Genomic DNA, 72,089 nt, shown 5'->3' with positions numbered 1-72,089 from the left:
TTGGGTTCTTCTTTACCTCTCTCACCAAGTTTCTTCTCCCCCGATAGCTCAGTTTGGCCGGACTGCCAGCTCTAGGAAGGGTTCTGGTCGTCCCAAACGTCTTCCATTTAAGGATTATGGAGGCCACTGTGCTCTTAGGAACCTTAAAGTGGTGTTCCAGCCGATATTATACTTTTTAAATAAAAATACCCCTATAATACACAAGCTTAATGTATTCTAGTAAAGTTAGTCTATAAACTAAGGTCTATTTTGTTAGTTTATAACAGTAGTTTGTTATTTTATAAACTTACAGCAGGCCGTGGCCATCTTAAGTGTGGGCATCTGAAGCCAGACTGTATTTCTTCCTGGATCTCATGCTTGTAGATCTCGCACATGCTCAGTGCAGCACAAGCAGTGTAATAGGTTTCAAGTCAGGTTTCCATAGCAACAGCAGTGTCAGAGGAAGTTGCCACCCCTTCCCGGAAAGCATTGCAAATAGGAAATGATGCAATGGGCCACGGCCAGGGAGGAGGAAGTGAAAAATGAATACAGCAGATATACAGTAGGTGCTGAGAAAAAAAATAAAAAACTATCCAATTCGTTTACAGTGCACAGTTTAGTGAGGGATGCTGAAGAGTTGTAAAAGTGGGTGGAACTCCACTTTAAGTGCAGCAGAATTTTTTTGGCCAGATCTGTGCCTTGCCACAATTCTGTCTCTGAGCTCTTCAAGCAGTTCCTTTGACCTCATGATTCTCATTTGCTCTGACATGCACTGTGAGCTGTAAGGTCTTATATAGACAGGTGTGTGACTTTCCTAATCAAGTCCAATCAGTATAATCAAACACAGCTGGACTCAAATGAAGGTGTAGAACCATCTCAAGGATGATCAGAAGAAATGGACAACACCTGAGTTAAATATATGAGTGTCACAGCAAAGGGTCTGAATACTTAGCACCATTTGATATTTCAGTTTTTCTTTTTTAATAAATCTGAAAAAATGTCAACAATTCTGTGTTTTCTGTCAATATGGGGTGCTGTGTGTACATTAATGAGGAAAAAAATGAACTTAAATGATTTTAGCAAATGGCTGCAATATAACAAAGAGTGAAAAATTTAAGGGTGTCTGAATACTTTCCGTCTGAATACCATCTCAATACTATCTGTATGTATATATATATATATATATATATATATATATATATATATATATATATATACTGCATACAGTTTAGCTATATCTCAGTACAGGCTGTTCCTGGTGTACTCTTTCTAATATACTTCAGGCGGTGTACACAGTACACAGTACCAGTACCGTGCAGCCCTAGAGCAGTTGCTACTACTTTTCTGGTGATGTACACAGTACTCAATACATACAGTACACCCATAGTTACTATTAGACTTCTTGTGGTGTACACAATACCGTGCACCCATAGTGCAGTTGCTACTACTTTTCTGGTGGTGTACGCAGTACACAATACAGTGTAGTGTGGTGTTGCAAAACAAAATTCCCATGATGTCCGGAAGGCCACCAAGGAGAGGCAGACGCTCACAGGCCACTAAAGCAGGCTCTGTGTCTACAGTCCACAGTGCTGGTCATGGACATGGTGCATCTTCTGCAGGCACGCTTGTCCTTTTTTCTGCTGCTGGGACAGGGGCAGAAAAATTGTGCCTTTGTTGGTGGTGGTGCCACAACACTGTAACCCCTCACAGATACTCTTGTTGGGCACAGGAACGAGCCCTGCTGTGAAATATTAGATCAGAAATTGTAATTACATGCCCCTGTAAACAGGAACAGAAAAATTGGGCATTAGGTAGTGGTGGTGGTGCCCTAAACCAAAAATATTATTGGAAGCTAGCATCATCAAGATTGAGGAGGAATAGGATAGTTACTCAGCATAGGCAGTCTTCAAGGGATCCCACAGCCATAGAAAAATCAATCAGTTACATCAACATCAGGTGCTTGATAGCTGCTGCTGATCCAAGACTGATTCATTTTTATGAATGTGAGCCTATCAAGGGAGTCTGTGGACAGGCGCACTCTATGATTCGTTACAAACCCTCCAGCATCACTGAATGTGCATTCAGAAAGAATGCAGGACAGGCCAGTAGCTCAATTGCATATTGAGCAAGTTCTGGCCAATGGTCCATCCTCAAGACCCAGTAACCCAGTGGATGCTCTGTTGGAAAGGTCTCCAGGTCTGCTCTTGCCCCTAGATATTCCTGCACCATGTAATGCAGACCCTGGCGATGGTTGCTTGAACCAATCAGACCTTGGTGCTGAGGACTGAAAAATTGTCTAAAGGCATCGGTCAGCCGACCACCTTCTCCACTGCTCTTCCTCTGACTGAACGAAGCTGTCATAGTTATGCAGTAATCTTTGTCTGTCAGCTTACCTCTCCTCCATGTGTTCACCTTTAGAGGCCAGCCACTCTCACCTGGCTACTTAAATAATCTCTCCTCAAAGCATGGCTCCACTCCAGCCCCTATCAGGGAACTCTATATTAACGTGTGCACTGCATGCCTGCCTTGCTGATCAACCTTTGTGTGTTTAGCTTCCATGTGCATCTTGCTGTGTCTTCTAGGTCTGATTCCAGTTACTGATCTTGGCTTGTTCTTGACTATCCCTGCCTGCTTGTGACCCTGACCTTTGGCGTGTTCTATGTTTATCCTTGTCTGCTAGTTGCCCCGACCTTTGGCTTATTCCTTTACTATCTCTGTCCTCCTGTAGCCTATTGTGTGCGTGAGCTGGGAGACGCTGGGGGCCACAACCTGGAGCCAGTTGCAGCCCAGTCCATCCTCACCACTAGAGGCTCTGGTGAACACCTGCTGGCTCTTAGACTCCACGCCCTGGGTAATCTTACGCTCTAGCCCCTGTGGGATCCGTGTTGGTGTTCCAGCGGACCTGCCTTCCTTAACCACCTAGACTCCCATCTGCAGCAGTCAGCCGTAGGGTTCACTACCTTTGCGGTGCACTCCTGACCCCAACGGTGTGCATCTGTCACCTGGCCTCAGGTGACCTGACAGAAGCCTCACCAACACGTTGTCCAGCACCAGGAAATTGTAACCTCACAGGGTCTGGAAATGTATTGCACAAACTTTTCTTCAAGGCCTCCTCAAGATGTTTCATCCTCTGCTCCCTCTGCGAAGGCAGGATGAGTTCTGTAACCTTACCCTTGTAACGTGGATCAAGAAGGGTTGCCAGCCAGTAATGATTCCTTCTCTTTGATACCATGAATCCTAAGGTCCTTGCGCTGCATGGCCTCCCTGACTCTGCAAAGCTTGCGAAAGTTTGCAGAGGCATTCGATTCCGAGTCCTCTGGGTCACTAAGGATCACATGATCCGTAACAACCTCCTTCCAGCCACGTACAACTTCTTGGGTTTCTGGGGACTGAAAACCATCCCTTGAAGAATGCTGCTGAGTGTTATCCTCTACGTCCATGCTGACACAATCCTCCTCCTCCTCTTCTTCCTGTGTGTTTGGCGGGCCTGCAGGAATATCATCTGGATAAAGGGGGCCTTGAGAGGTAAGGAAGTCCTCTTCCTCACACTGTTCTGCCTCAAGTGCCCTGTCCATTATTCCATGAAGCGTGTGTTCCAACAGGAAGACAAGAGGGACAGTATCACTGTTGCATGCATTGTCGCTGCTCACCATCTTTGTGGCCTCATTAAATAGTGACAGGACAGTGCATGCATCCTTGATCAGTAGTCACTGGAATGGCGAAAAGAAGCCATGCTCCCCTGACCCTGTCCTGGTGCCATACTTACACAGGTACTCATTGATGGCCCTCTGCTGCATGTACAGCCGCTGCAGCATTGCCAACGTTGACTTCCACCTGGTGGATATGTCACAAATGAGGCTGTTGGTGGGCAGGTTGCATTCCCTTTGAATGTCAGCCAGCCAAGCACTGGCATTGTATGATCGTTGGAAATGACCACAGACTTTTCTGGCCTGCCTCAGGAGATCTTGCAAGCCTGGGTACCTGCTCCTAAGCAGTGATTTAACCTTAAACTACATAGAAGGTTCTTTACTGTAAGAGTGGCAAGGATGTGGAATTCCCTTCCACAGGCAGTGGTCTCAGCGGGGGGCATCAATAGTTTCAAGAAACTATTAGATAAGCAGCTGAACGAGCGCAACATATAAACAATGTAATACTGACATATAATCACACACATAGGTTGGACTTGATGGACTTGTGTCTTTTTTGTAACTATGTAACTATTTTATGTAACTATTTAACTCATGCACCGTATGGCATCTTTTTGCCTGAATGCTTGCATAGCCCCTTGAACGCTTACGGAGCACCGCTGGTTCCGAGAATAAATTTGCAGAAGAGGCCATAGAGAAAGAAGAGGAGGGGGTGGAGGAGAGAGCTATGGCAGAATCACTGCTAGCATTTTGATGGCGTGGTGCTGGAACAAGCCCCAACGATACTGAATTCTGTCCTGCATCCTTCCCAACTGCCAGCAGAGTTACCCAGTGCACCGTAAAGGAAAGGTAACATCCATGCCTGCTAGACCATGAGTCTGCGGTAATACACCTTACTGCCCCGTCCAACAAGACAAAAACATTGCCTTCCACATGCCGGTAGAGAGCTGGAATGGCCTTCCATGAAAAGAAATGGCATTTTGGAATCTGCAACTAAGGTACAGCACATTCCACAAATTCACGAAAGGGGGCAGAGTCTACCAGCTGAAAAGGCAGTAGTTGCAGTGCTAGCAATTTTGCCAAGCTGCATTCAAGCTAGCATTCAGACTGTGAGCATGTGGATGGCTGGGACCGAATTTCTTTTTATGGTTTATCAACTGGGGTAGGGAAATTTGCCTGCTAAAATCAGATGGTGGTGTACTGCTAGCAGACTGGCTGCAAGTACTTGGGACACCTATTGCTATACCTTCATTCCTCTCAGTGCAGGTTTTCGAGAGGACTGGAGTAGGGTTGGAGATCCCAGATGAGGAGCAAGAAGTCCGCCTTTTTCTTTGATGTGGGTCTACGGACTTGTTGAGTTTATGTGAAATCTACATTAATAGCTGTAAAATATTGGAATTATAAATGTATTTAATTTATATTTAATTTATATTTAATTATTTATATATTTTATATTTAATTTATATTTAATGTATATATTTAATTTAGCTCTTATCTATGTAGGGAGGAACATATTATCTTCACAGAAATCTCTGGTAGACCAGACAAGTCAGTACCTAGGCTTGTGTATACAAACAATGGGATCCAAACCTCATTGTTTTACAAATACTCACTTCAAAGGATCCCATGCTGGGATATGCAATGAAGGGAGGCCAACCCGTAATCAATACTTAACTTCCCAGAAAAATTCAAGTTAAGCTCCTGCTTAGAATAGTCACAAGGTTTTGCATTAAATGGGGCTGACTTATGCAAATTATAGGGATTGGAGATGTAGCCAGTCCTTAATCAGGAATAGAGAAGCTCACCAATTAGAGCCGCGCTGTGCCAACCAATGAGGCATCAGCATGTAATAAAATACACAGACTAGATGGGAGGGAAACACACACTTTTATGGGAGAGCAACCATCAGAATGGAACCTTAGTGCAAATGGTAATTACGGGAAAGGTTTGCATTTTACTTGTAACCAAATATGTTTGCAGATTAATGTTTTCAGGAATATACTCTGTATTCCTTCATGTAATTCTCTTATTTTAACCTAATATTTTCTTCTGTGGTGTAGACTATAGATAGATGGTTGTGTATTAGATAGACTTTCAACTACTCACCAATAAATGTTGTTATTGTGTTAAAGCTTTCACTCATGGTCAAAGAACTCTCATTTAACCCAAATCATATCTGAGAGATATTAAATCTCAAATATAGTACACGGGAAAAAGACTACATGGGTTTCAGACATAGGTTGCAAACAGCAACGGTGCGATCTGCTGCACATGTGTCCAAAAAGGCCCACACAAAGGAACTTTTCAAAATCAGCTGTTGCAGCGCCCTGCAACAGCGGAGGTCTGCGGTGTGATGCAGTAGGGTGGCTGCCCTTAAAGCGGAGTTCCACACAAAAATGGAACTTCCGCTTTTCGGAACCCTCCCATCCTCCGGTGTCACATTTGGCACCTTTCAGGGGGGAGGGGGGTGCAGATACCTGTCTAAGACAGGTATTTGCACCCACTTCCGGCATAGACTCCCACGGGAGTCTATGCCTCTTCCTGTCCCTCCGCGCTGTCTCCTGGGAAACACACAGCTCCCAGGAGATAGCGGGGACCAGTTATGATGCGCAGTGCGACTCGCGCATGCGCAGTAGGGAACCGGGAAGTGAAGCCGCAACGCTTCACTTCCTGATTCCCTCACCTAGGATGGCGGCGGCATCTGCCGAGAACCGAGCGGGTTCTTGGCATCACCTGCCGACATCGCTGGACCCTGGGACAGGTAAGTGGCCATTTATTAAAAGTCAGCAGCTGCAGTATTTGTAGCTGCTGGCTTTTAATATTTTTTTTTTTGGCGGTTTAGGTGGACCCCCGCTTTAAGCTGCCCCCTAGAGGACATCCTGCCATGTTTAATTTGTGCCTCCTCCTCTATTCTATCAGGCACCCAAGTAGAATCAGTGACCTCATCATCCCCCTCCCTCCTCGTCACTGGAGCAAACTTGGCACTATGCTGCAGCTGGGGGAATATGACTGCCAGTTTCTTGTCCTTCTTGGGCACCCCCTCTCTCTAGGCTCACATAACTCCCTTCCTCAACCTGGGAACCAACATCGGAGCCTTCAAATCACTGTGCATCCTCCAGCAGCATGTACCCGACACTGTGGTCGAATAGTTCAGGGGATTCCTCCGTGCATGATGTTTGGGCTATGGAAGGAGTTATGCCCTGTACACATGGTCGGACTTTGTTCAGACATTCCGACAAAAAGTCCTAGGATTTTTTCCGACGGATGTTGGCTCAAACTTGTCTTGCATACACACGGTCACACAAAGTTGTCGGAAAATCCGATCGTTCTAAACGCGGTGACGTAAATACGCGTACATCGGGACTATAAACGGGGCAGTGGCCAATAGCTTTCATCTCTTTATTTATTCTGAGCATGCGTGGCACTTTGTCCGTCGGATTTGTGTACACACGATCGGAATTTCCGACAACGGATTTTGTTCTCGGAAAATTTTATATCCTGCTCTCAAACTTTGTGTGTCGGAAAATCCAATGGAAAATGTGTGATGGAGCCTACACACGGTCGGAATTTCCGACAACAAGGTCCTATCACACATTTTCCATCGGAAAATCCGACCGTGTGTACGGGGCATTACTGTGGACAAGGAGCTGGTGGAATAGGCCACTTTGGCAGCTGCATAGGAAGGAAAACTACTCTGAGCCTGGGTGACAGAGGATGAGGAGGATGAGGACGGCTTTGTTATCCACTCCACTAACTCTTCTGCATGTTCTGGCTCAATAACAGGGCCAGCAGCAGAAAAAAAGGACAAGTGTGCCCCTCTGCCACCGACAGAGGATGCACCATGTCCATGACCAGCACTGTTGACTGTAGACGCAGAGCCTGCTTGCCCTCTTTTAGTGACCTGTGAGCGTCTGCCTTTCCTTGGTGGCCTTCTGGACATAATGTATATTTTGTTACGCAACACCGCACTACACTGTATTCCGTACTGTGTACACTACCAGAAAAGTAGTAGCAACTGCACTACACTGTATTGTAATTACAATTTTTTATCTAATATTTCACAGTAGGGCCCGTTCCTGCGCTCAACAAAAGTATCTGTGAGGCTTTACAATGTTGTGCCACCACCACCGCCTAAGGCACATTTTTTCTGCCCCTGTTTAACAGGGGCATGTAATTAAAATTCTTGATATAATATTTCACAGCAGGGCCCGTTCCAGCACCCACCAAGAGTAACTGTAAGGGCTTACAGAGTTCTGGTACCACCAACACCTAAGGCCCAATTTTCCGCAAAGTGTATAGGGCAGGCCGTATAGTATATACAGGCGGTCCCCTATTTTCAAACATCTGACTTACAAATGACTCCTACTTACAAACGAAGGGAGACAACAGGAAATGAGAGGAAATCTACCCCTAGGAAGAGAAATTGTCTTCTGTAATGCCACGTACACATGAGCGGACTTTGACGGACTAGGTCCGACAGTCTTTCCGACGGACTTTGCAGCGTAGGTCCGCCGGACTTTCAAAAGAAGGGACTTGCCTACACACGATCACACCAAAGTCTGACGGATTCGTATGCGATGACGTACAACCAGACTAAAATAAGGAAGTTGATAGCCAGTAGCCAATAGCTACGTCAGACTAGCATACAGACGAGCAGATTTTTCGACCGTCCGTCGGAAAGATTTGAAACATGTTTTATTTCTAGGTCCGTCGGACTTTTGGGGAAAAAAAGTCAGCTGGAGCCCACACACGATCGAATTGTCCAACGGAGTCCGGTCCACCGGACCAAGTCTGCCGGAAAGTCTGCTCGTGTGTACGCGGCATAAGAGTTAATATGGGAAAAAGGTGTCTCCACTGATGCTTTATCACCAATCCTTGTTTCCCTAATAACCCCAAATTTTCAAAATCCAATTGCCATTGGGACAGAAAGTGAGGTGAAATCTTCTGAACAGGGGCACAGACAGAAAAAAAAAATGTTACAGGGGTGGTAACCCTGCCCTATATTATCCAAAAAGCTTAAAAATAGATTTTTAGGCTGGAGCTACACTTAAAAAATGTACCTGTTCCAAATTACATACAGATTCAACTTAACAACAAAAGTACAGTCCCTATCTTGTTTGTAACCCAGGGACCGCCTGTATACTGCTGTTCAAAGTATATAGGGCCTGGGGGCCCCATGCGTTTTTTTTTATCTGGGTGCGGGGTTCCCCTCAATATCCATACCAGACCCAAAGGGCCCGGATATGGGCATGGGGGGGGGGGGGGGCAACATTACATTACACCCACAAGCAGTTTTAAATGACTTTTTTTCCTGTAGAAATGTTAGAAATGTCATTTTGTGCAGGGATTGTTCTAAACACAGGAAAAATGTGCCACTTTACAGCAGCCTCACCAGTGCCCATGCCATGCAGCCCCCCCCATGCCCATACAATGCAGCCTCACCAGTGTCCATCAATGCAGCCTCACCAGTGTCCATCAATGCAGCCTCACCAGTGCACATCAATGCAGCCTCACCTGTGTCCATCAATGCAGTCTGATTAGTGCCCATCAATGCAGCCTGATCAGTGCCCATGCAATGTAGCCTCACCAGTGTCCATCATTGTAGTCTGATTAGTGCCCATCAATGAAGCCTCACCAGTGCCCATCAATGCAGGCTGATCAGTGCCCATCAATGCAGCCTCACCAGTGTCCATCAATGCAGTCTGATCAGTGTCCATTAATGCAGCCTGATCAGTGCCCATGCAATGCAGCCTCACCAGTGCCAGTGCAATGCAGCCTCACCAGTGTCCATCAATGCACCCTCACCAGTGCCGATTAATGCAGTCTGATCAGTGCCCATCAATGCATCCTACCAGTGCCCATCAGCTCAGCCTCATCAGTGCCCATCAGTGCAGCCTAATCAGTGCGTATTAATGCAGCCTCACCAGTTCCCATGCAATGCAGCCTCACCAGTGTCCATCAATGAAGCCTGATCAGTGCCTATGCAATGCAGCCTCACCAGTGTCCATCAATGCAGTCTGATCAGTGCCCATCAATGCAGCCTGATTAGTGTCCATTAATGCAGCCTGATCAGTGCCCATGCAATGCAGCCTCACCAGTGCCAGTGCAATGCAGCCTCACCAGTGTCCATCAATGCACCCTCACCAGTGCCGATTAATGCAGTCTGATCAGTGCCCATCAATGCAGCCTACCAGTGCCCATCAGCTCAGCCTCATCAGTGCCCATCAGTGCAGCCTAATCAGTGCGTATTAATGCAGCCTCTCCAGTTCCCATGCAATGCAGCCTCACCAGTGTCCATCAATGCAGCCTGATCAGTGCCCATCGGCTCAGCCTCACCAGTGCTCATCAGTGCAGCCTCACCAGTGTCCATTAATGCAGCCTGATCAGTGCCCATCAGCTCAGCCTCACCAGTGTCCATCAAATGCAGCTTCACCAATGTCCATAAATGCAGCCTCACCAGTGTCCATAAATGCAGCCTCATCAGTGCCCATGCAATGCAGCCTCACCAGTGCCCATGCAATGCAGCCTCACCTGTGTCCATGCAATGCAGCCTCACCTGTGCCCACCAATGCAGTCTGATCAGTGCCTATCAATGCAGCCTGATTCATGCCTATCAATGCAGCCTGATTCATGCCCATCAATGCAGCCTGATTCATGCCCATCAATGCAGCCTGATCAGTGTGCATGCAATGCAGCCTCACCAGTGTCCATCAATGCAGCCTGATCAGTGCCCATCAGCTCAGCCTCACCAGTGTCCATTAAATGCAGCCTCACCAGTGTCCATTAAATGCAGCCTCACCAGTGTGCATAAATGCAGCCTCACCAGTGTCCATTAATGCAGCCTCACCAGTGTCCATAAATGCAGCCTCACCAGTGCCCATGCAATGCAGCCTCACCAGTGCCCATGCAATGCAGCCTCACCAGTGCACATCAATGCAGCCTCACCAGTGCCCACCAATGCAGTCTGATCAGTGCCCATCAATGCAGACTGATTCATGCCCATCAATACAGCCTGATCAGTGCCCATGCAATGCAGCCTCACTTGTGCTCATGCAATGCAGCCTCACCAGCATCCATCAATGCAGCCTGATCAGTGCCCATCAATGCAGCCTCATCAGTGCCCATCAATGCAGCCTGATCAGTGTCCATCAAATGTAGCCTCACCAGTGTCTATCAAATGCAGCCTCACCAGTGCCCATCAATGCAGCCTCACCAGTGCCCATCAGCTCAGCCTCATCAGTTCCCATCAATGCAGCCTGTTCGGTGCCCATCAAAGCAGCCTCACCAGTGCCCATGCAATGCAGCCTCACAAGTGTCCAACAATGCAGCCTGATCAGTGCCCATCAGTGCAGCCTCACCAGTGCCCATCAATGCAGTCTGATCAGTGCCCATCAATGCAGCCTCACCAGTGTTCAACAATGCAGCCTGATCAGTGCCCATCAGCTCAGCCTCACCAGTGCCCATCAATGCAACCTCCCCAGTGCCCATCAGTGCAGCCTCACCAGTGCCCATCAATGCAGTCTCATCAGTGCCCATCAGTGCAGCCTCACGTGTGCCGATCAATGTAGCCTCACTTGTGCCCATCAATGCAGCCTCACCTGTGCCCATCAATGCAGCCTCACCTGTGCCCATCAATGCAGTCTCATCAGTGCCCATCAGCTCAGCCTCACCTGTGCCCATCAATGCAGCCTCAGATGTGTCCATCAATGCAGCCTCACCTGTGTCCATCAATGCAGTCTCATCAGTGCCCATCAGCTCAGCCTCACCTGTACCCATCAATGCAGTCTCATCAGTGCCCATCAGCTAAGCCTCACCAGTGCCTCCTCGTCAGTGCCCATAGAATGCATGAAGGTGAAAAACCAGACTTTGACTTTACAAGCACTTTAACTGTTTGGGGGGGTGGTAATTAATCTACATTGGTATTTGTAATATGCAGCATGGAGGGGGTTAATGTTTTGCCATTGGTCACTGATGCATTAGTAACCAGTGGCAAATAATAATAATAGTGGATCCTCCTTTTCTTGGGTCCCTCTTCTGTGATCCTGGCTCCTCCCTTCTGTTCAGTGCCCCCACAGCAAGCAGCTTGCTATGGGGGCATCTGAACTGAGTCACAGCTCCCTGTGTCCATAGAATGCATTAAGATAAAAAAACCTTCTGCTTTTACAACCCCTTTAAGTGTGTACCAGGCTTTAGGCAGAAAAAAGAAAGTACCCCCCCAAATGGTATTTTAAAGGTAGCAACACCACTACTGTAGAATAAAAAAAGTGTTTATTAATACATATAAAATTAGATCACTCACACATGTGATGATTAGTTAAAAGCATAACATGACATAACCATAACAGGGGTAGGAGCCTGGCGGACAAGATGGGTGAACTAGAGATACTGTTGTACAAGGTGGATTTTTTGTGGGAATTTCAGAGACCTGGTTCAACAGCTCTCATGATTGGCTGGCAACCATTCAAGGGTATATCCTTTATCGCAGGGATAGAGAGGGTAAAAAATGGGGAGGGGTACGCCTATATATCAAGAATAATGTACGTGAATGTGAGAGATGACATCATTAAGGAAGCTAGGGAGGAGATGGAATCCTTATGGGTAGAGCTCCAAAGGGTTGAAGCTAAAGTGAAAATATTACTGGGAGTATGCTATAGGCCCCCTAACCTAAGGGAGGAGGGGGAGATGGATCTCCTATCACAATTTGGATTAACAGCAAGGATGGGAAGTGTTATCATAATGGGGGATTTTAATTATTCAGACATAGACTGGGCGGAGGGAACCACGCATTCATCTAAGGCTCGCCAGTTCCTAAATGTCTTGCAGGACATTTTCATGGTTCAGATGGTAGAGGTACCAACTACAAATAAAGCGTTACTGGATCTACTGATTACCAACAATACAGACCTGATCACAGATGTTTAAATACAAGGCAATTTAGGAAACAGCAATCACAGGTCAATTGGCTTCAGTATAAATCACACAAATAGGAAACATAAGGGGAATACAAAGACACTGAATTTCAAAAGAGCCAACTTCCCTAAACTATGAACCTTGCTAGAAGGCATAAATTGGGTTAATATCTTAGGAACAAAGAACACGGAGGAGAGATGGGTTTGCTTTAAGAGCATATTAAATAAGGGCATTAGCCAATGCACCCCATTGGGTAATAAATTTAAAAGAGCAAACAAAAGTCCTGGATGGCTTATCTCCAATGTAAAAATGGATAGAAAAGCAAAGGAGAAGGCCTTCAAAAAATACAAGGTTGAGGGATCATCATCAGCATTCAGACTTTATAAAAAATGCAACAAGAAATGTAAGGGTGCAATTAGGGTGGCTAAGATAGAACAGGAAAGAAACATAGCGGAGGAAAGCATAAAAAAATCCCAAGAAATTCTTTAAGTAAACAGCAAAAAAGGGAGGACAGACCATAATGGCCCCCTAAAGAATGAGGAAGGACATCTGGTTACAAAGGATGGGGAGATGGCGAAGGTATTGAATTTATTGTTCTCCTCAGTCTTCACGAAGGAATCGGGGGGCTTCAATAACCAAAACTGCAGTGTTTATCCTCATGACACATCACAGGAAGCACCTCCATGGTTAACAGAGGACAGAATTAAAATTAGACTTGGGAAACTTAACATTAATAAACTTACCGGGACCAGATGGCTTGCACCCGAGGGTATTTAGGGAACTCAGTCAAGTAATTGCCAGACCAATGTTCCTAATTTTTACTGAGTCTACTGACTGGAATGGTACCAGCTGATTGGAGAAAAGCCAATGTAGCACCAATATTTAAAAAGGGCCCAAAATACATCCCTGGGAATTACAGACCAGTTAGCCTAACAACAATAGTATGCAAGCTCTTGGAGGGGATAATAAGAATGGTATCATTAGCAGTAATCAGCATGGATTCATGAAGAATCGTTCTTGCCAAACCAATCTATTAACCTTCTATGAGGAGGTGAGTTGCCATCTAGATAAAGGAAGGCCCGTAGACGTGGTGTATCTGGCTTTTGCAAAAGCATTTGACATTGTTCCCCATAAACATTTACTGTACAAAATAAGGTCAGTTGGCATGGACCATAGGGTGAGTTCATGGATTGAAAACTGACTACAAGGGCGAGTTCAGAGGATGGTGATAAATGGGGAGTACTTGGAATGGTCAGGGGTGGGTAGTGGGTCCCCCAGGGTTCTGTGCTGGGACCAATCTTATTTAATTTGTTCATAAACGACCTGTAGGATGGGGTAAACAGTTCAATCTCTGTATTTGCAAATGATTCTAAGTTAAGCAGGGCAATAACTTCTCCACAGGATGTGGAAACCTTGCAAAAAGATCTGAACAAATTAATGGGGTGGGCAACTACATGGCAAATGAGGTTCAATGTAGAAACATGTAAAATAATGCATTTGGGTGGCAAAAATATGAATGCAATCTATACACTGGGGGGGAAACCTCTTGGGGAATCTAGGATGGAAAAGGACTTGGGGGTCCTTAGTAGATGAAAGGCTCAGCAATAGCATGCAATGCCAAGCTACTGCTAACAAAGCAAACAGAATATTAACATGCATTAACAAGGGGATCAACTCCAGAGATAAAACGATAATTCTCCTGCTCTTCAAGACTCTGGTCCGTCCGCACCCAGAGTATGCTGTCTAGGTCTGGGCACCGGTCCTCAGTAGGGATGGGCCGAACACCCCCCCCCCATTCGGTTCGCACCAGAACATGCGAACATTCAAAAAATTTTTTTGAACACGCGAGCACCATTAAAGTCTATGGGACATGAACATGAAAAATCAAAAGTGCTAATTTTAACCACTTGAGCCCCGGACCATTATGCTGCCTAAGGACCAGAGGTCTTTTTCCAATTTGGCACTGCGTCGCTTTAACTGCTAATTGCGCGGTTATGCAATGCTGTACCCAAACGAAATTTGCGTCCTTTTCTTCCCACAAATAGAGCTTTCTTTTGATGGTATTTGATCACTTCTGCAGTTTTTATTTTTTGCGCTATAAACGGAAAAAGACCGAAAATTTTGAAAAAAAATGATATTTTCTACTTTTTGTTATAAAAAAAATCCAATAAACTCAATTTTAGTCATACATTTAGGCCAAAATGTATTCGGCCACATGTCTTTGGTAAAAAAAATGTCAATAAGCGTATATTTATTGGTTTGCGCAAAAGTTATAGCGTCTACAAACTAGGGTACATTTTCTGGAATTTACACAGCTTTTAGTTTATGACTGCCTATGTCATTTCTTGAGGTGCTAAAATGGCAGGGCAGTACAAAACCCCCCCAAATGACCCCATTTTGGAAAGTAGACACCCCAAGGAAATTGCTGATAGGCATGTTGAACCCATTGAATATTTATTTTTTTTGTCCCAAGTGATTGAATAATGACAAAAAAAAAAAAAAAAAAAAATATTTACAAAAAGTTGTCACTAAATGATATATTGCTCACACAGGCCATGGGCCTATGTGGAATTGCACCCCAAAATATATTCAGCTACTTCTCCTGAGTACGGGGATACCACATGTGTGGGACTTTTTGGGAGCCTAGCCGCGTATGGGACCCCGAAAACCAATCACCGCCTTCAGGATTTCTAAGGGTGTAACTTTTTGATTTCACTCTTCACTGCCTATCACAGTTTCGGAGGCCATGGAATGCCCAGGTGGCACAACCCCCCCCCAAATGACCCCATTTTGGAAAGTAGACACCCCAAGCTATTTGCTGAGAGGCATATTGAGTCCATGGAATATTTTATATTTTGACACAAGTTGCGGGAAAGTGACACTTTTTTTTTTTTTTTTTTTTTTTTTGCACAAAGTTGTCACTAAATGATATATTGCTCACACAGGCCATGGGCCTATGTGGAATTGCACCCCAAAATACATTTAGCTGCTTCTCCTGAGTATGGGGATACCACATGTGTGGGACTTTTTGGGAGCCTAGCCGCGTACGGGGCCCCGAAAACCAATCACCGCCTTCAGCGTTTTTAAGGGCGTGAATTTTTGATTTTACTCTTCACTGCCTAACACCGTTTCGGAGGCCATGGAATGCCCAGGTGGCACAAACCCCCCCCAAATGACCCCATTTTGGAAAGTAGACACCCCAAGCTATTTGCTGAGAGGCATGGTGAGTATTTTGCAGCTCTCATTTGTTTTTGAAAATGAAGAAAGACAAGAAAAAACTTTTTTTTTTTTTCTTTTTTCAAATTTCAAAACTTTGTGACAAAAAGTGAGGTCTGCAAAATACTCACTATACCTCTCAGCAAATAGCTTGGGGTGTCTACTTTCCAAAATGGGGTCATTTGGGGGGGTTTTGTGCCACCTGGGTATTCCATGGCCTCCGAAACTGTGATAGGCAGTGAAGAGTGAAATCAAAAATTCACGCCCCTTAGAAAGCCTGAAGGCGGTGCTTGGTTTTCGGGGTCCCGTACACGGCTAGGCTCCCAAAAAGTCTCACACATATGGTATCCCCGTACTCAGGAGAAGCAGCAGAATGTATTTTGGGGTGTAATTTCACATATTCCCATGGCATGTTTGAGCAATATATCATTTAGTGACAACTTTGTGCAAAAAAAAAAAAAAAAAAAAAAAATTTGTCTCTTTCCCGCAACTTGTGTCGCAATATAAAATATTCCATGGACTCGACATGCCTCTCAGCAAATAGCTTGGGGTGTCTACTTTCCAAAATGGGGTCATTTGGGGGGGTTTTGAACTGTCCTGGCATTTTATGCACAACATTTAGAAGCTTATGTCACACATCACCCACTCTTCTAACCACTTGAAGACAAAGCCCTTTCTGACACTTATTTTTTACATGAAAAAGTTTTTTTTTTTTTGCAAGAAAATTACTTTGAACCCCCAAACATTATATATTTTTTTAAAGCAAATGCCCTACAGATTAAAATGGTGGGTGTTTCATTTTTTTTTTTCACACAGTATTTGCGCAGCGATTTTTCAAACGCATTTTTTGGGGAAAAAACACACTTTTTTAAATTTTAATGCACTAAAACACACTATATTGCCCAAATGTTTGATGAAATAAAAAAGATGATCTTAGACCGAGTACATGGATACCAAACATGACATGCTTTACAATTGCGCACAAACGTGCAGTGGCAACAAAATAAATACATTTTTAAAAGCCTTTAAAAGCCTTTACAGGTTACCACTTTAGATCTACAGAGGAGGTCTACTGCAAAAATTACTGCCCTCGATCTGACCTTCGCGGCGATACCTCACATGCATGGTGCAATTGCTGTTTACGTTTGACGACAGACCGCCGCTTGCGTTCGCCTTAGCGCAAGAGCAGGGGGCGACAGGGGTGCTTTTTTTTTTTTTTTTTTTTTTCTTTATTATTTTTTTGCTTTTTTATCTTATTTTTAAACTGTTCCTTTCATTTTTTTTTTTTTTAAATCATTTTTATTGTTATCTCGGGGAATGTAAATATCCCCTATGATAGCAATAGGTAGTGACAGGTACTCTTTTTTGAAAAAATTGGGGTCTATTAGACCCTAGATCTCTCCTCTGCCCTCAAAGCATCTGACCACACCAAGATCGGTGTGATAAAATGCTTCCCCAATTTCCCAATGGCGCTATTTACATCCGGCGAAATCTAAGTCATAAAATGCTCGTAGCTTCCGGTTTCTTAGGCCATAGAGGTGTTTGGAGCCACTCTTGTCTCTGATCAGCTCTATGGTCAGCTGGCTGAATCACCGGCTGCATTCTCAGGTTCCCTGTTGAGACAGGAGAGCCAGAGAAAAACACGGAAGACGGTGGGGGGGGGGGGGCATTCCCTCCCACGGGTTGTAAAGGCAGTCTAGAGGCTAATTAGCCGCTAGGATTGCTTTTACATGAAAGCCGACCGCTGGCTGAAAAGAATGATACCAAGATGATACCTAAACCTGCAGGCATCATTCTGGTATAACCACTCAAAGTTGTGAATGGCGTACCTGAAGACAAAAAAATGGTTAACAATAAAGCACAGTAAACAATAAAGTATAAATAATTACATACCTGAAAAACAAACATGATAAAACATAATAACAATAACAATAACAATAACAATAAAACACTGCAGAATAGAATACAGTAAAAAAAGAGCAGAACAATAGAGAGAGAGAATAGAGAGAGAGAACAATAAAACGACAACTATTTTTTTTTATTTTATATATATTTTTTTTTTTTTTACACTTTTTTTGTAACTAACTTTTATAACTGTAACCGGTTCCAGGTTCGGGTCTCTCAAAATGCGATGGCATCTTGGGAGACCCTGTGAAAGTGTGCCTAGTCTGTGCAATGCTGTACCCTACGCTAATACTCAACTAGTGTATGGTAGCGTTCAAAACATTCACCAATGCAAAGACCAGGATTGTCAGGACAGAAGGGACAATAATAGTGGGTGTCACGCCTATATCCGCGTTTGCTGCAGACACAACATCTTTTTGGGGGGGGTTCGTTGGGTAGGGGTACTCGGGAGCACATAAAAATGCCTCTCATGCAGCCGACTGCATTTCGTTGGGGGATGTGAATGGGGGAAGTACGGGCGCTGCAGAAGTGGTGGGTTCCCAATTAGGATTGGCGAATGCAGCAGGAAGGGCACTATGGGCACGACGGGCCTGTGTTTGTCTTTTTGGTGGCAGCGGGACACTACTTGTGCTTGTCACCTCACCAGCTTGAACTGCACTTATGGGACTCGCCACGTCACCAAGTGTTACTGCAGTGCTGGTTTGACTACGACCGGGGTGTACTAGGCCGCTGGTGCTTGCCAGTTCAATAAAAAGCTTCCAAAAAAACTGTTAGCGATCGCAGGGATCAGGCCTGACTCTGCAAACGCTGCAGTTATGCGTTTAGTGTTTTGTAAGTGACAGTGATCGATCGATACTGCACTTGGGTGGGCTGGACTGGGCCGGGCGGAGGGGCAAAACGCAGGTGCTAGCAGGTATCTGGGTTGATCCCGCTAACACTGCGTTTTTGGGAACCCTAAACTGCTGGGGACGCTAGTATAGATCTGATCTGATCGGATCAGATATTGATCCGTTCAGATACTATACCACTAAAGGAGGCGTATGCTGCGTGCGTGGGTGTTAGTGGTACTGGCGCTAACCTGACGCTGCCTGGGGCCGGTGCTTGCTAGTTCACCAAAATGCTACCAAAAAAACTGTTAGCGATCGCAGGGATCAGGCCTGACTCTGCGAACGCTGCAGTTATGCGTTTAGTGCCTTGTAAGTGTCAGTGATCGATCGATACTGCACTTGGGTGGGATGGGCTGGGCCGGGCGGAGGGGCACAACGCAGGTGCTAGCAGGTATCTGGGCTGATCCCGCTAACACTGCGTTTTTGGGAACCCTAAACTACTGGGGACGCTAGTATAGATCTGATCGGATCAGATATTGATCCGATCAGATACTATACCACTAAGGGAGGTGTACGGTGCGTGCGTGGGTGTTAGCGGTACTGGCGCTAACCTGACGCTGCCTGGTGCTTGCTTGCCAGTTCACCAAAATGCTACCAAAAAAACTGTTAGTGATCGCAGGGATCAGGCCTGACTCTGTGAACGCTGCAGTTATGCGTTTAGTGTTTTGTAAGTGACAGTGATCGATCGATACTGCACTTGGGTGGGCTGGGCGGAGGGGCAAAACGCAGGTGCTAGCGGGTATCTGGGCTGATCCCGCTAACACTGTGTTTTTGGGAACCCTAAACTGCTGGGGACGCTAGTATAGATCTGATCAGATCAGATATTGATCCGATCAGATACTATACCACTAAGGGAGGCGCATGCTGCGTGCGTGGGTGTTAGCGGTACTGGCGCTAATCTGACGCTGCCTGGGGCGACGCATATCACTGCCGGGCGATCAGGGGGCTAAACCTTTATTAGGTAATAAACGGCGGGTGCCCTGACACTATAAAAAATAAACGAACTAACCTGCGTCACCCGTAACGGTTATACGGTGATCAGTGGTGAAAGGGTTAACTAGGGGGCAATCAAGGGGTTAAAACATTTATTAGGTAGTATATGGGGGTCCCTGTCACTATAAAACGCTGACGGCGAACCTAAATATTTACCTCACTAACTAGCGTCACCAGCGACACTAATACAGCGATCAGAAAAATGATCGCTTAGCAACACTGGTGACAGGGGGTGATCAAGGGGTTAAAACTTTATTAGGGGGGGTTAGGGGGGTACCCTAGACCTAAAGGGGGGTGATACTCACTGTCCCAACACTGTAACTGTCACAAACTGACACTATGCAGTAATCAGAAAAAAAAAAAAAAAAAAAAAAAAAAACCTGCTGGTGTCAGTTTGTGACAGGGGGGGGGGGGGTGATTGGGGGGGGATCGGGGGGCGATCGGGGGGGGGATCGGGGTGTTTTGTATGCCTGGCATGTTCTACTGTGTGTGTGTGTGTTGTGCACTCACATTGATGTCTTCTCCCCTCGGCGCTGGAACGGAAAATACCGAGCCGAGGGGAGATGACATCATTTCCTTTGCTGCTGTTTAGCATACAGCAGCAAAGGAGTGTTCCCATTGGCCGGCGGCGATCGCGAGGGGGGGGCCACGAACGGATGGCCTCCCCCTCATCTCGGATCGCCGGGGAACAGAACGGGACCGCTTCGGGCACCGGGGGGGGGTCCGATCGGACCCCCCACCCGCGAGAGGCAAATCACGTACATGTACGTGATTTTGCCTGCCCGTGCCGCCTTGCCGACGTAAATCGGCGTTAGGCGGTCCTTAAGTGGTTAAAGGCTTAAATTCATGGTATTGTCTTAAAAAGTGTTTGGGGACCTGGGTCCTGCCCCAGGGGACATGTATCAATGCAAAAAGAAGTTTTAAAAACAGCCATTTTTTCAGGAGCTGTGATTTTAATAATGCTTAAAGTGTAACAATAAAAGTGTAATATTCCGTTGAATTTCATACCTTGGGGGTGTCTATAATATGCCTGTAAAGCAGCGCATGTTTCCCATGTTTAGAACAGTCTGACAGAAAAATGACATTTCTAAAGGAAAAAAAAGTCATTTAAAACTACTCGCAGCTATAATCAATTGTCAGTCCGGCAATACACATAAAAGTTTATTGATAAAAACGGCATGGGATTCCCCCACAGGGGAACCTCTGATGCACGGGGACTTCCCCATGGCTTTCCCTGTGTTGTCAGAGGGGGGCGGGGTCACCTGTTTACGTAAACAGGTGACCCCGTCCCCTCTGACAACACGGGGAAAGTCATAGGGAAGTCGCCGTGCGTCAGAGGGGGTGGGGTCACCGGGTGGCCCCGCCCTCTGTTATATAAGAGCTGTCACCTGAACAGAAGCGTCACACAGCAGGAGACTCCTTGAGGTGGATCGGAGATCGAAGCGGAGAAGAAGCCGAAGGAAGATGCCGGAGCCGAAGGAAGATGCCGGACGAGAAGACCGGAGGAAGAAGCAGAGGAAGATAGAGGATTTTTTTTTAATTTTGGTTCGGGGTTCCCCTGTGGGGGAATCGCATGCTGTTTTTATCAATGAACTTCCATGTGTATTGCTGGACCGACAATTCATTATAGCCACGAGTAGTTTTAAATTACTTTCTTTCCTTTAGAAATGTCATTTTGCTGTCAGACTGTTCTAAACATGGGAAACATGAGCCACTTTACAGGCATACTATAGACACCCCCCCAGGTACGAAAATTTAAAGGAATATTACACTTTTATTGTTAGACTTTAAGCATTATTAAAATCACTGCTCCCGAAAAAATGGCCGTTTTTAAAACTTTTTTTTGCATTGATCCATGTCCCCTGGGGCAGGACCCAGGTTCCCAAACACTTTTTGACAATAACTTGCATATTAACCTTTAAAATTAGCACTTTTGATTTTTCCCATAGACTTTTAAAGGGTGTTCGCGGCTTTCGAATTTGCCGCAAACACCCCAAATTGTTCGCTATTCGGTTAACGGGCGAACAGCCAATGTTCGACCCGAACATAAAGCCCATCCCTAGTCCTCAGGAAGGATGTACTGGAAATGGAGCGAGTACAAAGAAGGGTAACAAAGCTAATAAAGGGTCTGGAGGATGTTAGTTATGAGGAAGGGTTGCGAGCACTGAACTTATTCTCTTCACTTTAAGCATTATTAAAATCACTGCTCCCGAAAAAATGGCCGTTTTTAAAACTTTTTTTGCATTGATACATGTCCCCTGGGCAGGACCCAGGTCCCCAAACACTTTTTATGACAATAACTTGCATATTAACCTTTAAAATTAGCACTTTTGATTTTTCCCATAGACTTTTAAAGGTTGTTCCGCGGCTTTCGAATTTGCCGCGAACACCCCAAATTGTTCGCTATTCGGTGAACGGGCGAACAGCCAATGTTCGAGTTGAACTCATGTTTGACCCGAACATAAAGCCCATCCCTAGTCCTCAGGTAGGATGTACTAGAAATGGAGTGAGTACAAAGAAGGGTAACAAAGCTAATAAAGGGTCTGGAGGATGTTAGTTATGAGGAAGGGTTGCGAGTAGGGATGAGCTTCGTGTTCGAGTCAAACCCATGTTCGACTCGAACATTGGCTGTTCGGTCGTTCGCCGAATTCCGAACTTTATGGGCCGTTCGCGCCAAATTCGTGTGGCGCGTCACGGCCCATAATTCACTGCGGCATCGCAGTGCATTGCTGGCTGATGATTGGCCAAGCATGCACTATGACCCGCATGCTTGGCCAATCACAGCGCCGCGTTAACAGAGAGCCGTAATTGGCCAAAGCCAAGGAGGCTTTGGCCAATTATGGCTCAGGGGATTTAGTACACGCCCCACACTATATAAGGCCGCCTGCACGGCGGCCCTGTGTAGTGTGTGTTCCGGCGTTCATTGAAAGAGAGAGAGAGACAGACAGTGACATTTGATTTGAGTTAGCTAGATTAGGCAGGACAGTCAGTCAGTTAGCTGCACTTAAAGTGTATTGTCTATATATATGCATCCCAGGTGTTGCATATATATATATACACTGTATTCAGTTTAGCTAGATCCGTTCCTGTTATCTTCTAGACTATTTACATTTAGTGCAGTGCGTCCTGCTCACAGTGTTCAGCTAGATCCGTTCCTGTTATCTTCTTACTGACAGGCAGGCTTGTCTTGTTACAGTATTTTGAAGAAAATTACTGGTGTTCTTTTGATCCTATTAGTACCACAGTCAGGCAGCTAGACTATTTACATTTAGTGCAGTGCGTCCACCTCACAGTGTTCAGCTAAACCTACAAGCTAGTGGGGTGCGTCCTGCTCACAGTGTTCAGCTAGATCCGTTTCTGTTATCTTCTTACTGACAGGCAGGCTTGTCTTGTTACAGTAAATACAGCTACCTGAAGAAAATTACTGGTGTTCTTTTGATCCTATTAGTACCACAGTCAGGCAGCTAGACTATTTACATTTAGTGCAGTGCGTCCACCTCACAGTGTTCAGCTAAACCTACAAGCAAGTGGGGTGCGTCCTGCTCACAGTGTTCAGCTAGATCCTTTTCTGTTATCTTCTTACTGACAGGCAGGCTTGTCTTGTTACAGTAAATACAGCTACCTGAAGAAAATTACTGGTGTTCTTTTGATCCTATTAGTACCACAGTCAGGCAGCTAGACTATTTACATTTAGTGCAGAGCGTCCTGCTCACAGTGTTCTGCTAAACCTACAAGCTAGTGGGGTGCGTCCTGCTCACAGTGTTCAGCTAGATCCGTTTCTGTTATCTTCTTACTGACAGGCAGGCTTGTCTTGTTACAGTAAATACAGCTACCTGAAGAAAATTGCTGGTGTTCTTTTGATCCTATTAGTACCACAGCCAGGCAGCTAGACTATTTACAGTTAGTGCAGTGCGTCCTGCTCACAGTGTTCTGCTAAACCTACAAGTTAGTGGGGTGCGTCCTGCTCACAGTGTTCAGCTAAACCTACAAGTTAGTGGGGTGCGTCCACCTCACAGTGTTCAGCTAAACCTACAAGCTAGTGGGGTGCGTCCTGCTCACAGTGTTCAGCTAGATCCGTTTCTGTTATCTTCTTACTGACAGGCAGGCTTGTCTTGTTACAGTAAATACAGCTACCTGAAGAAAATTGCTTGTGTTCTTTTGATCCTATTAGTACCACAGTCAGGCAGCTAGACTATTTACAGTTAGTGCAGTGCGTCCTGCTCACAGTGTTCTGCTAAACCTACAAGTTAGTGGGGTGCGTCCTGCTCACAGTGTTCAGCTAAACCTACAAGTTAGTGGGGTGCGTCCACCTCACAGTGTTCAGCTAAACCTACAAGCTAGTGGGGTGCGTCCTGCTCACAGTGTTCAGCTAGATCCGTTTCTGTTATCTTCTTACTGACAGGCAGGCTTGTCTTGTTACAGTAAATACAGCTACCTGAAGAAAATTGCTGGTGTTCTTTTGATCCTATTAGTACCACAGTCAGGCAGCTAGACTATTTACAGTTAGTGCAGTGCGTCCTGCTCACAGTGTTTTGCTAAACCTACAAGTTAGTGGGGTGCGTCCTGCTCACAGTGTTCAGCTAAACCTACAAGTTAGTGATTGATTTTGCTAGCTGCAGTATCAGTACATATATATATATATATATATATATATATATATATATATATATATATATTATATATCCCAGCTTAGTGCAGCTACAGGCCATTAGTATGTCTGGAAGGCCAAGAAGGAGAGGCAGACAGTCACAAGCCAATAAGAGAGGGCAAGCAGGCTCTGTGTCTAGTGCTGGTCCTGGAGACGGTGCATCCTCATCAGCACGTGGCCATGGGACACGCTTGGCCTTTTTTTCGGCAGCTGGCCATGTTGAGCCGCAACATGCGGAAGACTTGGTCGAGTGGATGACCAAGCCGTCCTCATCCTCCTCATCCTCTCTCACCCATGCCCAGGGTACTTTGTCTGGCAAAGTAGCGGCCTCTTCCCTCGGCTCAATGTCATCAGTGACTCCTTCCCTAGCCCCACCATGTCCTCCTGAGGAGTCCCTCGAACTGTTTGACCACAGTGTTGGGTACATGCTCCAGGAGGATGCCCAGCGTTTGGAAGGCTCTGATGATGATACTGAGCTCGATGAAGGCAGTAACATGAGCACGGACAGAGGGGGTGCCCAAGAAGGACAGCAATCTGGCAGTCATGCTCCCCCTGCTGCAGCATACTGCCAGGTTTGCTCCAGTGATGAGGAGGGAGGGGATGATGAGGTCACTGACTCAACGTGGGTGCCTGATAGGAGAGAGGAGGAGGAGGAGGCGGCACATCACCAGCGAGGCAGGATGCCCTCCAGGGGCCAGCCTAAGGGCAGCACATTGACTGCATCACACCCCAAAGCTCCACATGTGCAAGGCGCTGCAGTCTCTGCGCGTTATTCAAAAAGTTCTTTGGTGTGGGCCTTTTTTGAGACGAGTGCATCAGATCGCACCGCTGCTATTTGCAACATCTCAAGCGTATCTCGCGTGGCCAAAACATCTCCCGCTTGGGTACCACATGCTTGACCAGACATATGTTGACCTGCCATGCAGTTCGTTGGCAAGCGTATCTAAAAGACCCACACCAAAGAACAAAGAGGACCTCTCCTTGCTCCTCATCAGCTGAGATTTCCAACCCCACTAGACCTTCAGTCCTCTCTGAGACCTGCACTGAGAGGAATGAAGGTGTAGAATTAGGTGTGTCACAGCCAAGTACTTGTGGGCAATCTGATTTTGGTACACCGACGTCAGATTGTACCAGGCAAATTTCCCTGCCCCAGCTGCTGCACCGCCGAAAGAAGTTTGCTCCCAGCCATCCACATGCCCAGCGGTTGAATGCTAGCTTGGCAAAATTGCTAGCACTTCAACTGCTGCCTTTTCAGTTGGTAGACTCTGCCCCCTTCCGTGAGTTTGTGGAATGTGCGGTTCCTCAGTGGCAGGTACCCAAACGCCACTTTTTCTCACGGAAGGCGATTCCGGCTCTCTACCAGCATGTGGAAGGCAATGTCCTCGCTGGACAGGGCGGTCAGCGGTAAGGTGCATATTACCGCTGACTCATGGTCCAGCAGGCATGGACAGGGACGTTACCTAAGTTTCACGGCGCATTGGGTGACTCTGCTGGCAGCTGGGAAGGATGCAGGACAAGGTGCAGTAGTGTTGGAGGTTGTTCCGCCACCACGCCTCCAAAATGCTAATGATTGTGACACACCTCTCTCCTCCACCCCTTCCTCTTCTTCTTCCTCCATGGCCTCTTCCTCGGAACCAGCGGTGCTCCGTAGTCGTTCAAGGGGCTACGCAAGTACGCAGGCCAAAAGATGCCATGCGGTGCTTGAGCTGGTGTGCTTGGGGGACAGGAGCCACACTGGGGCAGAGGTTCTGTCAGCTCTGCAGGGGCAGGTTCAGAGGTGGTTGACGCCACGCCAACTTAAGGCAGGAATGGTGGTTTGCGACAATGGCACCAACCTCCTCTCTGCCCTCCGACAGGGACAAATGACCCATGTGCCCTGTTTGGCTCACGTCCTTAACTTGGTGGTGCAGCGGTTCTTGGGCAGGTACCCGGGCTTACAGGATGTCCTGAGGCAGGCCAGGAAAGTCTGTGTGCATTTCCGCCGGTCATATAATGCCAGTGCTCGGCTGACGGACCTCCAAAAGGAGTTTAACCTGCCCAAGAACCGCCTAATCTGTGACATGCCCACCAGGTGGAACTCAACGTTGGCCATGCTGCAGCGGCTGCACACGCAGCAGAGGGCCATCAATGAGTACCTGTGCGACTATGGCACCAGGACAGGGTCAGGGGAGCTTGGTTTTTTTTCCCCACGCCAGTGGGCCATGATCAGGGATGCATGCACTGTCCTGTCACCATTTGAGGAGGCCACGAGGATGGTGAGCAGTGACAGTGCATGCATCAGTGACACTGTCCCCCTTGTCCACATGTTGGAGCACACGCTGCGTGGAATAATGGACAGGGCACTTGAGGCAGAACAGAGGCAGGAAGAGGAGGACTTCCTTAGCTCTCAAGGCCCCCTTTATCCAGACAGTGTTCCTGCGTGCCCGTCGATCACACAGGAAGAGGAGGAGGAGGAGGAGGAGGAGGAGGAAGATTGTGTCAGTATGGAGGTGGAGCCTGGCACTCAGCATCAGCAGCAGTCTTTAAGGGATCAGTCCCAAGAAACACATGGACTTGTACGTGGCTGGGAGGAGGTGGCTGCGGACCATGTTGTCCTTAGTGACCCAGAGGACTCCGGACCGAATGCCTCAGCAAACTTACGCTGCATGGCCTCCCTGATCCTGCAAAGCCTGCGTAAGGATCCTCGTATTCGTGGTATCAAGGAGAAGGACCAATACTGGCTGGCAACCCTCCTTGATCCACGTTACAAGGGTAAGGTTGCGGACCTTATCTTGCCATCGCAGAGGGAGCAGAGGATGAAACATCTTCGGGAGGCCTTGCAGAAAGGTCTGTGCAACACGTTTCCAGAGACTGGGAGGTTACAAACTCCTGTTTCTGGACAACGTGTTGCTGAGGCTTCGGTCAGTCAAAGAAGGAGCGGTGGAGAAGGTGGCCGTCTGACCGATGCGTTCAGACAATTTTTTGGTCCGCAGCCCCAAGGTATGATCGGTTCCAGCAACCATCGCAAGCGTCTGTTTTACATGGTGCAGGAATACCTAGGGGCAAGATCAGACTTGGACACCTCTCCCACCGAAAATCCTCTGGGTTACTGGGTCTTGAGGATGGATCACTGGCCAGAGCTTGCACAGTATGCAATTGAGCTACTGGCCTGTCCTGCATCCAGCGTTCTTTCGGAACGCACATTCAGTGCTGCTGGAGGCGTGGTAACCGATCACAGGGTGCGTCTGTCCACTGACTCGGTCGATCGACTGACCTTCATAAAAATGAATCAGTCTTGGATCACCACCAGCTACCAAGCACCTGATGCTGATGTAACCGAATAATTTTTTTTGAAATCTCAGATCCCTTCAAAGACTGCCTATGCTGATGCTGAGTGACTATCCCTGAGTAATTATCCTCTTCCTCCTCAATCATCACGCTGATAGCTTGTAAGAACATTTTTGGTTCTGGGCGCCACCACCAGTGCCTAAGGCACAATTTTTCAGCCCCTGTTTAACAGGGGCATGTAATTACAATTTTTGATGTAATACTTTGCAGCAGGGCTCGTTCCTGCATTCCAACTAGAGTGTCTGTGAGGGGTTGCAGTGTTGTGGCACCAGCACCAGTGCCTAAGGCCTAACTTTTCAGCTCCTGTTCAACAGGGGCATGTAATTACAATTCTTGATCTAATATTTCACAGCAGGGCCCTGTGAGGGCTTACAGTGTTGTGGCCACAGCAACACCTAAGGCCCAAATTTCTGCTGAGTATATAGGGCAGGACCCTACTTTCAAACAACTAACTTACAAACGACTCCTACTTGCAAACGGAAGGAGACAACAGGAAGTGAGATGAAATCTACCCCTAGCAAGGGAAATTCTCTCCTGTAAGAGTTAATATGGGAAAAACATTTCTCCTTTCCACTGATGCTTTCCAATCCATTGGGACAAAAAGTGAGGTGAAATCTTCTGAAGAGGAGGAAAGACAGCAAAACAAATGTCACAGGGGTGATAACCCTTCCCTATGTTTTCCAAAAAGCTTAAAAAAGATTTTTTTGGCTGGAGCTAAACACGTTAAAAATGTACCCGTTCAAAACTACAAAGAGATTCTACTTAACAACAAACCTACAGTCCCTGTCTTGTTTGCACCGCCTGTATACTGCTGTTCAGAGTATATAGGGCCTGGTGGCCCCACACCTTTCCTTATTTTAACTTGGGTGTGGGGTTCCCCTTAATATCCATACAAGACCCAAAGGGCCTGGTAATGGACTGGGGGGTACCCATGCCGTTTGTCTCACTGATTTTCATCCATATTGCCAGGACCCGACATTACATTAAACCCGCAAGCAGTTTTAAATGAGATTTTTTCCTTTAAAAATGACATTTGGTGCAGGGACTGTTCTAAACACGGGAAACACGCGTCACTTTACAGGCATACTATAGACACCCCTCAGGTACGATATTTAAAGGAATATTTCACTTTTTTTTTTTTTACTTTAAGCATCATTAAAATCACTGCTCCCGAAAAAACGTCCGTTTTTAAAAGTTTTTTTGCATTGATACATGTCCCCTGGGGTAGGACCCGGGTCCCCAAACCCTTTTTAGGACAATACCATGCAAATTAGTTTTTAAAATGAGCACTTTTGATTTCGAACGTTCGAGTCCCATAGACGTCAATGTTGTTCTAACGTTCGTGCGAACTTTCGGTCCGTTCGCAGGTTCTGGTGTGAACCGAACCGGGGGGTGTTCGGCTCATCCCTAGTTGCGAGCACTGAACTTATTCTCTTATTCTAAGAGACGCTTGAGAGGGGATATGATTTCAATTTACAAATACTGTACTGGTGACCCCACAATAGGGATAAAACTTTTTTGCGGAAGGGAGTTTAACATGACACGTGGCCACTCATTAAAATTAGAAGAAAAGAGGTTTAATCTTAAACTACGTAGAGGGTTCTTTACTCTAAGAGCAGCAAGGATGTGGAATTCCTTTCCATAGGCGGTGGTATCAGCGGGGAGCATTGAGAGTTTCAAAAACTATTAGATAAGCACCTGAATGACCACAAAATACAGGGATATACAATGTAATACTGACATATAATCACACACATAGGTTGGACTTGATAGACTTGTGCCTTTTTTCAACCTCACCTACTATGTAACTATGTAACAAAAAACAAACAAAACACAACATAGCATGAATTCATAGCAAGTACGCAAATGTGTTTGAATAGTAGTACTCTCCAAGTTCCAAAGAGATTCCGGTACCCAACGCGTTTCTGGTTTCAAGCCCCTCATCAGGGTATTGGATAGGAGAATATGTAATCATATGTTTATCAAAAAGTAAGCAAGGAGTCGGTACAATGTATACTGCGCTATACAAGCAGGAATAACAGCTGAACACTGCGGAGGATGGCACCAAATGGAGGCCTCCTGACACTACCCCCCAAGGTCAAAAGGCAGAGTATCTTATGAGAGCCCTCCATGCACTAGTTCATATATTTGGATGATATGCAGATTACAGTGGGGGGGGGATGGCATCCGCATGGAGGGGATTCATACAAACGGGAGATCACAGGAAGAGGGGGTAGGTCATTTGACCTGCATATTTAATGGATCAAGAAGGGCATGAAGGCTAAGACACCTTTGACACCCATCACATTGAACAGATGCTCATCTAACCACCCCACAGTAATCTGCATATCATCCCCATATATGACCAAATAGTGCGTGGAGGGCTCTCGTAAGATACTCCGCCTTTTGATCTTTGGGGGTAGTGTCAGGAGGCCTCCATTTGGCACCATCCTCCGCAGTGCTCTGCTGTTATTCCTGCTTGCATAGTGCAGTATACATTTTACTAACTCCTTGTTTACTTTTTGATACACATATGAATACATTTTCTCCTATACAATAACCCTGACAAAAGGCCTGAAACCAGAAACTCATCAACATGGGGACAAGGTGCTTTGGGGTGGGGGGGCCGCAGGGCGCCCCCCTGCCCCAAAGCACCCACCCCCCCATGTTGAGGGCATGTGGCCTGGTACGGTTCGGGGGGGGCACTCACTTGTACCCACCCCTTTTCCTGACTGGCCGGGCTACATGCTCGGATAAGGGTCTGGTATGGATTTTGGGGGGACCCCCACACCGTTTTTTTTGGCGTAGGGGGTTCCCCTTAAAATCCATACCAGACCGAAGGGCCTGGTATGCTTTTGGAGGGGGAACCCATGCCGTTTTTTTTATTTAAAATTTGGCGTGGAGTTCCCCCTCAAGATTCATACCAAACACAGTGCCTGGTATTGGCGGGGATCCAAGTTGGATCCCTGTTCATTGAAAGTCGGACGTATGTTGGCTTCAAGTCGCAGAGCAAAGTTGGATCCAAAGTAGGACGGCTGTCGTGTCGCACCAGTGTGAACCCGGCCTGAAGGTTGAGACTAGACAGATGGAACTGGAAGCAGGAGGACTTACACTACTACAGCACCACTAAATTGACAGTTTGAGTGGAAATCTCAAAAATGGAACCTCGGATAACAATGAAAACCTGACAAGGGCTCTGCCCTTTCCCACTCAAAACCAATACTAGAACAAAAGGATTTGGCTTGACAAAAGGAGGGAAGGGAGGTGGATGAAAGTCACAGCCCCCCCTTGTCTACTTACCAAATGCCTTGTAGTCAGTGAAAAGGGGTGGGGAGCGGAGGATCCTCTATTTTGTACTGTATTAGAGCCGGAACTGTGAATTCAGCACTGGAAGTTCAGTGCTTACAATAGTGTACAGGATGAATGAAACTTATGCCGCGTACACACGACCGGTTTTGCCATCGGAATAAACTCCGAAGGTTTTTCCGACGGAACTCCAACAGAATTCCATTCAAGCAATCTTGCCTACACACGGTCAACCCAAAGTCCGACCAAAGTCTGACCGTCCAGAACACGGTGACATACAGCACGTATGACAAGACTAGAAAAAGGAAGTTCAATAGTAAGTAGCCAATAGCTTCCGTCTCGTACTTGCTTCAGAGCATGCGTCGTTTTTGGTCCGTCAGAACAGCATAAAGACGAATGGTTTTCCCGATAGGAATTGCTTCCATCGGAAATATTTAGAACATGTTCTATTTCTAGGTCTGTCAGAATTTTTGAAAAAAAAAGTCCAATGAGGCACACACACGATCGGAATAGACGATGAAAAGCTTCCGTCGGACTTTTTCTGTCGGACATTCCGCTCGCGTGTACGCAGCTTTAGAGGTTCACATAAGTAGCAGCCTATACACATGAGAAACTTATCATTAGAGGTAATTTATTTTTACAATTGTTCAAAATTTTTTATATTTTTTTCCCTGCATTCAGTTTTAAAGTGTCATCAAAGTCAAATACAAGAAATGAAACAAGATCCCCAGGTGGCGGACTTTTAAGGCACAAAATGGTAAAAAGGTATATTCTAATATGAAAATTATTTATTGAAATATGAAAAATACACATTTAATAAAAAAACATGTTGAGAATAAACATTCCAGTGTTGTCATACAAATCAGAATACATATAACAGACTAGTGTTTTCTGTACCCAACGTGTTTCTGAGTAAAAAATGTAATCCTCCTTCTTCAGGGGTATGGTTTAAACAAGAAACTCAGTATTCTACATTAAAATAGAGAAAATGATAGCATAAATATACAAATGTATAACATATTGTACATCCAAATATAAAGTGTCAGGCAGGATTCATAGAGGGATAATAAAGGGGAGAGCACTTACATAGACTGGAAGTCACAATTGTTCAAAAACATAGAGGTGCCAAGAGGAGTTGTTCCCAAATTGCTTGAGCCACAGAGTTCAATATGCAGGCATACCTCAAGAACAGGAGAATGCTTGGCCCAGAGGAGGGGAAGCCAGAGGACCCACTGGGGCCAAAAAGCAGGAAAGGACCCTGAAAGAATGAAATGAATTAATGAATGTAAGGTATTAAAAAATGTGTACAGGTTTTGTTTAAACAGTTTTTAAAAAAAAATCAAATATTGTATATAAATTGTTGGCAAAAGAAAAAAAAAAAAAAAATTATATATATATATATATATAATAAATATACCTGCACAGTGGTGCGTGGAAATGACTTGGCTGCGTTGCTATTTGTGTGGTAAGAAAAACGCAACAAGAAGAGAGGCTGTCTGCGAATGCCACAGCTAAAGGAAAGAATGAAATGGATCAAAAAAAAAACTTTTTGAAAAAAAATTTTTGGTTGGAAAGTGAAAAGTGTGAGGGAGTCAATAGACAAAAAGTGGTGTATAGGGAGTCAAGGATCCAACAGACCAAATGCAGGCAAATGGTAGAATAAACAGGCCAGCCATAAAACATACCTATGGGAATAATGTGACTGTTCGCTCCAGCACCCAGCCCAGGACTGAACTGGATGACAGAGAGAGCGGCCTTGATATGCAGAGAACACCCCCTCCCTCCTCCCCCTCGCAATCAGCCATATGAAACACAGCTGATCTAGCTGGAGAGGAGGCAGGGAGAGAGGACAGGTATTAAAAAATGTGTACAGGTTTTCTTTAAACAGTTTTTTCAGAAAAATCTCAAAGTAACGATAGATCCTCCCATAGGGTACAAAGCTTAAATGCAATGAAGTATATTAGCCCATTATAAAAAATAGCTTGGTTCTAAAATATTGTATATAAATCGTTGACAAAAAAAATATATAATAAAAAATACCTGCACAGTGGTACGTGGAAATGACTTGGCTGCGTTGCTATTTGTGTGGTAAGAAAAACGCAACAAGAGGAGAGGCTGTCTGCGAATGCCACAGCTAAAGGAAAGAGTGAAAATGGATAAAAAAAAAAAAACACTTTTTGAAAAAATTTTTTTTTTGTTGGAACTGGATGCCAGAGAGAGTGGCCTTGATATGCAGAGAACACCCCCCCTCCCTCCTCGCCCTCGCAATCAGCCGTAAAAAAACACAGCTGATCTAGCTGGAGAGGAGGCAGGGAAAGAGGACAGGGCCCGATCCCAGGTCGGCCCCCTGAGCCATGCGCGCGCATCCCCATCCACAGCGCACGCCAAGGAGTAGCGTGCGCCAGAACGGGGACCCACCCACACCACCCACCGGCACGCAATGCCCCAACAGCAGACCGAGTAGGTCCACTGGAGGAGCAAGATGGAGGCCGGGACACCAAGAGAATAGCGTCCCAGGCCCCACAAAGTCAAATACAGTCCATTGGTGCCAAATGCATTTTGCTGATCTTGAACTTCCTTCGGTTAGAAAACTGCCAGCCATTCTCACAGCCATTATCAAAGGTAAACAATGGAGTCAATCATCTTTGGAAAAAATAAACAAATTCCTCAGTTCCGAAGGCCAATACTATGATGGTTACAATTAGGTACAGTTCCTAAACTGTTGCATACAAGCAGTATGAATGTTCCACCAAACTTATACAAGGCAAAATTACTGTGGAGCATGCTGTTCCCTCCCCCACTTGGAATGCATTTTATTGAAGTGACTTCACCCCAACTGTCATGGGCACACTTCTAGCCTGACACCAAGATCAACAGCAGCCTATGAGTAAAAGATAGTGCTTTAAGTATTACAACTGTTAATATTCTGTATCTCAGGTTTAACGTCTGGATATGAAAAGGCTTCTTCATAGTAAGAGCTATGAAACCAGCTATCTAGGTCTAGCCACCTCTGTAAATTAGTTTAAGAAAGGCTTGATTTTCTATTTATTTTTTTATGCACAAGATATAACTGGCTATCAATATTAACCCTGTAATGCCTAGAGGTAAAACAAATCTTAAAGCGGTAGTAAACGTGAAACTAAAAAAGAAACTTTTACCCTGAAAAGTAACATCATAATGTGCTAATGTGTATACAAGCACATTATGTGAAACTTACCTTAAAATGAAGCCCTCCAGCGGCGGGCTGTCTCTGCTGACAGGGTTTTTATCTTCACCTGGTCTTCCTTCTGGGTTTGTGGGCTCCTGTCCTTGAATGGACAAGCTGCAATGACGTCAGTCCTGCTCCTGGTGTGCATATATGCAGTGCCATGGACAAGGGCCCACATCCATGTTGCCGCATATATGTGTGATGCTGGCATCAGTGGGTTGACACAATACAATAGCAGCACTGTAGATTGTTATCCTAGGAAGTATGCAATTGTCTTAGGAGATCAGGAATTATTATTTTTTTCCCTATTGGAGTAAATATTCCAGCCTCTTAAATTGGAACTTATTCTGAATAACATTGCAACAGCAATTGTCCGCAACAAATAGCAGATAAATTGTAATTTTAAGCTGTTCACTACAGTTTTTAGTCTAATAATTTTGCCCTTCTTAACTGGCTTCTGCAAACATCACATTAGCTAAATTACACAAATTTTAATAGCATAGATCACTAATTAAAATTGAGGACTTGGCATATGTAAAATGGTCTGACAGACTGTAAACTCTGATTTATGCAAGTCACACATTAATAAGCAAAGATATACAGTATACTGTATGTAGTGATTACCCTCCAATGAGCCACTGATGGATGGGTCCCCTGATTCCAGATGACAGCCCTTCTGGCAATGCCACCCCTCTGACACACCAAGGCTAAAGAAAGAAGTTTTATTTTGGGAAATTCTCCCCACAAAGCAGCATATAGAAATTCAAAAGCAATAAGAAATGACAAATACAACTTTTGTACAATACTGCAAACTAAGAGAGGGCCTCTTAGAGTTTTTTTTTTTTTTTTACCTGAACCCTAAATCAAGGGAGGTCTTAACTAAAGGGGCAGTACTGGAAGCTAAAAGGTCCTTCAGTCTCTCAAAACCCCTACGCTGATCAGTGTACTAATAATCACTGAGGCTTGTAGTTCCTGCAATGGAACACTCAGGTTTAAGAGTACCACAGTACAGGGTGTAAATACCCAAATTGTATCCCAAGACAAGGTGACACCATCCTTAATCATCACTCCACTTTAGAAACTACAATGAATGGCATTGGAACTTGATTATTGTCAGAGGTTTTTTTGGTGAGATGTTAGATCTAGATACAGGGCAGGTAACCACAGAAAAGGTAGGAGAATCCAATTATTTCCAGAGGCTCCCTAGATGTATGATACTCTGGACTGGCCCATTTTGTACACTGTGTTGGGGGTACTTTACAAAGCCCCTTCCCATGAGGGAGAGTGCCTTCACTTCTCAACTCGACAGGAAGTAAGAGAATAACTTTTCAACATACAGAAAATCCTGTCTTAGACAATTGTCACAGAAACTCATAGAAAGATTTTTCCACCGTTCTTGTTTCAGTGGCAACCCAAAATTTTGAAACTACCCTTTCTTTTATTCACAGTGCCATTGGTGATCAGAACAATTAACAAGAGCGAATCTCCATAACAGGGACACAGGCAGCAATAAAAACTTGACAGGGGTCTAAATCCTCAGCACTCTATCCAGATCCCCAAAAAAGGTTTTGACTTTAGTTATACTTTAAATGTATGCTTCTTCTTGCCTGTATAAATCACTACTCCAGTCTACCTTAATATTCTGGACCGAGAATATCAAGGTAGTGAACTCTGTGTATGTAGTGAAGTAGGCAGAGTTCAGAAAGAAGGATCCTGCTGTGTCTATTGAAACTCCAGCAACCTACTCAAAGAAGCATTGGGAACTTTTAGACTTACAAATGTAGTCAGATAAACAAAAACTTCAAACAGGCACAGTAGCTCTGTCGAGGCAGCTTACAGGGAGCAAGGCTTTCCTCAATGGGTAGTTGAGTTTCTCAAACCATAGAAATACAAAAAGAAGCTTCTATAAGAAATGTAGCGCATAAAAGCAAAAAATAATAATATGATGTGGTCACAAAAACCACAGACCTATTGACCAGGTGTGGTAAATGGAACAAATATTGTTAGGAGTCCATGTGTCATAAGAAAGAAAAACCAAAGTCTCCAAATGTGCACATAAAGAAGGTCACTGGCAATGAAGGGTGTTCCAAATGTAGGAAGAAGACTGGGTAGGTCAGTACATGGACACCTCATCAACCAACAACGACATTAAATCAGGGAATGGTAGGCATAAACCCTTACCGGATCCAGTGGACTCCCCTGTCTGAGACATGGAGTCATGAAGACATGGTGCCACCCGGGGCATGTGGAACGATATCCAGACCTGTCAGACCTCACAGGTAAGTACTTCACAGGAACTCGCAGGGTCATCGGATGGATGTTCACAGTGGATCCAGGCTGGATTCTGCCAGCTAGGATGTACTGCATATGGTGGAGGTTGGGCATTTTCTTCCTTGAAGATCCAGGATGACTACCAGTGGACACTCATCAGTCTTCTAGTTGTTCGTAGAATCATCTTTAAGCATTGGATCTCCTCAGCACCGCCTACCATCTCCAGCAGGATCAAGTAATAGGCAACAGGGGTCCTTCCAGCTTCAAGTTCCTCTCAGCTCTGATAGCTCAACAGCCATTCCCCGGAAGCACCTGACCAAAACTGAATGAACAAGTACAAAATAATATTATTTGTTGGTAAAAAAAAAATTTGTAAAAACAGCGAATGCACCGAGGGGCAACACCACTCCCCTTCATAGGGGCTCAACACAGAATAAATCTTGACAGCAGTTGCTGAGCAGCAATAAATGCATCTATTAAAACAACAGGCAGCAGGTATGGGATTACTTGCAGGTTACAGCTGCAAAGACTGAAATTTGTCAACATCATTGGCAATTAAGACGGGATGAAATTAGGCAGTACCTCTTCAATACAGCCATTCTCCAGGTTTCTGTTCAAAAAGTCAGATTTTTGACATCCTGTAGATGGAGGCTTTACTAAAATGTCAATTAGGCCAGCCTAAGGCAATAGAACTGTAGCTTGAAGTTACATCTTTAACAGAAGGCTTTTTCCAGAACCAGTAGCCTTATGCTGCGTACACACGGTCGGACTTTCTGATAGGAAATATTGTATGTGAGCTTGTTGGCTGACCGACCGTGTGTATGCTCCATCAAACATTTACTGTCGGACTTTCCGCCCACAAATGTTGGCTAGCAGGTTCTCAAATTTTCAGCCATCAAAACGTTGTTGTCGGAAAGTCCGATCGTGTGCACACAAGTCCGCGCACAAAAGTTCACGCATGCTCAGAATCAAGTGCGAGTCAGAAGCGATCGGTCTTGTAAAACTAGCGTTAGCAATGAAGATATCACATTCGTCACGCGGCAAATTATGAAATCTCTCAATGCAGCGCATTCTCTTCTTCTTTACAATACTATAATAATGAAGCTGCTTTGCTGCTGATATTCACAAACGACAAACGTATTTTGTATTATTTATCGTGATCTCCTGAATAATATTTGTTTTTGTTGTTTTTTTTTTCTCATGATCTCCAGAATAATCTTTTATTTATTTATTTTTTTTCTAGTGATCTCCATAATTTTAATTTTCATTTTATGTGTCAAGTTACCATAACACCACGTTTATCTTGTATTTTTTAACCTCAAAGATACAACTATGTTGGTGTCCCTTGTTAATTTGACATTGTATTTTTGAAATGTACCTGCCTACTCACAAACAAACTGTCCTTTTTGAAGTCAAACACATAGCCAAGTATTTGTCAAAACAAAAATTGGAAATTTAATAGTGAGCACAAGGTCATAACAAAATAAAGAGGAAGGCAACGCTAGAGAAACAATTGGAATTGATGAAGCCTTTGTACCCCAGGGCAGACATCAATTATTTGACTATCAAAATTGGTAACTTGAGGAGTCCATTTAATAGGGAGCACAATACAGTCCAGGACTCCAAGAGATTGGGAGCAGCAGCAGATGACATATATGTCCCAAGGCTGTAGTCTTACAACAGCCTGTGTTTTTTGCCAGACCACACCAAACCCAGTCCATCTCTCTCAACACTTCCTTCCACACTTCCTTCCATGCTGCTGTGGTGGGTTGGGTGGCTGTGGTGTTGGTGGTGTTGCTGGAGGTGGTGGAGGAATATGGTCCAACTCACACAGGTGGGTTTGAGTTGTGAGTTCGCCCCTTGTCCCCTTGTTTAGGGCCTTCAGAATTATTTCTTCACAGATCGTGCGTTGGCCCTCCTCTGTGTGTTCTAGTTTGCTTGCAGTGACACATCCAATTGCCTCGTGGCCACCAGGGGTCGTATTAAGTGCAGTAGCCTGTTTTATGAAAACAGCCGCAGACTCCTCAAGATTCCTTGCTTCCTGGTCCTTTTGGTTGGAGGGCGGAGGGGAGGAACCTGGGATTCCGTCAGGCTGCTTGCCACGGCCTCCTCCTGGCTGAGACTTTCCTGTGTATGAAAATGGTACATAGTTTTAGGTTTTTGGTCATCAATCACACACAATTTTGAGCTCATGACTGTTGCAAATTGAATGTTAACAAATAGAAAAGACTATCATTCTGACCCCAGCATTTTTCATTCTTGTCCCAAACATTTTTGGCCACTACTGTCTATTGATATGTAAACCACTTTGTTAAATTTGAAATTAGTGATCAATAACATCTAGTTAACATCATTCAACTTTTGTCAAGAAATATGTTCAACAATGCTATACCTGGGTCAAGCTGGGCTCCTCCACATCTTTTTCCTGGATGGAAGGCCCAGGTTGGACTTCAGGAGCCTTAGCTGATGTGGAAGGAAGTGTTGAAGGAAGTGTTGATAGTGATGGCCTGGGTTCCATCTGGTCTGACAAAAAAGGCAGTCTGTCCTAGTACCACAGCCTGGGGACATATACGTCATCTGCTGCTGCTCCAGATCTCATGGAATCCTGGACCTTCTTGCGCTCCCTATTATATGTGCTCCTCAGGCTACCAATTTTGGCCTTCAAATAGTCGATGTCTGCCGTGGGATACACAAGCTTCACCAATTCCAACAGTTTATCCAGCTCTGCCTTCCTCTTTTGCTTGTTCGAATAGTCCCTGCATTGGACTTGCCAGAGACATGGCAGCTCCCTGTACTAGTCTATGAAGTTGGGCAGGAAGTCAGGGTCTGTGAATTTATCCACCATTTTATCTGCAGACACAACACAAGACAAACCCTAATGTCAGGCTAAACTCTCCTAATATTGTCCCAATATAGGCCTCAATCTAAAGGCAGTATAGGCCACTAACCACTGATGTGGTACTTTTGTTTGAACGATCGGCGCTAAAGATCCTCCGTCCTCCATTCACAGATCGTACGTACGTCGCCCACATGTTATGCTTTATATACATTGTGCATGCGTCAAACTCCGCCCCTGTCCTTCTTTCTAGTGTATTCCCCGCCTCTTCTCTTTCAGGGCAGTGGGAGAGCACATGGTGGAGACACAGCAGGTGTGTGCTGTTATCAGCAACAACGAGGAAAGCCCGCAGCAAGGCAATTCCAAATCCAGGAGGAGATATAAGGCCTCAAATGTGTCCTTTGAAGAGATGGTGGAGATGGTGGACATCTTGAAGAGGGCAGACTATGATGGGAAGCATGGACCGTACAGAAACCCAAATATGAGAAAGACCAAGATCATGACTAAAGTTGTGAGAAGTCTGCACAGGACTTTTGGGGTACAATGATCCAAGGAGCAATTGAGGAAACGCTGGACCTGAAATTAAGGAAGCAGAATCAGTATAGAAGGATAAGTATAGTGCTGCAAAAAAGTAAGTATTTGTCGCGTGTTCCTATTATTATTATTACTTTCATGCCGGTCCATGTGCTTTTCTTTACTGTTGTACAGTTTAAAATGCCAAGTTTTAGGTTCGTGGGCACAGTAATCGTTCGTATTAAACATCGTTCGTTCGACTACTAATACAATGTTTTTGGCAGATGCAGGTTAACTACATTTGTTCATGCCTATTTATATTAAAATAAGTTTATTACATTGTTGTCTAGATGTGTTTGAAACTATAATGAAATGCCAACTTGATTCAGTGTAAGGAGAGGACACTCAGCAGCTGTTTACACATCTGGACGCAGGAGCACTAGTGTGGGACACCATAACAACCTTTTTATGGTGTCCCACCCAGGAGCTCCAGTGGATACTAGGGGTCTCTCCATATGTGAAACTTGCACAAAACAGGTAAGTATTCCAGCTTTTGAAAGGCAAAAAATCATGTCTTCAGCTTGGAACTCTGCCAAAACAGACAATTGGACGACACTTCCAAGCAATGTTTCATATTACTATTTCTAGCATCAAATATCTGTCTGCTAAGTATCCCTTTTTTGTATTCACATAGGGGAGAAAAGAATTGGGACATCTGAGGACACCTGTAACCCCACACCTCCTGAAGAAGGGGAACTCAGCACACAACCTAAGGATGTGGATGCAGAACCTGAGGATGCGGATGCAGAACCTGAGGATGTGGATACAAAGGTTCAGGAAGTGGTCGAAATGGTGTCCACAACAGGTCAGTGTCTGAGACCACAGCTTCAGGTAATAGATGGATGCCTACATATTTATAATATATGGTGTGTTTTTTTTATTTTTAGGTGATGTGGATGTTGTGGAAGAAGAAACTCACTTCAGCAGTGCAAGTGCACAAGTACTCATCAGTGAGATCATGGTGTGCAATCGGGATTTAGAAAAGCTGAAGCAAAATATAAATTATGTTCAAAAAAGACTGACCAACATCATTGATGTTTTAGATAAAATCTAAAGCCAAAAAAAAAGTAAATTTTGTCGTTATTGTTGTACATTTTTTAAAAGTTTTAAAGTAATTGCAAAGCCAAATTTTGAAGATGCACACAATCGGGGTTATTTACTAAAGGTAAATCCACTTTGCACTACAAGTGCACTTGGAAGTGCAGTCGTAGATCTGAGGGGGACATGCAAGGAAAAGAAAAAACAGCATTTTTGCTTGCACATGATTAGATGATAAAATCAGCAGAGCTTCACCTAATTTCAGAGCTTCCCCCCAGATCTACAGCGACTGCACTTTAGTAAATCAACCCCAGTGTGTCAACATGTGCTATCTGCTATCATGGGATATCAATGTACACGTTTTGTGGGTGCAACCCCTTCCTCCAAACTAAAGTAGGTGAGAGGAAGGGGTTGCACCCCCGAAACACGTCCATTGAGCCCCCATGATGGGAGCTAGCACTTTTTGACACTGGGCCTTATTTAAAAAAAGCAAAACCACTTTGCACTACAAGTGCAATGCAAGTGCACTTGAAAGTGCACTTGTAGGGAAAAGTGGATTGTCCTTTCTGAAATAAGGCCCAGTGTGTCAACATGTGCTAGCTCCCATCATGGACGTGTTTCAAGGGTGCAACCCTTTCCTCTCACATACTTTAGTGTGAAGGAAGGGGTTGCACCCACAAAACATGTACATTGATATCCCATGATGGCAGATAGCACATGTTGACACACTGTGTGTTTTATGGCTTTAGCAAAATAGATGGTGGGAAAATACACACATTTTAGGCATGGGGTCATGAGGAAATGCAAATTTTGAGTCACAATTCATGTGCATCTTCAAAATTTGGCTTTTACGGGGGGTGAGATCACCCCATCTGATGAAGGCAAAATCAACACATACTTGAGATACTAATGTCTCATATGGCCTTCACTTTAGCAAAGTTGAACTTTGTAAGTTCCTGAGTTGGGGATGTGTATGTTCTTGTTTCAAACATGCCTGTTTAGCCACAAAAAGGCTATATACTTTCAAACATACATGTTATACACCAAGATGTTGGTTTGTTAAAAAACCCTTTTATAACGCACATGTGAATGTGCTTGGAGTAAAATGTTTTATACTCAACAATGTGTGGCTTCTTCTTTCAATGCTCAGTTTTTTTTAAGTTGGTGTAGTTGGGGGGTATTTACTAAAGGCAAATCCACCTTGCACTACAAGTTCACTGCAAGTGTACTTTAAAGTGCACTTGCAGTGCACTTGTAGTGCAAAGTGGATTTGCCTTTAGTAAATAACCACCTCTGTGCTGTAAAATTGGCCAAAATCAGGCCATTTTAGGGACTCCAAGCAATTAATGGAGTTGAAAAGGATGATTATTTTTATCATTAATGCATTACATACATTAAAAACAAAAACATTGTGTGTGTGTAGCAAACCCACAGCACAACATAATAGTTAGCTGAAGAAGAGATTGTCACCTCATGTATCAAATAAGTTAAGTTTGCACTATTGAAGAAAATGGCCAAAAATAAAAAGCCATTGGAGAACATAGGAGACAGATAATAATCACAAACAGTAAATCAAATGAAATATGAGTTTAGTTTTGCAAACATTTTTTTATTTAAACAGCTTCCAGATTTGCTGGTAAATCAATTGCCCCCCTACCCATGAAGTACTCAACATACTTTTGCTGCACTTTGCAGGTGCTTTGGGGGGGGGGGGGGGGTCAAGCCAGGACAGCCAGTTTCAAGCACCGTCATTGTTTCTGCTGGTGAAAAGTCGGCCTCAGTCGCAACTGAGGCCAGATAGTTGCCTGCATTCTTCCGCAGGAAATTATGAAGACTGTAGCAGCTTAAAATTATATGGTTGACTTTGTATTCGGCCATGTTTATGGCTGTTTGGAAAAGCCAGAACTGGCTGGCCATTATGCCAAAGGCATTCTTGACCACTCTTCTGGCTCTGGCCAGCCAGTAATAAAAAACCCTCTGCTCCGGGGTCAGGGCCCTTATGGGGAACGGCCTCATCAGATGGTCCCTCAGCGCAAAGGCCTCATCTGCAACAAAAACAAACTGGCGGCCTGCCATGTTATCCGCTGGAGGTGGCAATCCCAAGCTCCATTCTGGAGAAGCCTGTAAAATTCCGTCTGTGCGATCACTCCTCCATCTGACATATGGCCAATTTTTGCTATGTCCAGATATAGGAACTCATAAGTCGCCGACACCACCGCCAACATCACAATACTACTGTACCCCTTGTAATTGAAGTAGTATGACCCCGAGTTGAGGGGTGGGACGATCCAGACATGCTTCCCATCTATCACACCACCGCAGTTGGGAAGGTCCCTGTCACAGGAATTTAGTAGACCAGACTGCGTGGACTGCACAGAAGGAACCAGAAACACAGGTAAGTGAAAAATAATGGTGTTTATTAAATGGGTGACAAATAACAAAATATACCAGTGCAAAACAACCATAGACCCACAAACAAATGATATATACAAATGGATGGGAAATACTGTAATCGTAACAAAAGCCAGGCCGAGGTCATACACTAGGAGGTCAGTCAGATGGGAAAGGACGGGGAACCAACAGGACAGGGAGAGGATGGATGGATAGGCTGCAGGGCAGGGATCAGGGAAATCAGGAAACCGGAGGGACAGGTCCAGGATGGGCTCAGGATAGGGATCGGATCAGGTCAGGACAGATGCAGGCTCAAGGTTAAGATAACAGGCAGCAAGATCAGGGCACAGGGAGAGAGACACCAAGGCAAGGATGTGAGTACTTGCCGGGTATTTATCAGACTGCAGTGATTTGACCTCACGTTACACCTGAGCGCAGAGGGTGCTGTCTGCTCCACACTGCCAGAATACACCCGCTGGTGGACACCGGTACTACGGCCCAAGGATGCAACAGTGCCACCAGCAGGTGAGTCCTCTTATTACAGGTCTTAGGTGTTCGAAGACACCCCCTGGTGGACACTGGTACTGCAATCCAGGAGACTGATAGTGCCACCAACCGGTGAACCTTTTCATGACAGTACCCCCCTCAAAGGAGCGGCCTCCGGACGCTGCAACTAGATGAAATTGTCCAAAGTTCATGGCCTCAAACCGAACAACAGATGAGGGCACGTCAGGCTGGGCATCGGGTACTTCAGGCTGGGCATCAGGCACCTTAGACCGGGCAGCGGATACATCAAACCGGACAGCGGACACATCCAAGCAGACAGCGGATACATCAAACCAGACAGCGGACACATCCGAGCAGACAGCGGGCACATCCGGGCAGACAGCAGGCACATATGAGCAGACAGCGGGCTCTGGGTCGTCGAGCTGGGCAGCCAACTCCGGGTCGTCAGGCCAAACAGTGAGCACTGTAAGGGCAGGCTGGATCACAGGCACTGGCTCAACAAACTGGGTAACGGGCCCCGGCCCAGTGGGCTGGGTAACGGGCCCCGGTTCAGCGAGCTGGACACTGGGCACTGGTCCGGTAAGCCGAATAACGGGCACTGGCTTAACGGACTCCGGTTCAGCAGACTGGCTAATGGGCACTGGTTCAGCAGACTGGGTAACGGGCACCGGCTCAGCAGACTGGGTAACGGGCACCGGCTCAGCAGACTGGGTAACGGGCACCAAAACTTCAGGCTGACACACGGGCACTGAAACCCCAGGCTGACACATGGGCACTGAAACTTCAGGCTGACATACGGGCACCGAAACCCCAGGCTGACACACAGGCACCGAAACCCCAGGCCGACACACGGGCACCAAAACCCCAGGCCGACACACGGGCACCGAAACCCCAGGCTGACACACGGGCACCGAAACTTCAGGCTGACACATGGGCACCAAAACTTCAGGCTGACACACCAATATCAAGACATCCGGCTGGAAGGCAGGCACCGAGACATCAGACTGGAAAGCGGGCACATCAGACTGGAAGGCGGGCATATCAGACTGGGAAGCGGGCACATCATACTGGGAAGCGGGCACATCAGACTGGGAAGTGGATAAATTAAGCTGAAAGGCAGGCACCGAGACATCCTGCTGGAAGGCAGGCACCGAGACATCAGGCTGGAAAGCGGGCACATCAGACTGGAAAGCAGGCACAGATTGGAAAGTGGGCACATCAGACTGGAAGGCAGGCATCGAGACATCAGGCTGGAAGGTGGGCACATCAGACTGGAAAGTGGGCACAGACTGAAAAGCAGGCACATCAGACTGGAAGGTAGGCACATCAGGCTGGAAGGCAGGCACATCAGGTTGGAAGGCAGTAACATCAGGCTGGAAGGCAGGCACCGAGACTTTGGGCTGGAAGGCAGACATCAAGACATCAGACTGGGAAGCTGGCACATCAGACTGGGAAGCGGACACATCAGACTGGGAGGTAGGCACATCAGGCTGGAAGGCAGGCACTGAGACATTGGGCTGGAAGGCAGGCATCAAGACATCCAACTGGGAAGCTGGCACATCAGACTGGGAAGCGGACACATCAGACTGGAAGGTAGGCACATCAGGCTGGAAGGCAGGCACATCAGGCTGGAAGGCAGGCACCGAGACTTTGGGCTGGAAGGCAGACATCAAGACATCAGACTGGGAAGCTGGCACATCAGACTGGGAAGCGGATACATCAGACTGGGAGGTAGGCACATCAGGCTGGAAGGCAGGCACCGAGACTTTGGGCTGGAAGGCAGGCATCAAGACATCAGACTGGAAAGCTGGCACATCAGACCGGGAAGCGGACACATCAGACTGGAAGGTAGGATCATCAGGCTGGAAGGCAGGCACATCAGGCTGGAAGGCAGGCACTGAGACTTTGGGCTGGAAGGCAGACATCAAGACATCAGGCTGAAAAGTGGGCACATCAGGCTGGAAGGCACAGGTTTGGCAGGTTTAGGTGGGTCATCAAGTTCAACTGGCATGAACGCAGGCTGGAACAGGTTGGTTGGTGTGCAGGCAGGTTGGGTTACTAGCAAGATGAAGTGTGGGTTGGCAAGAACTTTTGTTTCTTTTTTGGTTTAGACACTGCAGCTTTGTACGTAGGTGCAGGGTCGTAAGAAAAGTATGTAGCTGGGCAAAAGGAAGACCAAGGAACAGTGGCTGGAGGAGGGTTCTGTGGGGTTGTTACAGGTGGAGAAGAAGAGACAGGTGGATTAAAGGCAGGATAGGTGCAGCACTTGGAGACTGGGTAGTAGTATTTGGTAGGGAGCTGAGTAAACTGGGCTGTAGCTGGGGTTGCCATAGGTGACGGGGAGATAGATTTTTGGGAAGGCAGGTGTTTGATGGCAGGGCTGGAATGTTGAGGCTTAGCTAAATGCAGGAGGTCTGACCATGTCCGTAGCACAGGTTGAACAAATGCTGATTCACACCCGGCCTGACTAACCAGGGATTGCACTGAATGGATGCAATCGAGACAACACCTGCTGTGAACAAGCAGAATAATGTTCTATAAAAAAGGCTAGATCATCTTCTAATAACCATACCAGGGATTCCACTTGGCCATAATTGAAGGGGGTAGAAAAATCATCGCTCCCTTCGGGAATGCATGACAGGGCTGGTTTTGCACATAACTGGATCAAGGGCTGAACATCTTCAAATGACATATACCCCTGATCCACTAGGGAATGAGCTGATCGGATAGTTTCCATCAGCTGGTCACTAGTCCACCCTTTCAAAATCTGGCGACAATATTCACCATCATCTTCTGCCAGCAGGGAATAATAACTGATTTAATTGAAATCCATATTAGCAGAACTAACAACCCGGATGGTTCCTCAATGCAGCCATGTCTGGTCAGGGATGGCCTTGGTGTACTGTCACAGGAATTTAGTAGACCAGACTGTGTGGACTGCACAGAAGGAACCAGAAACACAGGTAAGTGAAAAATAATGGTGTTTATTAAATGGGTGACAAATAACGAAATATAACAGTGCAAAACAACCATAGACCCACAAACAAATGATATATACAAATGGATGGGAAATACCGTAATAGTTAGCTGAAGAAGAGATTGTCACCTCATTTATCAAATAAGTTAAGTTTGCACTATTGAAGAAAATGGCCAAAAATAAAAAGCCATAATAATCACAAACAGTAAATCAAATGAAATACGAATTTAGTTTTGCAAACTTTTTTTATTTAAACAGCTTCCAGATTTGCTGGTAAATCAATTGCCCCCCTACCCATGAAGTACTCAACATACTTTTGCTGCACTTCGCAAGTGCTTTGGGGAGGGGGGGGGGGCAAGCCAGGACAGCCAGTTTCAAGCACCGTCATTGTTTCTGCTGGTGAAAAGTCGGCCTCAGTCGTAACTGAGGCCAGATAGTTGGCTGCATTCTTCTGCAGGAAATTATGAAGACTGCAGCAGTTTAAAATTATATGGTTGACTTTGTATTCGGCCATGTTTATGGCTGTTTGGAAAAGCCGGAACCGGCTGCCCATTATGCCAAAGGCATTCTCGACCACTCTTCTGGCTCTGGCCAGCCGGTAATTAAAAACCCTCTGTTCCGGGGTCAGGGTCCTCATGGAGAACGGCCTCATCAGATGGTCCCCCAGCGCAAAGGCCTCATCTGCAACAGAAACAAACTGGCGGCCTGCCATGTTATCCGCTGGGGGTGGCAATCCCAAGCTGCCATTCTGGAGAAGCCTGTAAAATTCCGTCTGTGCGATCACTCCTCCATCTGACATAAGGCCATTCTTCCCTATGTCCAGATATAGGAACTCATAAGTCGCTGACACCACCGCCAACATCACAATACTACTGTACCCCTTGTAATTGAAGTAGTATGACCCCAAGTTGAGGGGTGGGAAGATCCAGACATGCTTCCCATCTATCACACCACCGCAGTTGGGAAGGCCCCTGTCACAGGAATTTAGTAGACCAGACTGTGTGGACTGCACAGAAGGAACCAGAAACACAGGTAAGTGAAAAATAATGGTGTTTATAAAATGGGTGACAAATAACGAAATATAACAGTGCAAAACAACCATAGACCCACAAACAAGTGATATATACAAATGGATGGGAAATACCGTAATCGTAACAAAAGTCAGGCTGAGGTCATACACCAGGAGGTCAGTCAGATGGGAAAGGTCGGGGAACCAACAGGACAGGGAGAGGAAGGATAGGCTGCAGGGCAGGGATCAGGGAAATCAGGAAACCGGAGGGACAGGTCCAGGATGGGCTCAGGATAGGGATCGGATCAGGACAGATGCAGGCTCAAGGTCAAGATAACAGGCAGCAAGATCAGGGCACAGGGAGAGAGACACCAAGGCAAGGCTGTGAGGGCTTGCTGAGTATTTATCAGACTGCAGTGATTTGACCTCACGTTACACCTGAGTGCAGAGGGTGCTGTCTGCTCCACACTGCCGGAATACACCTGCTGGTGAACACCGGTACTACGGCCCAAGGATGCAACAGTGCCACCAGCAGGTGAGTCTTCTTATTACAGGTCTTAGGTGTTGGAAGACACCCGCTGGTGGACACTGGTACTGCGATCCAGGAGACCGATAGCTCCACCAACGGGTGAACCATTTCATGACAGCCCCACTGCTGGTGGAAATGGGAGGCCACAGTCTGCTATTCCTGTGGGTTGGAAGGAAACTGTGGAGTCAGACAAGAAAAAAAATGAGTACTTCTGCGCAAAACATTGAAAGCAGATTAGACACAAACATTCTTGGCCAAAATAAGAATAACATTTATTGAAATGAGTATTTAAAGACAAAAGTATAAGGTCCACCTATCAGATTCATCACCCCCTCTGATGGCCCACTGAAAATTTTTGTAGGGTCAGGGGGGAGATGTTTTGGACAGGTAACCCTCTCCACTTCATTGAGAGCTGAATGCATAAATAATGCATGTTACTTTGGCCAACCCCTCCTTACTTACACTATTGGCATCCCCCTGGACAGGTAAGAAGTGTCATAATCCAAAAATATGAATACACACTGTCCAAATTGAAGCATATTTTTACATTCTGCAATTACCTATCAAGATAATAGGAGAACAAAACTTTAAACAGCACCATTTGAAAGTATTCAGGAAGGTACTTGCACTACATGCTTTGTTGAATACATTCATACATCTGACCACAAAAGAGGGAGGTATAGTGTGTATGGGTTTGGCAAAGTCAGCAGATAGAGTATTGGTATCGGTTGACTTAGTGGATGGGGGAAGGGAGGGTTCCAAATGAGTTTTGCCCCCCCCCCAAAAAAAAGCCTCTTGCACTCTGCCTGAATATAAGGACAACAATTACATTTGGACATATTTTAGGGGGTGTTTAGGGTAAGCACTGCAATGGAGCTGACAAAATACATTGTTAAGTGACTAGGCTAGGTGTGTGTGGGCCCAGGATAGCATGCTGGGGAGGTTGGTGAAGGCAAATATGCATGAAGGACAAAAAAGGAGCATTAAAAGCTTACAGCATGTATGAGGACTAATGCCGCGTACACACGGTCGGACTTTTCGACCGGACTGGTCTGACGGACGCTGACGGACCAAATCCGGCGGACAATCCGATCGTGTGTGGGCTTCACCGGACCTTCAGCTGACTTTTCCAGTCGCAAATCTGACGGACTTTAGATTTGGAACTTGCTTCAAATCTTTACGTCGTAACTCCACCTGACTCAGAAATCCACTCGTCTGTATGCTAGTCCGACGGACAAAAAACGACGCTAGGGCAGCTATTGGCTACTGACTATCAACTTCCTTATTTTAGTCCGGTGTACGTCATCACGTACGAATCCATCAGACTTTGGTGTGATCGTGTGTAGGCAAGTCCGTTCGTTAAAAAGTCTGTCGGAAGTCCGGCAAAAGTCTGTCGAAAGTACGCTGGAAAGTCTGTCGGACCCGTCCAGTTGAAAAGTCTGACCGCGTGTACGCGGCATAAGAGGACATTCACATCATATTACAATCATGGTAATTATGGAATGATGAAATAAATACAATACATTAGCAAACATTCAATACATCGAATGTGATGTTAAAGGATAAAAATTACCTGGTGGTGTTCCACCCCCAAAAAACCAAAATGAATAAATGTGCATGAAATCAAGTAAAAAAAATAAATTGGAGAAAATTTTTTTTTTTACTTACCTTTTTTCCCTGTTGCTAGGTGGTCCCTCGAAATCTGCCTCTTCCAGTGCCTGGGCTACTGACGTCATTTCCCTTGGTGTCTCTGCTCGCTACTGCTCCTGGGAGATGCGTGTCATCATTTCCCAGGAGTCAGTTGGGCAGCGCCGAGGGCTAGGTTGCCATCACAATGTGGCGGGACTTCTGACGACGACGCCCATTGTGATGGCAACCTGAGCAGTTGACGGCACTCCAATTAAAGATTACTGCGCATGCGCGAGATTGGGGATAGAATGGGCGGTGCATGCTGGTCAATCAGCAGCACCGTATCCCGGAAGAGAATGCCTGTGGGCTTCGTATGCCCACAGGCAAGATGAAAACGATCTCTATGAAAATTTATAAGTTTATTTTTTAAAAGAAAAGGGACATCATTAATCAAGCAAAACGGAAAAAGTGAGTTATATATGTGTAAGTCATAATCTTTGGCATTTAGCAACAAAAAAAAAAAAAAACGTTTTATACAGTGGAACACCACTTTAATATAGTCCTTCTGCAGGACATGAATTATGGCAGAACAGGTCTCTGGAATAATGATTCCCAGAGCCTGGGGGGAGATTCCAGTCCTGAACTTGATATCCTGGAGACTTCTCCCTGTCGCCAAGTACCGCAAGGTGGCGACGAGCCTTTGTTCGGGAGTGATGGCTTGCCGCATGCAGGTGTCCTGCTTCATAATATAAGGGGACAGCAAAGCCAACAGACGGTGAAAGACTGGGTCCGTCATCTGGAGATAATTCCTGAAATCATCAGAATTATTCTCCTGGAGCTCCCGCAACAAAAGCATATGAGAGAATTGGTCACAATTAAGTAATCAATTCTTGGTCCAAGAACTCCTCCTCCCCCTGTTCATGGACTGGACTTGGGTCAAAGCAAGAACTCCAACACCAAGTCCAACAAGAGCACAAACTCTACGACAAGTACGTAACCGCAACATGGCTAGAAAACAAATGGCTGCTCAGAACGTACTGACAGAACGCACTGGAAATTAGAAAGGACCTGAGAAGAACGAGCTGAAAATTAGAAACGAGCGGACAAGAACGCACTGAAAATCAGAAGCGAACTATAAATAGAACGCACTGAAAGACAGGAACGAACTGACAACATGCACTGAAGAACAGATATGAACCGACAAGCACAAGCTGAAAAGCAGAAACGAACTGAAAAGCACGAGGCTGAAAAGCGTGAATCGTCTCTCACCAAACTTCTACTAACACAAGATAAACACAAGATTAGCAGAAGGAGCCCAAAGGGTGGCGGACTGGCTATTGAACTTCCTTTTTATCGGCTCCTCGTACGTGTTGTAAGTCACCACGTTCCCACATTCGTAATTGTTGGCCAACATTTGTGTGACCGTGTGTATGCAAGACAAGTTGGAGCCAACAACCTTCGAACAAAAATCCACGGGTTTACACTCAACTTCAACCTTCTTACACATTGTACTTCAAAAGCTTCAGTCAACTGGAAGTAGTGCTGTCTTTAATATATACAGTATATATCAGGGATATGCAATTAGCGGACCTCCAGCTGTTGCAGAACTACAATTCCCATGAGGCACAGCAAGACTCTGAGAGCCACAAGCATGACACCCAGAGGCAGAGGCATGATGGGACTTGTAGTTTAGCAACAGCTGGAGGTCCGCTAATTGCATATCCCTGATATATATATATATATATATATATATATATATATATATATATATATATATATATATATATATATATATATCTCACAAAAGTGAGTACACCCTTCACATTTTTGTAAATATTTTATATCTTTTCATGTGACAACACTGAAGAAATTACAGTTTGCTACAATGTAAAGTAGCAAGTATACAGTTTGTATAACAGTTCAAATTTGCTGTCCCCTCAAAATAACTCAACACACAGCCATTAATGTCTAAACTGCTGGCAATAAAAGCGAGTACACCCCTAAATGAAAATGTCCATATTTGGCCAAATTAGCCATTTTCCCTCCCCAATGTCATGTGACTCGTTAGTGTTACAAGATCTCAGGTGTGAATAGGAAACAGGCGTGTTAAATTTGGTGTTATCGCTCTCACTCTTTCAAACTGGTCACTGGAAGTTCAACATGCCACCTCATGGCAAAAAACTCTCTGAGCATCTGAAAAAAAAGAATTGTTGCTCTACATAAAGATGGCCTAGGCAATAAGAAGATTACCAAGACCCTGAAACTGAGCTGCAGCACGGTGACCAAGAACATACAGCGGTTTAACAGGACAGGTTCCACTCAGAACAGGCCTCGCCATGGTTGACCAAAGAAGTTGAGTGCACGTGCTCAGCGTCATATCCAGAGGTCGTCTTCGGGAAATAGACATATGAGTGCTGCCAGCATTGCTGCAGAGGTTGAAGGGGTGGGGGGATCAGCCTGTCACTGCTCAGACCATACGCTGCACACTGTATCAAATTGGTCAGCATGGCTCTCATCCCAGAAGGAAACCTCTTCTAAAGACAATGTACAAGAAAGCCTGCAAACAGTTTGCTGAAGACAAGCAGACCGAGGACATGGATTACTGGAACCATGTCCTGTGGTCTGATGAGACCAAAATAAACTTATTTGGTTCAGATGGTGTCAAACGTGTGTGGCGGCAACCAGGTGAGGAGTACAAAGACAAGTGTGCCTACCATAAAGCATGGTGGTGGGAGCGTCATGGTCTGAGGCCGCATGAGTGCTGCCGGCACTAGGGAGCTACAGTTCATTGCAGGAACCATGAATGCCAACATGTACTGTGACATACTGAAGAAGAGCATGATCCCCTCCCTTCGGAGACTGGGCCGCAAGGCAGTATTCCAACATGATAACGACCCCAAACACACCTCCAAGGCGACCACTGCCTTGCTAAAGAAGGTGAGGGTAAAGGTGATGGACTGGCCAAGCATGTCTCCAGACCTAAACCCTATTGAGCATCTGTGAGGCATCCTCAAACGGAAGGTGGAAGAGCGCAAGGTCTCTAACATCCACCAGCTCAGTGATGTCCTCATGGAGGAGTGGAAGAGGACTCCAGTTTCAACCTGTGAAGCTCTGGTGAACTCCATGCCCAAGAGGGTCAAGGCAGTGCTGGGAAATAATGGTGGCCTCACAAAATATTGACACTTTGGGCCCAATTTGGACATTTTCACTTAAGGGTGTACTCACTTTTGTTGCCAGTGGTTTAGACATTATTGGCTGTGTGTTGAGTTATTTTGAGATGACAGCAAATTTATACTGGTATACAAGCTGTACGCTCGCTACTTTACATTGTAGCAAAGTGTCATTTCTTCAGTGTTGTGTCACGAAAAGATATAATAAAATATTTACAAAAATGTGACTGAGGTGCTTACAGCATTCTGCTTTTATTCATTTATGTAAACCCTTTATTCCAAAAGAAAAGAACTGTTGCCGTAACTGCCTATTGTTAGCTGCTGTTCAGCTTCAATTTGTTAGTGTCTAAATCTGATAGTACTTCTAACACTCCCCCTCCTCCCCCTCGGACAGATAATGCTGCTGTTAAAATGTTCCCCCTGTACTCCTTCACCCAGAGTGGGGCACTCTAATACAGGGGGTGTGTTACTGGTCAGATTACCAGTTAAAAACAGAGGGAAAAAATCCTAAACAAGGAAAACGAATGCAGCTGCCACATTTAATGATTGGTAAGCTGCAATATATTACATTTTGGTTTAGGGTTTAATACTGCTTTAGTCTGAAAATGTAAATGACTTTGCAAGGCATTTAGGAGAAAGACAATTTAAAAAAAAACCTTAAATAGCAGCAGTCACATTGTGAAAGGGCTACTTACAAGTTTTAAGTTATATTTATAGCATCAAACATATAAAACTGACAAAGCAAAATACTTTTGGCATCTTAAACCAACCAGCTCATTTTTTTTTCCTTCTACCAGATAAGGGTCCTTTCACATGGGACGGATCCGTGATGATACGCCCCGTGAACATCCGCTTGCTCAGCGGGGGATCGCTCCGTGGATCCCCGCTGAGCAGGCAGATGACAGGTCCATCGCTGCACACTGTGCAGCGACGGACCTGTCAGAGCCCCGCTCTCCCCTATGAGGGATCAGATGATGACGGACCGTAAAGTCCGTCGTCACCCGATCCGATCCGAAAACGGATGGAAAAGTAGGTTTTTCCTCCGTTATACTTTTTCGGATCAGAGTGGGTCGGATATCAGCGGACATGTCACCGCTGACATCCGACGCTCCATAGAGGTCTATGGAGCGTCCGTTCAGGTCCGCCTAAAAAACTGACAGGCGGACCTGAACGGATCGTTCATGTGAAAGAGGCCTTAGAAGCTATTTTAGTTTGTGCCCTGTACAACATGACAGGGTGACCTGTGTAAATAAAAGAAACAAACAAAAAAAAGAAACAAAAAACATATCATAGAAATATTATTTGTGCCCGAGACCATGTTCCATTTATGAGACGTGAAAAACATACTTATGTTTGGAATAATTATTGGTATATTCTAATTTATAATGAGAAAAAAAAAAAATTAATCGGAATTAGGATGCATAGCAAAAAATAGGTCATCGCCATTTCAAAACCTACAACTACAGAATATATGAATACAGAGGACAAATATATAGAATATATTTAAAATGTCCATCCTAAATTAAATCTGATGCGTCTTTTTTAATGTTTTTGTGTATTGTCTGACAACACTGGATATCATATATTTTTCCATATGCCAATCTGTAAAGAGTTTTCTTTATTAGTTGGGGAAAAGATTTGTTAGCATGTCTACACACTATAGAATTTTCTTGTTTCATTTTGGAGCTTTAGAATAGGGTTTCTTATTACATAACTTCAAAAGTTAAAACATGATAGAGTCTGGGTTGAGGGGGTTTGCTTGTGAAAACACCTAATCATTCAACTATAAAAAGATAGTAGCTTGATTAAATCAAATCTCATGTGTGTTCAAAGGCAAAGCTGTTACTCCCTGGAGATGTATGGGTTTAAACCTCAAAGTTTATCCTTCAAAAGTAAAATCTTATAAACGGGTAGTAAAGTTTTGCTAAAAAAAAACATTAATAACAAAGAAAGCTATTTTGGACTTACAAATATGTGTGAAACAAACAATTATTCGTGTTCACAGCAAAAGGTGTTTTATTGTGTGATATTGCCATCTATCCATCCATAAAAATACCTAGAACCAGGAGGTATTCTTATTATGCAAAACTGTATGATGGGCATTGAAGTGTATTTCATACCTTTACCTTCTTTAATAGTAACACATGAATTCTGGGCATGTAGGTAAAAACAATATTTTTTTTTTTTTTAATGGAGTTAAATCTATTTGTTACCAGGTAAAATAAGACTATAGCAATAGTACAAATAAAATTAGATATACTGTACTCACTGTCTCGAAGAGGGACTTTCCAACTTATTGGAAATCTACCTACAAGCAAACCTAATTCTTTTCTTTATGATCACACTTTTGCCATTGCCAGAAGTTATTCTCACAACCTATGTGAGAATGGTTAGATATCTCTGGCCATGTTTCTTAGGGAAATAACTGTCTACCTTCTGGCCATTACCATAAAATATAGTTAATAGTACTTAAAGCATATTAAGCCATATCTATGGTAGACATATTAAATCATATATTCATTTCTATATTGCATTTTTGTTATTTCTAGCCTACTCCTAATGATCTTGAAGTTTGTAAACTTAAAGCCCGTACACACGGTCAGAAAATCTGAAGATAAACTTTGTTCGATTAATGATCTGCCGTTTTTCTGATTGTTAGTATGCTGCTTTTGACAGCCGATTACGAATTTTCAGCAGACAAAAACTGGATGCGCAGGCTTGAAAATGTTTGATATGACCACAACGTCTGATTTTCTTTTCATTAGTGTGGTTTTCTGACAAAAAAAATCTGAAGAGCAAGACTAGACATGCTCAGAAATGAAAGAACTCATACAAAACAATTCAACACATTGGGGGTTATTTCCGAAAGGCAAATCCACTTTGCACTACAAGTGCAAACTACAAGTGCAAAGTGCACTTGGAAGTGCAGTCACTGTAGATCCGAGGGGGACATGCAAGGAAAATAAAAAACAGCATTTTAGCTTGCACATGATTGGATGATAAAATCAGCAGAGCTTCCCCTCATTTCAGATCTACCCCTCAGATTTACAGCGACTGCACTTCCAAGTGCACTTTCAGTGCAATTTCAAGTGCACTTTGCACTTGTAGTTTGCACTTGTAGTGCAAAGTGGATTTGCCTTTCGTAAATAACCCCCATTACGTCATTTCTGACATTGAATTCTGTCGTTAGAAAATTTTCTGATGGTGAGTACCCTCTTCACTTTCGATTTGAGACAAGCATCAAACAAAAAACTGACGAAAATTCGTCCAATAATCTGACGGCATTTACTTTCATGAACACTGTTCACTATACCCTGTTGATAGGCATTGAGGGAGATTTACTATTTAGGGTCGGTTCACACTGGGACGACTTGGGATCCGACTTGTACGCCCTCAAGTCGCCCCAAGTCGCCCCAAGTCGCTTTGGATTTAGATTACCATTGTAGTGAATGGAAGCGTCTTAATTGACACTACTGAAGTCGCTCCGACTTCAGAAAAGGTTCCTGTACTACTTCTATCCGACTTGTAGGCGACTTGTACCCATTCAACTCAATGTAAGTCGCCTGCAAGTCGGATCCCCATCTATATGAAAGCGACTTGACAGGAAATAGTAAAAAAAAAGCTCATGCTGCCCCCTCCCTCCCTCCCTCCCTTCCTCCATCACTCTGTCACTGTCACCATTTTGTCTTGCCGACAGTGGTATAGAGCAGAATGTCAGGCAGAAGGGAGGTGGTTCACCGCGAGCCAATCGATAACGAATGCCTGATAAGGCTTGTGAGACAGCGCCCATGTCTCTATGACAAGGACGATCCCACGTATAGGGATCAAATCAAGAAGGACAATGCCTGGCTGGAGATCTGCCGTGGGTCCTTTGAAGATTGGGACATCATGACCAACAGCCAACATAGTGAAAAACGTAAGTTAACAATTTTCTTATGTCTGTTTATTATGCGGGTGTTGCGCAATTTAGAGCCCTTGCACACTGGGGCGGTTTGCAGGCGCTATTGCGCTAATAATAGCGCCGGCAAACCGCCCCGAAAGTGCCGCTACTGTCATTCCAGTGTGCAAGCCCCGAGGGCTTGCACACTGGAGCGATGCGCTGGCAGGACGGTAAAAAAAGTCCTGCCAGCAGCATCTTCGTAGCAGTGAAGGAGCGGTGTGTATACCGCTCCTTTACCGCTCCTGCCCATTGAAATCAATGGGACAGCGCGGCTATACCGCCGGCAAAGCGCCTCTGCAGAGGCGCTTTGCGGTGGTATTTAACCCTTTCTCGGCCGCTAGCGGGGGGTAAAACCGTCCCGCTAGCGGCCACATACTGACGGTAAAACGCTGCTAATAATAGCGGCGTTTTACCGGTGACGCCGCCCCCCGCCCCAGTGTGCAAGGGCTCTTAAACGAATATGAACGACTATGTTTCCACTATTGTGTCCCCAAAGATGCGTGCATTTCCATCAATTTTTGTTTCGTTAACGCGACCTGAAGCAATATCTGTGTAATGACATACGACTTTTCAGGCCCAAATCGCATGAAAAGTCGCACAAGTGGAAACTTAGCCAAATCATGGTTTATGCCTTGTCGTGTGACTATATTCATTGGGTACCACATGACATACGACTTTTCAGGCCCAAATTGCATGAAAAGTCGCACAAGTGGAAACTTAGCCAAATCATGGTTTATGCCTTGTCGTGTGACTATATTCATTGGGTACCACATGACATACGACTTTTCAGGCCCAAATCGCATGAAAAGTCGCACAAGTGGAAACTTAGCCAAATCATGGTTTATGCCTTGTCGTGTGACTATATTCATTGGGTACCACATGACATACGACTTTTCAGGCCCAAATCGCATGAAAAGTCGCACAAGTGGAAACTTAGCCAAATCATGGTTTATGCCTTGTCGTGTGACTATATTCATTGGGTACCACATGACATACGACTTTTCAGGCCCAAATCGCATGAAAAGTCGCACAAGTGGAAACTTAGCCAAATCATGGTTTATGCCTTGTCGTGTGACTATATTCATTGGGTACCACATGACATACGACTTTTCAGGCCCAAATCGCATGAAAAGTCGCACAAGTGGAAACTTAGCCAAATCATGGTTTATGCCTTGTCGTGTGACTATATTCATTGGGTACCACATGACATACGACTTTTCAGGCCCAAATCGCATGAAAAGTCGCACAAGTGGAAACTTAGCCAAATCATGGTTTATGCCTTGTCGTGTGACTATAATCTGTAACACATATCATACATGTCATAACGAATGATCAATATCAATACAGCCCAAAACAAAGTATGATTTATTTTATTATAACAGTTTATTTCTATAAAACCAACTAATAGTATGTAATACATTATCCACAGTATAGTTCAGTATTACAAATTTATTACAAAACTTAAATCATTACCTATACAGGCTTTCAACAAACAGCAAGATCAGAAAAAGATATATTTAAATAAATATAAATTTAAAATTGGTTTATTAAATAGCATCCAACTGCCATGCTACTTCACCAGCCGGTGAAACAAAGTATGAGGTAAATGCCTCTCGAACACTGCTGCCATCGGTAGATCCCCTACTAGCACTGAGGTGTGCACTCTCCAGGTCGTGCATTAGGGAATCCTCAAAACAGTACCCATCACGTACCCTAACAAAATTATGGAGCACACATGCTGCTTTGACAGCAAGAATTGCGTTCTCGATGTTTAAGGCTATAGGCGTGTGTAACACATGCCATTTATTAGCCAGAATGCCAAAGGTGCACTCAACCACCCTTCTTGCCCTTGTGAGACGGTAATTGAAGACCTTCTTGGGTGTACTCAGATTCCGGTTTGAGTAAGGCCTCATTAGGTGTTGCCCCAATGCAAAAGCCTCATCAGCTATAAAGACATAGGGTAGTGGGGGTTCACTAGTGCCAGGAAGTGGACAGTTGTCAGGAATCTGTAGCTGGTTATTTCTTAGCATTTGACCAAGAGAAGAATTTATAAAAATACGGGAATCGCAGGTACTTCCATATGATCCGATATCAATATAGCTGAAGCAGTAGTTTACATCTGCCACGCCAAGTAGTACAAAAGAGCAGTATTTTTTATAATTAAAATACATACTGCCACTACCAACAGGCTTAACGACACGTATGTGCTTGCCATCTATGGCTCCAATACAATTTGGGAAGTTGCAACGACTCCAAAATGCTCTTGCAATATCCTGCCACTTCTCCTGTGTCGGTCTCTTCATAACGATTGGGTTCAGCACGTCCCATATGATTTGGCATGTTTCTCTGATAATGTAACTGATAGTCGACCTGCCCACCAAGAACTGATAGTGAAGGCTAATTAGTGAATGACCGGTTGCAAGGTACCTGAAAGACAAAATACATAATTGGTTATTTTTCTATTTCTTTTTTTGCAGTTACAGCAGTACAAGTTAGATGGAAGGGCCTGAGAGACTGCTACAAGCGTTATTTACGCAAACTCTTGGAGGCCAGAAGTGGATCAGGCAGTAAAAGGGTGGTACCCTATGTCCATGCAGAGGAGCTGGAATTTTTGAGACCAAGCATGGAGCTGAGAGAGTGAGATAACATATTTCATATTATCAAAGTGCTACTATATAGTTATATAAACAAGGTTGTGCCTGACAGTATTATATCTTTATTACAGAACACAATCCAGCTGGCAAGTGGCTCAGCAAGGTCAGGAGGCACCTCCGGAACCTCAAGGGCCGCAGGAACATCGATCGGTGGATGAAACAATGACCCAGGAGAACCCCGAAATATTGGATTCACCGGAGACAGCTGGCCCTAGTCAAGTACAAAGGCCTGAGCCTGAGCCTGAGCCAATGCAAGCAAGGTCAACACGCACTGCTAGACCACGTGGTAGTCGTGTTGACAACATGCAAAGATTCGCAGATCTCATGGATCGCCTAAATCAAAAGTTAGACGATCTGGATTCGGAAGAGCATGCGTTCGGACTCATGGTGGCTGGAATGCTCAAAAAATTACCAGAGGACAGACGACATAACGCCAAGAAAGCGGTGATGGATATGTTACATGAGCAATCTATTGGCTCCTCCCCAAATTTTGGACCGCCACCACCATCCGGTGCTTATCATTACTCCAACCCTCCACCGCCCAGAAGCCACCAGTATTATCAATCCCGATTTAGGCCATACTCGGATGAGTATGGCAATATGCAGAATTTTTCCCGTCCACCAATCCCGTATCCATCCCCTTCCCCGATTCCATCCACCTTTGGTGCACCATCAAAAAGCCCTTCCACCAGCAGTGTCACCTCCTATTCTGAATATGTCCCTTCCTATCAGCAATTGTAAATAAACATAAAATTTAAAAAAAAAGATCGCATGTTTGGTAGATCTAATGTTTGGGTTTAATTATATTAAAATGTTTTACGAAATTTATGGATGTTTGTGTGTTACATTTGTTCATTTTTGTGCATCCAATTTAATATAGATTACTTTAGTGTAATTATCAGTCTTTCAGTCGGTGAGATACTCCTCCTCCATGATGTGTTCTGTCGCTCCAGATGGATGGAAAGCAGACCAAGCAATTCGTCAAAACTGTTAAAAAAAAGATGGTAATTTAATATGTCCTATTCTCTAGGGTCAATGAAAAAAAAACAGATATCTAAAAGGGGGCTCAGAAATTCTTTATCTTGGAGTATAAAACAAATATATAAATCAAAGTGTAGTTAACCACTGCCCATCAGCGCCACATACCTGTGACCACAGTACCGCCTATCATTGAACTTCTGTGACAGCCACCTATCATTGCCCTTATTTTTTGCGCTATAAATGAAAAATTGTCATTGTAATTAGTTATTTCTCTCACATGGCATGTGTATACCCAGGGCTGGTGCAAGGATTTTTGACACCCTAGGCGAAACCTCATTTTGCCACCCCCCCTTGGCTCCACCCCTGACTCCACCCCCTTTGCCCTGCCCATGTACACCCCACCTTTTTAATGACCACTACTATTTTGCATGCAACACTTTGCTAGACCTGCTAATTGTGGAAATTGACACGTGGCACTGATGACACGTGGCATTGATGACAGATGGCACTAATACGTGGCACTGATGACAGGTGGCACTGATGACACGTGGCACTGATGACAGATGGCACTAATACGTGGCACTGATAGATGGCACTAATACGTGGCACAGATGGCACTGATGACAGATGGCACTGGTGACGGCCGCCCGGCAGATAGCGTCCGCGCTGCAGCCGTCTTTTGACTGTAGCGCGGGCGCGAAGTGGTTAAGTAAAGAACTATGAAACATTTTTGTTTTTTTTGCATATCACATTTTACTTACCTTGCAATAGACATCCTGGTATAATTAAAAAACTTGTCATCGTAACCACGCAAATTTTGGAACATGGCCCAGAACTGGCCTCTGGTATCTCTGTTGACGATTATTGGATGTATCCAATATCTACGTCTCCTTCTCATCCTCATCCTCTGCTTCCTTTCTTTCTCCTCCTCTTCCACCAACACTGCTACACCAGCAGTTATGACAGCTGTCATTAACGAACGCAAAGCCAACATTCTCTTCAGTTTACTAGGGGACTTGGAAACAGGAAGAGAACAGGAACAGGAATTATGTCACAAAAGCTGATTTGCTATGATTGGCCACAGGCAAAGTCGCCTATACTGGGGGCGACTTGAAGTCGTGTTGTAAATCGTTACAAGTCGCGTTGAAGTCGCGGTGAAGTCGCGTTGAAGTCGCGTTGAAGTCGCGTTGCAAAGTCGCGTTGAAGTCGTGTTGCCCCTGTGTGAATCGAGCCTTACTACTCGTGCACACAGAAATTGGTGCAGCTGTCCATAGTAACCAATCAGCTTCTAGGTTTATTTATCAAAGCTTAAAATGGTTGTAAACTCTTAAGGCCCGTACAGATGATCAGAAAATCTGAAGTTAAATTTCATCCGATTAACGATCTGCCAATTTTCTGATCGTTAGTCTGCTGCTTTTGACAGCCCATTACAAATTTTCATCAGACAAAAACTGGATGTGCAGGCTCCAAAATTTTTGTCTGATGTGACCACAAGGTCTGATTTTCTTTTCATTAGTATGGTTCCTGGCCCAAAAAAAAGACTAGACATGCTCAGAACTGAAAGAACATATACAAAACAATTCAACACATTACATCACTTCTGACTAGGGATGAGCCGAACACCCCCCTGTTCGGTTCGTACCAGAACAGGCAAAAAATTTGTTCGAACACGTGAACACCGTTAAAGTCTATGGGAGACGAACATAAATAATCAAAAGTGCTAGTTTTAAAGGCTTATATGTAAGTTATTGTCATAAAAAGTGTTTGGGGTCCTGGATCCTGCCCCAGGGGACATGGATCAATGCAAAAAAAAGTTTTAAAAACGGCCGTTTTTTCGGGAGAAGTGATTTTAATAATGCTTAAAGTGAAACAATAAAAGTGTAATATCCCTTTAAATTTCGTACCTGGGGGGTGTCTATAGTATGCCTGTAAAGGGGCGCATGTTTCCCGTGTTTAGAACAGTCTGACAGCAAAATGACATTTCAAAGAAAAAAGTCATATAAAACTCATGGCTATTAATGCATTGCCGGTCCGACAATACACATAGATTCCAGATTCCGATAAGCCCCCCACCCGCAGACCCCCACAACCACCGGCCAGGGTTGTGGGGATGTGGCCCTTGTCCTCATCAACATGGAGACAAGGTGTTTTGGGGGGCTACCCAAAAGCACCCTCCCAATGTTGAGGGCATGTGGCCTGGTACTGTTCAGGATTGCGTGCTTGGATAAGGGTCTGGTATGGATTTTTGGGGGGGACCCCACACCGTTTTTTTTTTTAATTTGGCACGGGGTTCCCCTTAATATCCATACCAGACCTGAAGGGCCTGGTATGGAATTTAGGGGGACCCCCACGTCAATTTTTTTTTAAATTTTGGTTCGTGGTTCCCCTGTGGGGAATTCCCATGCCGTTTTTATCAATGAACTTCTATGTGTATTGTCGGACCGGCAATGCATTAATAGCCGTGAGTAGTTTTAAATGACTATTTTTCCTTTGAAATATCATTTTGCTGTCAGACTGTTCTAAATACGGGAAACATGCGCCCCTTTACAGGCATACTATAGACACCCCCCAGGTATGAAATTTAAAGGGATATTACACTTTTATTGTTTCACTTTAAGCATTATTAAAATCACTGCTTCCAAAAAAAGGCCATTTTTAAAACTTTTTTTTGCATTGATCCATGTCCCCTGGGGCAGGACCCAGGTCCCCAAACACTTTTTATGACAATACCATGCATATAAGCCTTTAAAATTAGCACTTTTGATTTCTCCCATAGACTTTTAAAGGGTGTTCCGCGGCATTCGAATTTGCCGCGAACACCCCAAATTGTTTGCTATTCGGCGAACTTGCGAACAGCCGATGTTCGACTCGAACTCGAAGCTCATACCTACTTCTGACGTTGAATTCTGTCGCATGAAAATTTTCTGATAGTGAGTAACCACTTCACTTTCGATTTGAGACTAGCATGCAACAAAAAACTGACGAAAATTTGTCCAATAATCTGATCGTGTGTACAAAGCTTTACATATTCCCAATGAAGGGACTATCCTCAGGTGATAACAGAGATAAAACAAATCCTCCTACATAAGTTGTATATGTCTATCTGCAGTCTTCTCTTTTCTAGACATGTGCAGTACGTTTTCTTCGGAATCGAACTTCGGACAAATTTTTCAATATTCAGAAATTCGGATGTATACAAATTTCCAATTCACAATAAGAATGGATTTAACCACTTGCCGACCGCCTAACGACCATATACATCGGCAGAATGGCACGGGCAGGCAGAATCACGTACCCATACGTGATCTGCCTCCCGCGGGCGGGGGGTCCGATCGGACCCCCCCCCCCCCAGTGCCAGCGGCAGTCGGCATTTGTCTGGGAGCATTGAGAGGCGAGGGGGAGGCCATCCGATCGTGGCCCCCCCTCGCGATCGCTCCCAGCCAATGGGAATCCTCCCCTGCCTGAGTGTAGTACACACAGGCAGAGGATGTGATGTCATCTCTCCTCGGCTCGGCAGTTTCCGTTCCGGCGCCGAGGAGAGAAGACTTCACTGTGAGTTACACAACACATACACCTTCAGTAGAACATGCCAGGCATACATTACACCCCTGATCCCCCCCGATCGCCCCCCGATCCCCCCCCCCAATCACCCCTCCCCCCTCCCTGTCACACTGACACCAAGCAGTATTTTTTTTTTTTTTCTGATTACTGCATTGGTGTCAGTTTGTGACAGTTAGAAGTGGTAGGGCAGTGAGTGTTAGCCCCCTTTAGGTCTAGGGTACCCCCTAACCCCCCCTAATAAAGTTTTAACCCCTTGATCACCCCCCGTCACCAGTGTCACTAAGTGATCATTTTGCTGATCGCTGTATTAGTGTCACTGGTGACGCTAGTTAGGGACGTAAATATTTAGGTTCGCCGTCAGCGTTTTATAGCGTCAGGGACCCCCATATACTATCTAATTAATGTTTTAACCCCTTGATTGCCCCCTAGTTAACCCTTTCACCACTGATCACGTATAACCGTTACGGTTGACACTGGTTAGTTCGTTTATTATTTATAGTGTCAGGGCACCCGCCATTTATTACCGAATAAATGTTTAGCCCCCTGATCGCCCGGCGGTGATATGCGTCGCCCCAGGCAGCGTCAGATTAGCGCCAGTACCGCTAACACCCACGCACGCAGCATACGCCTCCCTTAGTGGTATAGTATCTGAACGGATCAATATCTGATCCGATCAGATCTATACTAGCGTCCCCAGCAGTTTAGGGTTCCCACAAACGCAGTGTTAGCGGGATCAGCCCAGATACCTGCTAGCACCTGCGTTTTGCCCCTCCGCCCGGCCCAGCCCAGCCCACCCAAGTGCAGTATCGATCGATCACTGTCACTTACAAAACACTAAATGCATAACTGCAGCGTTCGCAGAGTCAGGCCTGATCCCTGCGATCGCTAACAGTTTTCTTGGTAGCGTTTTGGTGAACTGGCAAGCACCAGCCCCAGGCAGCGTCAGATTAGCGCCAGTACCGCTAACACCCACGCACGCACCGTACACCTCCCTTAGTGGTATAGTATCTGAACGGATCAATATCTGATCCGATCAGATCTATACTAGCATCCCCAGCAGTTTAGGGTTCCCAAAAACGCAGTGTTAGCGGGATCAGCCCAGATACCTGCTATCACCTGCGTTTTGCCCCTCCGCCCGGCCCAGCCCAGCCCAGCCCACCCAAGTGCAGTATCGATCGATCACTGTCACTTACAAAACACTAAACGCATAACTGCAGCGTTCGCAGAGTCAGGCCTGATCCCTGCGATCGCTAACAGTTTTTTTGGTAGCGTTTTGGTGAACTGGCAAGCACCAGCGGCCTAGTACACCCCGGTCGTAGTCAAACCAGCACTGCAGTAACACTTGGTGACGTGGCAAGTCCCATAAGTGCAGTTCAAGCTGGTGAGGTGGCAAGCACAAGTAGTGTCCCGCTGCCACCAAAAGGACAAACACAGGCCCGTCGTGCCCATAATGCCCTTCCTGCTGCATTTGCCAATCCTAATTGGGAACCCACTGCTTCTGCAGCGCCCGTACTTCCCCCATTCACATCCCCAACCAAATGCAGTCGGCTGCATGAGAGGCATTTTCTTTATGTCCTCCCGAGTACCCCTACCCAACGAACCCCCCCAAAAAAGACGTTGTGTCTGCAGCAAGCGCGGATATAGGCGTGACACCCGCTATTATTGTCCCTCCTGTCCTGACAATCCTGGTCTTTGCATTGGTGAATGTTTTGAACGCTACCATTCACTAGTTAAGTATTAGCGTAGGGTACAGCATTGCACAGACTAGGACACACTTTCACAGGGTCTCCCAAGATGCCATCGCATTTTGAGAGACCCGAACCTGGAACCGGTTACAGTTATAAAAGTTAGTTACAAAAAAAAGTGTAAAAAAAAAAAAACACATACAAAAATATAAAAAAAAAAAAAAAATAGTTGTCGTTTTATTGTTCTCTCTCTCTCTCTATTCTCTCTCTATTGTTCTGCTCTTTTTTACTGTATTCTATTCTGCAATGTTTTATTGTTATTATGTTTTATCATGTTTGCTTTTCAGGTATGCAATTTTTTATACTTTACCGTTTACTGTGCTTTATTGTTAACCATTTTTTTGTCTTCAGGTACGCAATTCACGACTTTGAATGGTTATACCAGAATGATGCCTGCAGGTTTAGGTATCATCTTGGTATCATTCTTTTCAGCCAGCGGTCGGCTTTCATGTAAAAGCAATCCTAGCGGCTAATTAGCCTCTAGACTGCTTTTACAAGCAGTGGGAGGGAATGCCCCCCACCGTCTTCCGTGTTTTTCTCTGGCTCTCCTGTCTCAACAGGGAACCTAAGAATGCAGCCGGTGATTCAGCCAGCTGACCATAGAGCTGATCAGAGACCAGAATGGCTCCAAACATCTCTATGGCCTAAGAAACCGGAAGCTACGAGCATTTTATGACTTAGATTTTGCCGGATGTAAACAGCGCCATTGGGAAATTGGGAAAGCATTTTATCACACCGATCTTGGTGTGGTCAGATGCTTTGAGGGCAGAGGAGAAATCTAGGGTCTAATAGACCCCAATTTTTTCAAAAAAAGAGTACCTGTCACTACCTATTGCTATGATAGGGGATATTTACATTCCCTGAGATAACAATAAAAATGATTTAAAAAAAAAATGAAAGGAACAGTTTAAAAATAAGATAAAAAAGCAAAAAAATAATTAAGAAAAAAAAAAAAAAGCACCCCTGTCCCCCCTGCTCTCGCACTAAGGCGAACGCAAGCGTCAGTCTGGCGTCAAATGTAAACAGCAATTGCACCATGCATGTGAGGTATCACCGCGAAGGTCAGATCGAGGGCAGTAATTTTAGCAGTAGACCTCCTCTGTAAATCTAAAGTGGTAACCTGTAAAGGTTTTTAAAGGCTTTTAAAAATGTATTTAGTTTGTCGCCACTGCACGTTTGTGCGCAATTTTAAAGCATGTCATGTTTGGTATCCATGTACTCGGCCTAAGATCATCTTTTTTATTTCATCAAACATTTGGGCAATATAGTGTGTTTTAGTGCATTAAAATTTTAAAAAGTGTGTTTTTTCCCCAAAAAATGCGTTTGAAAAATCGCTGCGCAAATACTGTGTAAAAAAAAAAATGAAACACCCACCATTTTAATCTGTAGGGCATTTGCTTTAAAAAAAATATATAATGTGTGGGGGTTCAAAGTAATTTTCTTGCAAAAAAAAATATTTTTTCATGTAATCAAAAAGTGTCAGAAAGGGCTTTGTCTTCAAGTGGTTAGAAGAGTGGGTAATGTGTGACATAAGCTTCTAAATGTTGTGCATAAAATGCCAGGACAGTTCAACCCCCCCTCCAAATGACCCCATTTTGGAAAGTAGACACCCCAAGCTATTTTTTTTTTTGCACAAAGTTGTCACTAAATGATATATTGCTCAAACATGCCATGGGAATATGTGAAATTACACCCCAAAATACATTCTGTTGCTTCTCCTGAGTACGGGGATACCACACGTGTGGGACTTTTTGGGAGCCTAGCCGCGTACGGGACCCCGAAAACCAAGCACCGCCTTCAGGCTTTCTAAGGCCGTAAATTTTTGATTTTACTCTTCACTGCCTATCACAGTTTCGGAGGCCATGGAATGCCCAGGTGGCAAAAAAAAACCCCAAATGACCCCATTTTGGAAAGTAGACATCCCACGCTATTTGCTGCGATGTATAGTGAGTATTTTGCAACCTCACTTTTTGTCACAAAGTTTTGAAAATTGAAAAAAGAAAAAAAAAAATTTTTTCTTGTCTTTCTTTATTTTCAAAAACAAATGAGAGCTGCAAAATACTCACCATGCCTCTCAGCAAATAGCTTGGGGTGTCTACTTTCCAAAATGGGGTCATTTGGGGGGGTTTGTTGCCACCTGGGCATTCCATGGCCTCCGAAACTGTGATAGGCAGTGAAGAGTGAAATCAAAAATTTACACCCTTAGAAATCCTGAAGGCGGTGATTGGTTTTCGGGGCCCCGTACGCGGCTAGGCTCCCAAAAAGTCCCACACATGTGGTATCCCCGTACTCAGGAGAAGTAGCTATATGTATTTTGGGGTGCAATTCCACATATGCCCATGGCCTGTGTGAGCAATATATCATTTAGTGACAACTTTGTGCAAAAAAAAAAAAATTTGTCACTTTCCCGCAACTTGTGTCAAAATATAAAACATTCCATGGACTCAACATGCCTCAAAGCAAATAGCTTGGGGTGTCTACTTTCCAAAATGGGGTCATTTAGGGGGGTTTTATGCCATCTGGGCATTTTATGGCCTTCAAAACTGTGATAGGTAGTGAGGAGTAAAATCAAAAATGTACGCCCTTAAAAATCCTGAAGGCAGTGATTGGTTTTCGGGCCCCGTACGCGGCTATGCTCCCAAAAAGTCCCACACATGTGGTATCCCCATACTCAGGAGAAGCAGCTAAATGTATTTTGGGGTGCAATTTCACATATGCCCATGGCCTGTGTGAGCAATATATCATTTAGTGACAACTTTTTGTAATTTGTTTTTTTTTTTTTTTGTCATTATTCAATCACTTGGGACAAAAAAAATGAATATTCAATGGGCTCAACATGCCTCTCAGCAATTTCCTTGGGGTGTCTACTTTCCAAAATGGGGTCATTTGTGGGGGTTTTGTACTGCCCTGCCATTTTAGCACCTCAAGAAACGACATAGGCAGTCATAAATTAAAGGCTGTGTAAATTCCAGAAAATGTACCCTAGTTTGTAGGCGCTATAACTTTTGCGCAAACCAATAAATATACACTTATTGTCATTTTTTTTACCAAAGACATGTGGCCGAATACATTTTGGCCTAAATGTATGACTAAAATTGAGTTTATTGGATTTTTTTTAGAACAAAAAGTAGAAAATATCATTTTTTTTCAAAATTTTCGGTCTTTTTCTGTGTATAGCGCAAAAAATAAAAACGGCAGAGGTGATCAAATACCATCAAAAGAAAGCTCTATTTGTGGGAAGAAAAGGACGCAAATTTCGTTTGGGTACAGCATTGCATGACCGCGCAATTAGCAGTTAAAGCAACGCAGTGCCAAATTGTAAAAAGTGCTCTGGTCAGGAAGGGGGTAAATCCTTCCGGGGCTGAAGTGGTTAAATGAATCCAAATTCAAAAACAAATTCAAATTGCTTACTATTACTGATTTCCAAAAACTGTGTCCAAGTATACTTAAAAAAATTTAAATTTTTCTTCTGTTCACATATTCTGAAAAAACTTTATTAGTAGGGATGAGCCCAATATTTTAGTCGAATCTAAGTTCGACTTGAACATCGGGTGTTTGCCCATTCGCCGAATTTAAAACATTATGGAGTGTTTGTGGGAAATTCAAGTGCCCGCGGAACGCCCCATAATGAACTGTGGGATCGTCAATGCACTGTGAGATCACAGTCCATTGACGGCTGCTGATTGGCCATAGCATATACCTGACCTATATGCTTTGGCCAATCACAGCGCGCTCTGCTGTAAGAGCCATGATTGGCCAAAGGCAGGGTGTCTTTGGCCAATCATGGATCAGGGGGCTAAGTCCACGCCCCACACGATGTAAGGCTGCTTACACGCCGGCCGTACATAGTGTAATGAATGAGAGCCAGGGCCGATCCTGCAGAAGAGGGGCGCCACTGCACTGACTGCACTGGTTGCTCACTTCACTTGCTAGAATCGCCAGACCCTCGCCCGGCGTCTAACTAGCAACCAGTGACGTCAGTCAGAGAGGCCGCAGCCGCCCCAGCATTCAGAGCGCGCTGCGGCTGCCCCAGCATTCTTTGCGCACCTATGTGGCTAGTTCTTCAGACAGCGTGGCTCAGAGGGAGCGGAGCGGACTCGGAGCGTGTCTCGTCTGAAGTATTCCTGAAGAGAGAGAGAGCAGAGCTGCTCAGCTGCGGCTTCCTGCCTTGCCGTGAGTCACAGTGAGTGACTCCCTGTCCCTGCACTGCACCAGGCTGGAACTTGGAAGTAAGTGAGTAAGCTGTTGTGCCCACTAAAAGCAGCCACTGTGCCCATCAAACGCCCACTGTGCCCATCAAAAGCTGCCACTGTTCCCATCAAAAGACCACTGTGCCCATCAAACACAGCCACTGTGCCCATCAAAAGCTGCCACTGTGCCCATCAAACACAGCCACTGTGCCCATCAAATGCAGCCAATGTGCCATAAAACGCAGCCACTGTGCCCATCAAACACAGCCATTGTGCCCATCAAAAGCTGCCACTGTTCCCATCAAAAGACCACTGTGCCCATCAAAAGCTGCCACTGTGCCCATCAAACACAGCCACTGTGCCCATCAAAAGCTGCCACTGTGCCCATCAAACACAGCCACTGTGCCCATCAAAAGCTGCCACTGTGCCCATCAAACACAGCCACTGTGCCCATCAAACACAGCCACTGTGCCCATCAAACGCAGCCAATGTGCCATAAAACGCAGCCACTGTGCCCATCAAACACAGCCACTGTGCCATCAAATGCAGCCACTGTGACCATCAAATGCTGCAACTTTGCTCATCAAATGCAGCCACTATGCCATAAAATGCAGCCACTGTGCCCATCAAATGCTGCCACTGTGCCCATCAAACTCAGCCACTGTGCCATCAAACTTAGCCACTGTGCCCATCAAATGCAACCACTGTGCCCATCAAACGCTGCCACTGTGCCATCAAACGCTGCCACTGAGCCCATCAAACGCAGCCGCTGTGCCATCAAACGCAGCCACTGTGCCCAAACGCAGCCACTGTGCCCATTAAAAGCAGCCACTGTGCCCATTAAAAGCAGCTACTGTGCCCATCAAACGTAGCCACTGTGCCCATCAAACGCTGCCACTGTGCCCCGCCTAAAAGCAGCCACTGTGCCCATCAAACGCAGCCACTGTGCCTATCAAACACAGCCAGTGTGCCCATCAAAATTTGCCACTGTGCCCATCAAACACAGCCACTGTGCCCATCAAATGCAGCCATTGTGCCATCAAAAGCAGCCACTGTGCCCATCAAACGCTGCCACTGTGCTTATCAAACGCAACCACTGTGCCATAAAACGCAGCCACTGTGCCCATCAAAAGCAGCTACTGTGCCCAAACGCTGCCACTGTGCCCATCAAAAGCAGCCACTGTGCCATCAAACACAGCCACTGTGCCCATCAAACGCAGCCACTGTGCCATCAAACGCAGCCACTGTGCCCATCAAACGCAGCCACTGTGCCATCAAACGCAGCCACTGTGCCCATCAAACGCAGCCATTGTGCCCATCAAGTGCAGCCACTGTGCCCATAAAACGCAGCCACTGTGCCATCAAACGCTGCCACTGTGCCCATCAAACACTGCCACTGTGCCCATCAAATAGTGCCACATCAAATGCTGTCACTGTGCCCATCAAATTGTGCCACTATGACCACCCACTCTCCATCTGCCCGGCACTTACCCTGTCTTGGTGGTGGCGGGTGGCGGCGGTGAGCGGTGGGACCTTGCAGCATGTCAGACAGTGGCTCCTGTGTCCTCAATGCGTCTACTCCCCTCCTCCCGATAGGCGTCCAATCGTAATGCCTGTCATTTCAGCCAATTAGGTGACAGGTAACAGAACCACGCACCTGATTGCCTGAGATGCGGTTCAGTGTTAGGAAAGCGAATATTCATTTGCTTTTCTAACACACCTGGGTGGACTGCTTTGCGCTTGCAGTTCACCTTTTTTGAAGCCTATTAGAGCCTATGCGTTTTTCAGACTTTTAAACCCTCATTTTTGTATGCAGTTTTCATGCATTTCACTGTTTTTTTTTCTCTTTAAACACACTGTATATGATTGGTTGCTCAGGAGGATGGGAAGCCAGCCGCTTTAACTTTATTTAATTGATATTTGCACTGTTTTGTGATTGTATGCATTATGCAAATCTGTTATTTACACTTTAGTAAATGTATTTATTGAAAATGTAAAAACTACAGAATTAATCTTTCTTGCATATTTTGCATCTGTAGTTATAGATTTGCTGCTACCTCAT

Source organism: Aquarana catesbeiana, linkage group LG05, assembly GCF_042186555.1.
Source record: "Aquarana catesbeiana isolate 2022-GZ linkage group LG05, ASM4218655v1, whole genome shotgun sequence".
Taxonomy (NCBI): domain Eukaryota; kingdom Metazoa; phylum Chordata; class Amphibia; order Anura; family Ranidae; genus Aquarana; species Aquarana catesbeiana.
The sequence above is the reverse complement of the archived record's forward strand: the minus strand, read 5'-3'. Positions refer to the sequence as shown.